This window comes from Nicotiana tomentosiformis, chromosome 8 (genome assembly GCF_000390325.3).
Source record: "Nicotiana tomentosiformis chromosome 8, ASM39032v3, whole genome shotgun sequence".
NCBI lineage: Eukaryota > Viridiplantae > Streptophyta > Magnoliopsida > Solanales > Solanaceae > Nicotiana > Nicotiana tomentosiformis.
In genome coordinates, this window is record NC_090819.1 from 57,874,795 (window position 1) to 57,946,883 (window position 72,089).

At 38.9% G+C, this 72,089-nt stretch overlaps 1 protein-coding gene across 1 annotated transcript; it reads left to right on the plus strand.

Annotated features, from left to right (window-relative positions):
• The first annotated feature begins 24,774 nt into the window (after positions 1-24,774).
• Positions 24,775-25,925, plus strand: LOC104094215 (uncharacterized). The gene is made up of 2 exons (XM_009600091.1): positions 24,775-25,472; positions 25,574-25,925. Exons 1-2 carry the CDS (start codon positions 24,775-24,777, stop codon positions 25,923-25,925), a joined length of 1,050 nt encoding a protein of 349 aa, XP_009598386.1.
• The last annotated feature ends 46,164 nt before the right edge of the window (positions 25,926-72,089 follow it).

Genomic DNA, 72,089 nt, shown 5'->3' on the forward strand with positions numbered 1-72,089 from the left:
CGGTAGAATCGTACCCAGCCACGTGGAGCTCGGTAAAACCCAACTGATCAGTGGTTGCACAATAGGTGTCGTACCCGGCCGACTATAGCGCGGCTCGGTAGAGTAAAATAGATACATATATATGATGCATGCTGGACTCATTGGAATTACATTTTGAACCTTTGGGAGTGACGTAAGGTCGGTATCCTTCGTACACGTTATTAGGATTAAATCTTCATCAAGAATCTTATAAGAATCAGGAACTACCAACAACATTTATAATATACGAATAAGAGAAGTAACATCAATATAAATCGTTTCATAAGAAGGGCAGCAATGTAAGTACTGCTAGCTTCTAAGAGTAGAGTATCTTTGGGAGCTCATTCATTACATTATGTACAATCGGAGTCATGCAAAAGAATGAAGGGGATAGCCTCACATACCTTGTATATACTGCCCAACCTCAAGCTATGCAAATGTCACGACTCCTTAGTCTACAATAAGACAAATGACACTATCATTATCGTTTAAGCGTCGTAACTATTATGTATCGACCGCAACCTATTTTACGATGAAACGGACAGTACCTCCCCTATTTATATGACTTCCCACAAGTCAATACAATCACCAAACAGCCCAAACAACATCATTAATAATCATATTGAGCCTCCAAAATAGTCCACCAACCAACAACATTACTACCAAGCCTTTCGATATATATTTCACAAGTTCTAGCTTCAACGACTTAGCCGCAACTTGGATAATCTTAAATATATATAGAGTAAGAGGTTCCTTACCTTTAAACAGAAAGAACAACTCCAATTTGACCTTAATTTTCCACGAAATATCCCTCCAATTCTGCCACAAGAACAAGGAAGCGAAACTAGCAATTAATTCGGGTTTTTCGGCACTAGAATTACTTTAGAAGACTTGAAATCACCTAGGGTTGATATTAAAAACTTTAAGGTGTATTTACAGAACATAAAACACTTAAAACAACCTCCCACACGAGCTGGAACAATACAAAAATCAGCAACAACAAGAAGAACAAGAAACTTACTAGCGCCACGGGATTCCCGACATTTGATTTGTGTTGTTTGCCCTTTGTTTGGGTCTTGGATCATAAGAGAACCTTGAGAAACTGTTTTTAGGGTTCTAAGTCTGAATATACTGAAAAATAATGACTTAAAACGGGGTTGAGGTATCATATATATATCCATATGTCTTAAACCGCCTATGTGGGCCCCATAGAGAGCTGTTTGGCGCACTCTCGCAAAAACGCGAATATCTCTCTATTCCGAGATTGTATTGACAAACGGTTTAATATTTTGGAAACTAGACTCATAGATCTTAAATTTGATAGGTATATCACCCCATAATTCCAAGTACATTGGGAGAAAAATGTAGTAACATTTGACCTAAAGTTTAAGTAAAATTATAAACATAAATTGCGACAACTTTTATCGACTTTTGTTTCATAACTCGCTTGACTTCAAGACTTATGATACGGATATTATATGATTCAAATACATTAAAACATGACCTCTTGGGACAATTAATCACCTCTAGTGTTACCCGAAAATACGGGTTATAACATCCTTGATTCCTTTAACTTCAAATACTTGTTAACCACTCTTATACACCCATGTATCGTTTAAGACTAATAGGATTAACTTCTTATCATCTCAAAGATAATCTCTTCTTCGATTTACGTCGACTAAATTACGATGTGATCTAACGTACGTGAATGTGGGTTGTAACATGTGCAGAGGTTTTGCCCCAGGCTTCGGAGCAAGGCAGTACAGCAGGGTCAGCAGCCTATTATTCCAGCACCAGCTGCCCCACCAGCCGTCCGGCCGCCCAGAGGCGGAGGGCAGGTGGGTAGGGGTCGTCCTAGAGGTGGAGGTCAGAGAGAATGAGGCTAGTCAGGAGGTGCTCTAGCTAGATTCTATGATTTTCTGGCCAGACCAGATGCAGTGGCCTCAGATGCCGTGATCACATGTATTATTTCTGTCTGCGGTAAGGATGTTTTGGTACTATTTGATCCAGGGTCTACCTATTCGTATGTTGTATCCCTGTTTGCTCATATCTTGGGAGTTCCTCGTGAGTCCTTGGGTACTCTTGTTTATGTGTCCACACCAGTGGGCGATCCTGTGGTTATGAATCAGATCTATTGGTCCTGCATTGTTACATTCTATGGTTATGAGACTAGAGCGGATCTTTTGTTGCTTGATATGACCGAATTTGAGGTCATCCTGGGCATGGATTAGTTATCTCCATATCACGCCATCCTTGATTTCCATGCCAATACTGTTACCTTGGTGATGCCAGAGTTGCCTAGATTGGAGTGGAAGGGTTCGTCTATCAGTGCACCTAGTCGGGTTATTTCTTTTCTGAGGGCTCGACACATGGTCGAGAAGGGATTCTTGGCTTATCCAGCCCATGTTTGGGATACTATCACAGAGACTCCGGTGATTGATTCAGTGCTCGTGGTCCGAGAGTTCTCCGATGTGTTTCCTTCTGATCTTCCAGGCACGCCACCAGATCGCGATATCGATTCCTGTATAGATTTGGCTCCAGGTACCCAGCCTATATCTAATCCACCATACCGCATGGCTCCGAGAGAGTTGTAGGAGTTGAAGGAGAACTTGAGGAGTTGCTAGAAAAAGGGTTCGTCAGAACGAGTGTATCGCCTTGGGGTGCACCAGTGTTATTTGTGAAGAAGAAAGATGGGACTATGCGGATGTGCATTGATTACCGCGTGTTGAACAAAGTTACCATTAAGAACAAGTACCCGTTGCTGTGTATTGATGACTTGTTTGGCCAGTTGCAGGGTGCTAGGGTGTTCTCTAAGATCGACTTGAGATCGGGGTACCATCAGCTGAAGATTCGGGATTTCGATGTCCCGAAGACGGCTTTCCGAACTAGATATGGCCATTATGAGTTTTTAGTGATGTCTTTTGGCTTGACTAAAGCCCCAACGGCATTTATGGATTTGATAAACAGGGTGTTCAGGCCGTATATTGATTCGTTTGTCATTGCCTTCATTGATGACATTTTGATCTACTCGCGTAGCATGGAGGAGCAAGAGCAGCATCTGAGAGTGGTGCTTTAGACCTTGCAGGAACAGAAGCTATATGCTAAGTTCTCCAAGTGTGAGTTCTGGCTAGATTTTGTGGCATTTTTGGGACATGTTGTATCAGGCGAGGGTATTAAGGTTGATCCCAAGAAGATCGAGGTAGTTCAGAGTGGGCCTCGTCCTACCACAACGACTGAGATTAGGAGCTTCCTGGGTTAATAGGCTATTATCATCGGTTTGTGAAGGGCTTCTCATCTATTGCAGCACCTTTGACTTGATTGACCCAGGAGGGTGCTCTGTTCCGATGGTGCGATGATTGCAAAGCAAGATTTCAAAATCTCAAGACCGTATTGACTTCAGCACCAGTGTTAGTGCTGCCTTACGGTTCAGGAATGTATACTGTGTATTGTGACACATCACGCGTTGATTTGGGTTATGTATTGATGCAGGAGGGCGAGTTATTGCATATGCTTCACGTCAGTTGAAGCCCCATGAGAAGAATTACCCTGTACACGATTTGGAGTTGGCCGCGATTCTTCATGCTCTTAAGATCTAAAGGCATTATCTTTATGGGGTGTCCTGTGAGGTTTACACCGACCATCGCAGCATGTAACATTTGTTCAAGCAGAGGGATATCAATTTGAGGTAGCGCAGGTGGCTTAAGTTACTGAAGGATTATGATATTACCATCCTTTATCATTCGGGCATGGCGAATGTAGTTGCAGATGCCTTGAGCAGAAAGGCGGAGAGTATGGGTAATTTGGCATTCATTTCAGCGAAGGAGAGGCCACTAGCTTTAGACATTCAGCCATTGGCTAACAGACTTGTGAGGTTGGATATTTCAGAGCCCAGCCGACTTCTTGCATGCGTCGTCGCTTAGTATTCACTATTCGAGCAGATCAAGGCTCGCCAGTTTGATATTTCGCGCTTGTTAGTTCTCTGAGAGACGATACTACAGGGTGTTGCCAAGGAGGTTACTATCGGTGAGGATGGTGTTCTGCGACTTCAGGGTCGCCTATCATGCCAATTCAACCATTGCTAATCGATCCGACTTCTTCTAATTTACTCTGGACTTGCCTTAGGATAACTAATAGCTCCATTCAGAACATCATGAATCCAAATCCGCACTCATCCTGAGTGACCTTATTTCACGAGACCATGTTGTCTCCAAAACCCACGAACCATCTCATACCCTTCTTATGCGCATATTCGCATCTTTAACTGGTACACCCATTCTGAAAATCCCTCTATGAATCCGAAGTTATTTTCTCCCATTACTCCAATGCCACACCACAGACCGAAGATAGCGTAGAACACTCCAAGCCACTTTCATAATCCGCTTCTAAAGCTCGATACTTAACCATACTGCGGACTCGAAATCCTTAGGAACCGCACTTTAACTTTTGAATCCACTAGGACCGTTGTTGAGAGTCACCCACTCTGACTTGTTCCCGAATATAATCAAACCCCAAGGCCCTGCTAGCACATAAACACCCTCTCAAAGAAGCAACCGGCTGAATTCCTTCCCTTGTACATCATATCCACACGAAGCATAGACTCTGAGTCTTACCAAAACCTGAACATGAACCAATAAGGCCAAATATAGCACACATTCCTCAAATCCTTTTTCTCAAATTACCACCGATGTTTTCTTTCCTTAGTCGTAAAAACCCACCAATACACTGATGACTAGAAATCGCACAAGTAGACAACCACGCAATCCAATCATAGACGTTGGGGCTCTCCCACTTAGCTTGAAGCTACAATTACATAACCCTGGGACCCACCGAGATTCCTTCTTCCCCATTGACGTCAGCTAAAAGTCCAACAATGCATCCCAAGCTCAAAGTCATGTTGCATCCAAATAAAATTCGTGGACCTAGTCTCTGCCCACTATGAATTTCCAAATGGCTCCAAACTTTCCTCAAGGCACGTGGCCATCCTACCACGGACCCCATATATTACTCTGCCACTCTCCCACTTTGGTTAAACCCTCTCCTTTAAGAAACTACTCGACTTCTGCTTCTCATATTTGGCCTCCTAGAAATTTAACCACCGCAAGACACCTCCCACATGTCCTTCCTCATCCTTCGCTACCCAGTTGTTGCCTTAAATCAAAATCTATCTCTGTAGCACTTGAACCAATCGATCGCTACCAACTTTAAACCTTTCCGAAGATCATCTTTCTCGAGCCATCACACTAGAAACACCATTCGATTCTGAAATCACTACGCCCCATTATTTCCGACAACCGCTTCTCTGGCACCATTTCACAATACCCCGGCCCGAAGGCGAATTGAAGAAGACCACAACACCGGCGAACTTAACGCATCCAATCAAGGACAACGACACCACATCACAGATGAGAATTCCACCGCGCTCAAAATACCAAGTCTCGTTACTCCATCAAACCAAACCTGAACGTTCGTAGTCCGATTGCGTCTCATCTGCCAGAACTAAATGCTGAACCTCTAAGCCGTAAAATGAGAAGACTTTCTATCAAGTCATTTACTGCCGCGATCCATAGATAAGCACCCTACCATTACACCAACACTATGTGATAGCAACGCATGAATCATCATAATAATTAGTGCCAAATCTCAAACCATAGGCAATACTAATACTGAGCTGAAATGACAAAACGACCTTCCGCAAGGTGACGATAATAGCCCATTCAAATATGCAAGGAGAAACATCCCGCACCACATCTGCATCACCATTAAAATTCCTCGATTCAAAATTTATAACAAGCGCTTCACGTCGCATAAGATTGAATAGGAAGGGAATAAAGTCATAAGCCTCAAAGGAATCAAATCGCACGATGGGGAATCAAGAAGGGAAGTGCTCCTAACAGCCTTGTAGCCTCTCGAAGATAAATACATACGTCTCCTCACTGATCCGCAAGACTCTACTAGGTTTGCTCATGACTCATGAGACCTAAGTGAACCTAGTGCTCTGATACCATGTTGTCACGAACCAAAATCCATTAATGGCCGTGATGGCGCCTAACACCGCTGCCAGGCAAGCCAACAATAGTTGATTAACTCGATTATTCATTTTAGTATTTTGAAATCAAAATTTTCCTTCAATTAAATAATCAGAAATAATATTTGCAGAGTAAATAATAATATTTTCCCCATTTACAATACTGAACAACTCATAAGTACCCCCAAAACCCGGTGTCACAAGTGCATGGGCATCATCAAGGAAGTAAAATAAAATACAGCATCTGTCCGGAATACAAATTAGATAGAAAAAATACAAATAACCCTGGAGAAGACTCTGCTGGTTGCGGATCGTAACCTATAATGCAGCTCGCGGCAAGTCCCCACATCATCCGTGCCTCCATGCCCGAAGGACCACCGGACAGAAAAATACCTGCACAAAAATGTGCATCAAGTGTAGTATAGGTAAATAAATTCACATGTACCCAATAAGTATCTAGCCTAACCTCGGAGGAGTAGTGACGAGAGGTCGACATTGACACTCACTAGTGGTCCAATAATATCAGGTACAGTAAGGAGGTGAACAAATATGAGGCAAAGTAAATAAATAAAATAATCAACTGTAAATCTGTGGTACAATTATCCTCCGTACAATAAACTCAAGCCCTTAATTAGCAATTTCTCCTCAGCTGGAGCGCGCGCGCGCACACACACACACACACACACACACACATATATATATATATATATATATATATATATAATGGACCTCACCAAATAGGTTGTTATAATTCGAATAAAGGAAAGACTAGGGAAAGACTCACAGGTACTCTGGCTTCTTGCCAAATATTACGCACGATTCCATGAGGATATTTTTATAGAAATGGCGAGGCGTACGATCCGATCCAACATAAATAATAAACTGTGCACTGCGAGGGTCGAACGGCACGAACCATAGATGCATCTATTAAACTGCCGAGGCGAACGGCCCGCTCCCATGAGAGTGTGGTACATAAATTCTGCCGAGGCGAACGGCGCGATCCCATTAGAATAAGAAGTACATAATCCTGCCGAGGTGATCGGCCCGATCCTATTAGAATAAGGAGCTTTGACGGGTCCTTGACCCCACTCACGAATAAACATATGAGTTGTAATTTCTTTAACAAAAACCTTTCAATGAAACATGTGTATCACGAAAACATGTCGTAAGAGGAGTAAATTTATTTAGTGACTAATCATGAACTCGTGAAGTCTCTATAATAGCAAGTCTAGTCTCAAGTAGTAATGTAAAATAGAGGAATTTAATTGACGAGAGACTGCTTAAATAGTACAGCTATAGCATGATGTGAACCTAAGCCTACACGGACAATAACATGAATGTAGCTACATATGGGCTCTCGTCACCTCGCGTATAAGTAGCCCCCACAACAAGTAGCACACATCAATATACAACACCTAGGGGTAATTTTTCCCTCACAGAGTTAGACAGGAGACTTACCTCGCTCCGAAATTCCATAACCGGCTCCAAAGCCCTCTAACACCTCAAACCGATGCCCGTCGCTCCAAAACTAGTCAAACAATGTGCAAACCAATAAGAATATACTCTAATACTCATAACAAATCAATTTAGACAAATTCCCAACTCCGCTCGAAAAGCCGATAAAGCAACCCTCTGGCCCACGTGCCCAGATTCCAAAATTTTTTGAAGATAAACATTTCCCATAACATTACGAACTCAAATATATGATTTATTCTCAATTCCATGCCCAAGTTAGTGGTCAAAAATCCAAAAATACCAATTTCTAGGTTTACTACCAAAATCCCAAATTTCTACAACTTTCCATGCTTAAATCCAAATTTAAACCAAGTATTTAACTTGCAATATGTGGGAATCACTAACCTTGATATAGATGATGAAAATCTCCCCTTGAAGCTCCCCAAAAATCGCCCAACCAAGTGAAAACAATGGGAGAAAAATGGGTCAAATCCCGTTTTTAATAAAAACCTTCGGCCCAGACGACCTTCCGCTTCTGTGGCCTTCTAGCCGCTCCTGCGGCTCCGCATCTGCGGAAGTTCCATCGCAGATGCGGCTCCAGCTCAAACCAACATCCCTCGCTTCTGCGCCCAAGGTAGCGCACCTGCGCTCCCGCTTCTGCGGGCAACAAGCGCTTCTGCACACAGACATGCCGCTTCTGCAGCCTTCCCCCTCAGCCCAGCTACCGCTTCTGCGACCCCCTGGATGCTTTTGCGGCTCCGCACCTGCGGCCAAAACCTCGCGGGTGCGGTTACACCAGATGACAGAAACTCCAACATTCTTCTAAACCCAAACTCGATCCGTTTATCATCCGAAATTCACCCGAGGCCCTCGGGACCTCAACCAATGATACCAACACGTCCTAAAACATCATACAAACTTAGTCCAACCTTTAAATCATATCATACAACACTAAAAACATGAATCACCCTCCAATTCAAACTTAATGAACTTTGAAACTTCAACTTCTACAATCGATACCGAAACCTATCAAATCACGTCTGATTGACCTCAAATTTTGCACACAAATCATAATTGACATTACGGACCTACTCCCACTTCCGAAATTGGAATCCGACCCCGATATCAAAAAGTCCACTCCCGGTCTAACTTCTCAAAAACCTTCAAATTTCTAACTTTCGCCAAATGACTCCGAAATGACCTACGGACCTCCAAATCCACATCCAGATGCGCTCCCAATACAAGAATTACCATACGGAGCTATTCCCAAACTCGGAATCCAAAACAGACATCAATAATATTGAAATGCACTTCAACCCAAATTTATGAAATTCTTCCAAAACACCAACCTTCCATAATAGGAGCCGAAACGCTCCTGGGTAATCCAAAACCCGATCCGGACATACGGCCAAGTCCAAAATCATCATACAAACCTGTTGGAACCTTCCAATCGCAATTCTGAGGTCATTTACTCAAAAATCAAACCTTGGTTAATTCTTCCAACTTAAAGCTTCCGAAATTGGAATTTTCTTCTCAAACTAACTCCGAACTTCCCGAAATTCAATTCTGACCATACGTGCAAGTCATAATACGTGAAGTGAAACTACTTAAGGCCTAAAACTGCCGAACGACGCGCTAGAGCTCAAAACGACCGGTCGGGTCGTTACATTTTATGTACTCACGCTACACTTCAGTACTAATCGTGCAGGATCTGAGGCAGGTGCATCTGGCAGTCCTACCAGCGCGCGTCCCAGATATCCCAAGGCCTAGTGGTGAGATGCTTCCCGAGCCGTTCTACATCCCCTAGAGTCTCTCTTTGTATTCATATTCTATCTACTTTATTTCGGACAGTAGTTAGAGTTTTGTATATTCTACTACTTGCTTATATACTTGTGACACCAGATCTTGGCACACACTCTAATAGACTTTATGGTTTTGGGGTATTTACATACTGATGCTCGCATTTAGATGTTTTCATTTTAATCATTTGACTCTCTATTTCTCAAATTTCTAAACGAATGGGATTTAATTACTTGAAAATTGTTTAAAAGAAGAAATCGCGAAGTAAATTCATCGTAGGCTTGCCTAACGGTGACGTTAGGCGCCATCACGGCCTATAAGAAAAATTTGAGTCGTGATAGTGCCGAGGTCTTTTCAGGTACCGAAGAAAACGAATGCGACCAAATCAACCGCAGAAGAGCTCGAACAAGTGGCCTTGTTCGAGGAGTTCTTAGAAAGAATTTTATTTAGGAACGGGGTTAAGTCCCGAACTCAGAATTAAAATTATGTATTTTCTAAAACTAACATTGATTGTTTTGCATGGCCGCATTCAGAAATGACAGGTATTCCGTTGGAAGTAGTTGTCCACAAGATGAGTTTGGATCCTAACTTCCCACCAGTAAGGCAGAAGAAATGACCGATAGCAGAGGTCAAAAACAGGTTTGTCAAGGAATAGGTAACCCAATTATTAAATATAGGTTCAGTTCGGGAGGTGATTTGCCTCGATTGGCTAGCTAACGTCGTGGTAGTGCCTAAAAAGAATAATAAATATAAAATGTGTGTAGATTATAAAGATTTAAATAAGACATGCCCTAAAGACTCTTTCCTGTTGCCAAACATTGATCAAATGATTGATACTACAGTTGAGCATGAGTTAATGAGTTTTCTTGATGCTTATTCCGAGTATAATCAAATTAGGATGCACCCGGAAAGTCAGGAAAAGACCTTATTTATCACAAATTTTGGCACATATTGCAATAATGTAATGCCTTTTGGGCTTTAGAATGCCGTAGCCACTTATCAGAGGCTTGTTAATAAAATATTTGAATACAGATATGTAAGACGATGGAGGTTTATATTGAAGACATATTAGTTAAGTCTCTTAATACATGAGATCATTTGAAACATCTCAAGAAATATTTAACAATCTGAGAAAATACAACATGAAGCTCAACCCGAAGAAGTGCGCCTTCGGAGTTAGTTCCGGCAAGTTCTTGGGGTTTTTGGTCTCTCAAAGAGGAGTTCATTTATCTGATTCTCCAAAAGCTTTTAATTTCACGGAGCATCAGTCTTCCAAGCCTGCAGTAGTCAGGGGCGGATTGACCAGGGTAAAGCGGTGTCACGTGACACCGCTTCGTCGAAATATTTAACAAATTATATGTTTAAAAATGATATGTTAACTTTAAAAACATTATAAATATAAATGGATGACACCACTTGCAGAACACATTCCTCTGGTGCAGCAGAAAGGAAGCTACATTTTATCAGGGAGGTGGCAAGATCGATTCCCCTAGCCAATATCGTTGGGCTTCTTTTTTTTCCCCTTCTATAGCAAATTACTCAATATATCAACAATATTGCTAGTACTATCATCCTTTCTTGCTTGTGACAAAGGTTTGGCTTTATTTATTGCTTTCTTGTTTTTTCTAACCCCCCCCCCCCCCCCCCTGTTTTTCTTCTTATTGAACGTTAATGGAAATTACATTAAGGCATTTAAATTACTTTTTGTTTATATGATCTTATTATAACAATTTATTTATGTGTTCATTTATTTAATGTGACACCACTTGTAAGAAGTTCTGCGTATGCCACTAGCAGTAGTACAAGGCTTAGTCCTTTGAGTTGATGCCCCTGTAAGTATCTTTGAGGACTTACACTCCTCATACTTTATTTCATTTTCAATTCACTTGTTTATGAAGAGATAACAATTGTAAAACAGTATGTTCAATATGCAATTTTTAGATGATCTCAATTTTGTTTTTGTACTTCATCCTGTAACAAGATTTGACTGATTTGTATATCATTGATATTATCAAGTAGATAGATTCATTGTTATGCCTTGATGAACATACATGAGCCCAATCTTTTTGCACTTACAGTTGCTTCATTTTGCTTGTTAGTTGCTTGAGACATCCTTCTTGACTTCAGTATATTTCCTTAGATTGTAGAGAAGGATATTTCTGGAGAATAAGAGACCTAACATATGAATTATGCTTTATATCGTTGAAGGAGGTTGCTGGGCCTTCTCCTTTACTAGCATTGAAGATTCCCTTTTGGCAATTTTTAGCATACTTCTTAGTTCCTTGGGTGTGAAATGCAGAATATTTATCATTGAAAAAGGCAATCATTGGAGGCCAAATTAGAAATGGTGCACTTTCTTATGAATGTGTGGAGTAGTTCTTTTAGATTACTGTATTGAAGTTTCTCTTGCTTGTTCATATTTTAGTGCTTCAATCCATCAGTATAGGAGAATTGTCAATTATTTTAGGTGTATAACATCATGCTGTAATCTGCAATGCAAGTATCTGAATTATTAGCTTTTTTGCTAGAAACTTGAGTTTGATGTCCTGCAGACGTTCTTTCCTTGAGTATATACAGCCTGGTTTTCTGTGCCAAGGATGTGCTTTTGCTTTCATTTTTATGTTTCACACAACTAAAAATTCTTATTCCACACTTTTCTTTGATACTCTTAGTTCTACACAATATAGGAATTGCATGAACCTCTATAGAAAAGCCTCTGGTTTTGGGTGGCAGTTATTTGACCCTCTTTTTTGATAAGGTACGTTGACCCTTGATTCCAATTCCTAGTAACTAGGGAAGGGGAACAAGTCAAGTTACAAATATTAAGCCTTGCATAATCTTGGTTAAGCTTTCTAATTCTTCCTTTTGATTCTTGTAATTTATGGAAGAATCGTCAGCATGCGCACAGTAAAATGATACTTTAGAACTTTAGATGTGTTTCGCAATGACACCGGGATGCCTAACCTATTGGAAGTGTTGATAATTAGAAGGTACTCCGAAAGAGAATTCAATACTTGGTACCCAATCTCTCTCTCTCTCTCTCTCTCTTATATATATATATATATATATATATATATATATATATATATATATATATATATATATATATACAAACTAAATCAGTTTGTACCAAGTATTGAATTCTCTTTCGGAGTACCAAGTATATATATGAGGGAATAAGAAAGATGACTTGGCACCTCTCTTTGGCCAGGGATTCTATTTATCTTTTTTCTCCTATTTTTAGATTTTTTTTCTCATTTTAATAACTTATTTACTGCCTAGGAAAGTGAACTAAAGGAAAACAAATGAGGTTTACAGAGAGATTTCAGTTATGAAATATATAAAAAAGTATTACTACTCAATTATAAGAGGATTTCAGTTATGGAATATAAAAAGGAGTAATTAACTAATTAACTTGTAACTGAAAAGCACACTGGTTATATAGGCGGTCCTTTTTCCCAGATTCAGATCAAACTAAATCAGTTTGTTTAAGATTATTTGACCTTTGAAGAGCTTATGCCAATTATAATGGAGCGAATGGCGATGCATGCTTCAAGGGCAAGGCTTTTCAAGGAGTATGACAAAGAAGTATAGAGAGAGAAATATGAGAGGGATTTGCAGTCGTATCCTATATTTGTGCCACCTTTTAACTTATACCATATTTTTAAAAATTATTGATTTGGTAGCCAGCTGACAAAAAGTCCGTAATAATATGATAATTATACCCCTGACAAAAGATATAAAAGATGAATCACGCATTAATCGCTTTACCGTTGTCCTCCATCATTCTGTCCCTCCTCAGATCTCTTCTCACATCTGCCATAATCACGATCTCTGTCATAACCAGAAAGTTGAACCACATTCAAATTCCGAATTCAAAATAACAAAATACATTGTAAGTATTGCAATTCATCTTCAGAATTCAAATTAGTTTTTGAAACTGATTGATCTTCATGATATATGTTTCTGCAATTATTTTCGTAATTCATCATACTTTTTATGTTTTAATTCTATCAACACATATAGATTTTTTCACTTATGCTAATTTAATCACACTTGCATGAAGTTGTTTGACGGATGAAACATAAAGTTTTCACTTATAGATCTTCAAAAACTTTGCATGAAAGATATAGAATAAAGTTTTTTCACGTTGAATTCAAAATTTCAATCAAATACAAGCTAATATTTCATGCTACTATAGCATGAAGATTTTTCACGTTAAACCTAATTTAGCGTAAAGTTGTTTCACGTTGAAGCTAAAAATGCATGATAATGGATGCTGACGTTAATTAATTCATTTGCTAAAATTTCATACCAACAATGCTGAAGTCTTGTAGTATTATGGAAAACATTATAGTTTTGTCATGAGATTTTTCCGAAACTTCAGTGGCAAAATGTTGAAGTTGTTTAGTTCATTTGCTAAAACTTCAGGATGAATGTGCTAATGTTTTTGTCCTGCAGTATGTAATTTTCTAATGAATATTTTTTAATGCATGTTGTAATGACCCGACCGGTCGTTTTGAGCTCTAACACATCGTTCGGTGGTTTGAGGCCTTGAGTAGCTTAACTTCAGGTATTATGACTTGTGCACATGGTCGGAAATGAATTTCGGGAAGTTCGGAGTTGATTTGAAAAGACAATTCTAATTTCGGAAGCCATAAGTTGGAAGAATAGAGTAAGGTTTGATTTTTGAGTAATCGACCTCAAAATTTGGATTAGAAGGTTCCAACAAGTTCGTATGATGATTTTGGACTTAGTCGTATGTCTGAATCGGGTTTTTGATGACCTGGGAGCATTTCGGCGCCTATTATGGAAGTTGGCATTTTGGAAGGATTTCATAAATTTGGGTTGGAGCGCATTTCAATGCTATCGATGTTCGTTTGGGATTTTGAGTCTGGGAATAGCTCTGTATGGTGATTCTGGTATTGGGAGCGCGTCCGAAAGTGGATTTAGAGGTCCGTAAGTCATTTCAGAGTCATTTGGCGAAAGTTAGAAATTTGAAGGGTTTTGGAGAGTTTGACCGGGGAGTGTACTTTTTGATATCGGGGTCGGATTCTGATTCCGAAAGTTGAAGTAGGTCTGTAATGTTAATTATGACTTGTGTGCAAAATTTGAGGTCAATCGGACGTGATTTGATAGGTTTTGGCATCGAAGGTAAAAGTTTGAAGCTTCAAAGTTCATTAGGTTTGAATTGGAGGGTGATTCGTAGTTTCTATGTTGTTTGGCGTGATTTGAGGCCTCGACTAAGTTCGTAATGTGTTTTGGGACATGTTGGTATAATTGGTTAACGTCCCGGGGGCCTCGGGTGGATTCCGTATGGTTAACGGATCGAATTTGGCCTTATGAAATGCTGAAGTTGCTGTCACCTGCGAGGTTTTGGCCGCAGGTGCGGGGCCGCAGAAGCGACCCAGGGGTCGCAGAAGCGGAGCAAGTCAGCCAGGGGAAGGACCGCAGGTACAGAGTTTTGGCCGCATCTGCGCAAGCGCAGAAGCGAAGCGTGGGGCGCAGAAGCGAAAGAAGGCGCAAGAGAGGAAGGAAGCTCGCACCTGCGATGTCCCAGAAGCGGGGATCTTTCCGCATGTGTGAGGCCTTGTATTTGGGGTGAGTTCTGCAAAAGCGAAGGCATGGTCACAGAAGCGACGCGGCAGGTGCGGCTACTGTTCCGCATGTGCGAAAATACCGCTGGGCATATTGATTTAAGAACGAGACTTGGCTCATTTTTTCCCCATTTTTCACTTGGTTGGGGCGATTTTGGAGAGCTTCCTGGAGGGATTTTCATCATCTATGTCAAGGTAAGTAATTTCTGCGTATTGTGAGTTAAATACAAGATTTATACATGGATTCAAGCATGAAAATTTATAGAAATTTGGGATTTTGAAGAAAAATCGAGAAATGGGTATTTTTGAATTTTGACCACGAATTTGGGCATGGAATTGAAAATAAATTATATATTTGAGTTCGTGAGGTCATGGGTAATAGTTAACTCCAAAACAATTCGGAATCGGGGCACGTGGGCCCGAGAGTTGCTTTATCGATTTTTCGAGCGGAGTTTGAAATTTGTTTTAAATTGAATTATTATGAGTATTAGAGTATATATTTATGGATTTGCACCTTTATTGGCTAGTTTTGGAGCGATGGGCATTGGTTTGAGTTGCTGCAAAGGCTTGGGAGCCGGCTATGAAATTTCGGAGCGAAGTAAGTCTCCTTTCTAACCTTGTAATAGGGAATTAACTCCATGGGTGAAATAATTCAATATGTGCTTCTATTTGTGGGGGCTATGTACGCATGAGGTGACGAGAGTCCATTCGTAGCTATTAATATGTTTATGTCCGGGTAGTCTAGGACCCAGATCATGTTATAATTGTGATGCTTGCATCCTACTTGTTAATTTAAATTGCTTAAATCATATCGAAACTTGGTAAAGGAACTTTCAAAAGGTTAAACTTCATTTACTTGACCGTTAAATGAGAATTTGAAATTTTGGAATATTTTCCCCTTAATAAATCTTGAATTGGTTGTTTAATGTGTATTTTCTCTTTTATGGAGCGGGCTGAACGCCTCGGCAGGTTAAATAGATGCATCTATGGTTCGCGACGTTCGACCCTCGGCAGTGCACAGTTTAAATATTTATGTTGGAGCGGGCCGTACGACCTCGGCATGATTTGCGCATGATATATCTTTGGAATTTATAATTATTGATATTGTTTTCATTGGCCCGAGGTATAAAAATGTTAAATGACAAAAATAAATTTGGAAATTTCTTATGAACGAAAGAATTGTTTACTTATTTCATGATATTCAGCTTACACCATTCCACGTAATCCATGCTTAATTATATCATCGACATTTTATTTATAGCCCATAGTAAGGGTCGAAGTCGACCCCTCGTCACTACTTCTTCAAGGTTATGCGGGATACTTACTGGGTACGCGTTAATTTACGTACTCATACTACACTTGCTGCACATTTTTGTGCATGTGCATATATGTCTAGAGGCCTTGTGGGCGCAGAGGCGCGGTTATTGCGGGAAATTAGGTGAGCTGCATTCCACGTTACGAGTCCGCATCCAGCAGAGTCTCCTTCAGAGTATTTATATTTCTCCTGTCCGAATTTATATTCCGGACAGATATTGTATTTTATTTTACATTCCTAGTTGAGGCTCATGCACTTGTGATACCGGGTTTTAGGGTGGTTATAGGTTGTCCTGTACTGAAATTGTTAAAAAAAATATTATTATTTATCTTGTAAATTTCATCTTTTACTATTTAATTGAAGGAAATGTGATTTTCAAAAAAATATTTAAAATGAGAACCAATTTAAGTATTTATTTTTGGCTTGGCTGACAGCGGTGTCCGGCACCATCACGACCTTTAATGGATTTTGGGTCGTGACAACATGGTATTAGAGTACTAGGTTCACTTAAGTCTCACGAGTCATGAGCGAGTCTAGTAGAGTCTTGCGAATCGATACAGAGACGTCTGTACTTATCTTCGAGAGACTACAGGACTGTTAGGAGCACTTCCCTTCTTGATTCCTCATCGTGCGATTCGATTCCTTTGAGGCTTATGCCTTCGTTCCCTTCCTATTCAGTCCTATGCGACGTGAAGCGCTTGTTATAAATTGGGAATCGAGGAATTTTAATGGTACTACAGATGTGGTGCAAGATGTTTCTCCCTGCGTATTTGTTGGGCTATTGTCCTCGCCTTGCGGAAGGTCGTTCGGTCGTTGCAGCTCAGTATAATTATTACCTAAGATTTTAAGGTTTGGCATTGATTGTTATGACGATTCGTGCATTGCTATCGCACCGTGTTTGTGTAACGGTACGATGCTTGTCTATGCGTCGAAGCAGTGAATGACTTGGAATGAGGTTTACTCAGTATATGATTCAGAGATCCAGTATTTTATTTCCGGTGAAGGACAGGGAATCGGACTATGAATGTTCAGGTTTGGGTTGACGGAGTAACGAGACTTGGTATTTCGAGCATGGTGAAATTTTTATCTGTGATGTGGTATCGTCACCCTAGATTGAATGTGTTAAGTTCGCCGATGTTATGGCCTTCATCAATTCGCCTTCGGGGCAGGGTATTGTGAGATGGTGTCGGAGAAGCGGTTGTCAGCAATAACGGGGTGTAGCAATTTCGGAATTGAATCGGTGTTTCTAGTGTTGATGGCTCGAGAAAGATTATCTTCGGAAAGGTTTAAAGTTTGTAGCGATCTATTGGTTCAAGTGCTACAGAGATATATTTTGATTTAAGGCAAAAACTGGGCAGCGAAGGATGAGGAAGGACATGTGGGAGGTGTCTTGCGGTGGTTAAATTTCTAGAAGGCCAAGAGTGAGAAACAGGAGTCGGATAGTTGCTTAAAGGAGAGGGTTTGACCAAAGTGGGAGAGTGGCAGAGTAGTATATGGGTTCTACGGTAGGATAGCTACACACCTTGAGGAAAGTTTAGAGTGATTTGGGATTCATGGTGGATAGTGACTAGGTCCACGGGCTTAATTTGGAATATTTGCTACTATACGGAGGAAGGTTGGACATGACGGAGAGGAGTTGCTTGATATGAAGAAGGATACAACATGACTTTGGATTGGAATGTATCATTGCACGTTTAGTTGATGTCAATAGGGAGTGAACGGGCTTGTACAGCTGGTGAATGAGCAAGGCCTCAGGATGGTTTAAGGATTTCATAGTAATGGTACTCGGTGCAGGTTGGAAGATGTCGGCATGGAATTTTCACAGGTGGGTTATTTCCGACGAGCAAGTTAACTGTTGCGTGGTGTTGATGAAGAGTCTACGAAGAATTTTACTGGCTATTCGATAAGAGGTCAAATATGTAAATGTGGCTAGTGATTCAGAGCGTTCATGAAATGGTTAACATAAGGATTTCGAGGAATTTGGCGGGTTGATTGCGCGAGGTCATGTCGGTAAGGGAGAAGGAATCCTGGTAGGTTCCAAGGTCATATAATGGTAGCTTCAAGCTTAAGTGGGAGAGCCCCACTGCCTACAATTGGATTGCATGGGTGTCTACTTGTGAGGTTTCTAGTTATCGGTATATTGGTGGGTTGTTACGACTAAGGAAAGAGAACATCAGTGGTGATTTGAGCCAAGGATTTGAGGAATGTGTGCTATAATTGGCCTCATCGATTCATGTTCGGGCTTTGGAAAGACTTGGAATTTATGCTTCGTGTAGATGTGATGTACAAGGAAAGGAATTCAGCCTGTTGCTTCTTTGAGAGGGTGTTCATGTGCCAGCAGGGCCTTGGAGTTTGATCATAATTGGGAACAAGTCAAAGTGGGCGACTCTCAACAATGGTTCTAGTGGGTTTAAAAATTCAAAGTGCGATGCCTAAATATTTCGAGCCAGTAGTATGGTTAAGTATTGAGCTTTTGCAGTGGATTATAAAAAGTGGCTTAGAGTTCTACGTTATCTTCGGTCTGCGGTGTGGCATTGGAGGAATGGGAGAAAATAACTTCGGATTCATAGAGGAATTTTCAGAATGGGTATACTAGTTGAAGATGCGAATATGCGCATAAGGAGGGTATGAGATGGTTCGTGGGTTTTGGATACAATGTGGTCTCGTGAAATAAGGTCACTCAGGATGAGTACGGATTTGGGTTCATGATATTTTGAATGGAGCTAATATTATTTCTAGGGCAAGTCCCGAGTGAAGTAGAAGAAGTGGCTCGGTTGGGAATGGTTGAATCAGCACGGTTATAGAAGTGACCAGTTTCTCCAGTGTGAAGTTATACATGTGGTTTGTGGTTGTACACTTGGGCTTGAGCGCCACCACAACTTGGTTGATATGGGAGGTATTCGATTCGTATGGCTTTGTTGTGTCAAGGGATTTCCGGGAGAGTTATGGCAGTTTAGATTACGACATGAGGGTGTATTTTTTCTGTGGTTTGGGAATTTAGTTGCGTGTTGCATTGGTTCTTCTGAAATGATCTAAGTAAAAGGTTTCTAAATGATGAAGTGTTTATTCTATTAGGGGATCAGGGGTTATTATGGAATTTTGGTACTCTCACGTATTGGCATGTTAGGTGCAGTGAGCGGCATGGGTAATTGGAAGTTGAGGATCAAGGTTGCGGTTCGGTGTTGACAAGAATATCACAAGCTCGGATGATCCGAGAAGAATTTAGATGTTTAGAGTAAGCTGGTATTGTCTTTAACGTCACCTGAGATCGGTGTCCTGTGGAAGAGGCTTTGTGTACTGATTTGCGGCTTCTTGATTTGCCTTACAGCATTGGTGTGGCCGATGGTATGGATGTGCAGACTTGTTACCTAGTGCGGAAGATCATGGGAGCGTATCTCACAGGAAGATTGTATAAGTGTGACATGTAGTCACTTGATTGATTAAAGATTTGAAACCAAGTATGGGGATTTGGTACTATCGCTAATGTGAGAGTTTGGGCCTGAAAGGCGCTCTATTCAGTTGGTTATGAATTGTGGAAGTTTATTCCGGATTTGACGGTTGTTCTTGTATGTCATGGGAAAAGGGCTGTTGTGGATCCTTAAAAGGTTATTAGCCCAATGCGGTACGATCAGAATCGACTTGAGGTTTGTGGATGGATCTAAATGTGAATGTGGGCTCTATATCAGGCCGGATGTGTTCATTTCAGCATAGCCCTGTGTTCGGAGGGGTCTTCGGGCCTTGGATGTTATTTCTGTTGTCGGCCCTTTCGCGTAGTCTTTATTGTGCCATGTGGGTTGTGAGGCGGTTTGATTATTCGCACTCGTATTGAGATCCCGTATAGTTTGTGGTATTATGAGCAAGATGGCTCTCGAGATGCAGGTCATTTGTTGCACCTGAGTTGTGCTTGAGTTTTATAGCATATGACGCTACCCGTCTCCCCAGGATTTGTATTATGCACTTGGCGTGCTTATGATTGATATTCGGGCATTTTGTGAGTATGAGCGTTACGGCCCGAGGTGTGTTTTCTTTAGATTATTATGTGTGGATCGATGGCACACCGGCACGAGTACATTGTTTGGATCGGGGGGCATGCCGCCACGGGTATCATGGTTGGATCGGGTTGCACGCCGCAACAGTAAGATGTTGAGCACAGTTCCCTGTACCTATTTTTGTGTGTTTTGCTTCTCATTTCTGAGGAAGGTTTATAGTATCTTTTTGGTTGTTTAATTAGTCACGTGGGTTGAGTAGTTCTTTCCGGAGTTCATTTTTCCTTATGTATCATATGCGACTTTGTGGCTTGTTGGCACATGGTGGCAACATATGAGACCTTTGGTAGTGTTTATGGTGGCTTATTGCCGGAACAACTTATACTGGGTGAGACGAGATTATTGGACCTGGAATCAGTGCGATCGGATTATATGAGGCATGTTAAAAAAAGGCAAATATCGTTATTTGGTTCATAATGGGGTATTGGTCCTTGTCAGGAGGAGCGACTCAATGAATTGTCGACTCGAAAGTTGGTTATGAATTTTTACACATCCTTTCTGTTGTGGCAGTATTGCGAGAGTTGAAACGGGTCTTATATGCTTCGTGAGGTTTGTGTGGGCATCAAATTCGTGGGATTTCGACTATCGTTGTCAGAGGATGTTATTATGGTCATGTGAGTTACACGATGCATGGTATGAATTCAGTAAAGGTATGCAATCATGTATTGGTGCATCGTGTAGTGATGGTTACGGTGTTCGTACGTTGGAAACAGACCTGGCAGAGGATTTCAGATGTTGGAATTTGGCTCTAAGGCCTATTTGACTATATAAAAGGGAGGATTTTCAGGTTTGCTCGAGCTAATGAACTCAACTAGGTTGTGGTAGCATGGTTAGGTGCACAAGGTAATAAACAATGATTTCGGACAACTCCAGAGCAGTTCTTAGCACGTTCGAGGACGAACATATGTTTAAGTGGGAAAGAATGTAACGACCCGACCGGTCGTTTTGAGCTCTAGCACATTGTTCGGCGGTTTGAGGCCTTGAGTAGCTTCACTTCAGGTTTTGTTACTTGTGCCCGTGGTCAAAATTGAATTTCGGGAAGTTCAAAGTTGATTTGGAAAGAAAATTCTAATTTCGGAAGCCATAAGTTGGAAGAATTGATTAAGGTTTGATTTTTGATTAAACGACCTCGGAATCGGGATTGGAAGGTTCCAACAGGTTCGTATGATAATTTTGGACTTGGGCGTATGTCCGGATCGGGTGTTGGATGACTCAGGAGCGTTTCGGTGCCTATTGTGGAAGTTGGCATTTTGGAAGGATTTCATAAATTTTGGTTGGAGTGCATTTCAATGCTATTGATGTCCGTTTGGGATTCTGAGTCTGGGAATAGCTCCGTATGGTGATTCTAGTATTGGAAGCGCGTCCGGAAGTGGATTTGGAGGTCCGTAGGTCATTTCGGGGTCATTTGGCGAAAGTTAGAAATTTGAAGGTTTTTAGAGAGTTTGACCGGGAGTGGACTTTTTGATATCGGGGTCGGATTTCGATTTCAGAAGTAGGAGTAGGTATGTAATGTCAATTATGACTTGTGTGCAAAATTTGAGATCAATCGAACGTGATTTGATAGGTTTTGGCATCGAGGGTAGAAGTTTGAAGCTACAAAGTTCATTAGGTTTTAATTGGAGGGTGATTCGTAGTTTCGATGTTGTTTGGCATAATTTGATGCCTCGACTAAGTTCGTAATGTGTTTTGGGACATGTTGGTATAATTGGTTAAGGTCCCGGGAGCCTCGGGTGGATTCTGATTGATTAACGGATCGAATTTGGCCTTATCAAATGCTGAAGCTTCTGTCACCTGCGAGGTTCTAGCCGCAAGTGCGGGGCCGCAGAAGTGGCCCAGGGGTCGCAGAAGCGGAGCAAGTCAGCCAGGGGAAGGACCGCAGGTGCGGAGTTTTGGCCGCATCTGCGCAAGCGCAGAAGCGAAGCATGGGGCGCAGAAGCGGAAGAAGGCGAAGGAGCGGAAGGAAGCGCGCACCTGCGATGTCACAGAAGCGGGGATCTTTCCGCAGGTGCGAGGCCTTGTGTTTGGGGTGAGTTTTACAAAAGCGGAGGCGTGGTCACAGAAGCGACGCCGCAGGTGCGGCTACTGTTCTGCAGGTGCGAAAATCGCTGGGCAGATTGATTTAAGAACGGGACTTGGCTCATTTTTCCCCCATTTTTCACTTGGTTGGGGCGATTTTGGAGAATTTCGAGGAGGGATTTTCATCATCTATGTCAAGGTAAGTGATTTTCGCGTATTGTGAGTTCAATACAAGATTTATACATGGATTCAAGCATGAAAATTTGTAAAAATTTGGGATTTTGAAGAAAAACCTAGAAATGGGTATTTTTTGATTTTGACCACGAATTTGGGCATGGAATTGGAAATAAATTATATATTTGAGTTCGTGAGGTCATGGGTAATAGTTATCTTCAAAAAAAATCGGAATCGAGGCACGTGGGCCCGAGGGTTGCTTTATCGATTTTTCGAGCGGAGTTGGAAATTTGTTATAAATTGAATTATTATGAGTATTAGAGTATATATTTATGGATTTGTACCTTTATTGGCTAGTTTTGGAGCGATGAGCATTGGTTTGAGTTGCTGCAAAGGCTTGGGAGACGGCTATGGAACTTCGGAGCAAGGTAAGTCTCCTTTCTAACCTTGTAAGAGGGAATTAACTCCATAGGTGAAATAATTCAATATGTGCTTCTATTTGTGGGGGCTACGTACGCACGAGGTGACAAGAGTCCGTGCGTAGCAATTAATATGTTTATGTCCGGGTAGTCTAGGACCCAGATAATGTTATAATTGTGATGCTTGCATCCTACTTGTTAATTTAAATTGCTTAAATCATATCGAAACTTGGTAAAGGAACTTTCAAAAGGTTAAACTTCATTTACTTAACCGTTAAATGAGAATTTGAAATTTAGGAATATTTGCCCCTTAATAAATATTGAATTGGTTGTTTAATGTGTATTTTCTCTTTTGTGGAGCGGGCTGAACGCCTCGGCATGTTAAATAGATGCATCTACGGTTCGCGCTGTTCGACCCTCGGCAGTGCACGGTTTAAATATTTATGTTGGAGCGGGTCGTACGACCTCGGCATGATTTGCGCATGATATATCTTTGGAATTGATAATAATTGATATTGTTTTTATTGGCCTGAGGTCCAAAAATGTTAAATGACGAAAATAAATTTGGAAATTTCTTATGAACAAAATAATTGTTTACTTATTTCATGATATTGAGTTTGCAGCCGTTCTACGTAATCCATGCTTAATTATATCATCGACATTTTATTTATAGCCCATAGTAAGTGTCGAAGTCGATCCCTCGTCACTACTTTTTCGAGGTTAGGCGGGATACTTACTGGGAACGCGTTGATTTACATACTCATACTACACTTGTTACATATTTTTGTGCAGGAGCATATATGTCTAGAGGCCTTGTGGGCGCAGAGGCGCGGTTATTGCGAGGACTTGGGTGAGCTACATTCCACGTTACGCGTCTGCCACCAGCAGAGTCTCCTTCAGAGTATTTATATTTCTCCAGTCCGAATTTGTATTCCGGATAGATGTTGTATTTTATTTTACATTCCTAGTTGAGGCTCATGCACTTATGACACCGGATTTTGGGGTGGTTATAGATTGTCCTGTATTTAAATTGTTAAAAAAAATATTAATATTTATTTTGTAAATTCCATCTTTTACTATTTAACTAGAGGAAATGTGAATTTCAAAAAAATATTTAAAATGAGAGCCAAGTTAAGTATTTATTTTTGGCTTGCCTGACAACGGTGTCCGGCGCCATCACGACCTTTAATGGATTTTGGGTCGGGACACATGCTGAAGTTATTTAGTTCACTTGCTAAATATTTGTTGAAGTTGTTTTGTTTATTTTCCTAATACTTGACACTAAACATGATAAAGTTTTCATTCTGCAAGATGAGTTCGATTTGCCTTGTTATTACTTTCAATGGGAGGTGGACTTTTGATTACAAATACTTGGATCATTATACAAACTTGTTCTGCTTAATAAACAAGTATCATTCAATACTTTCCTGAAGAAAACTAGTGAAGTTACAGATTTTGATTCAACCAAATATTCACTAAAAATATGGTTTGATATCAAACTAAATACAAGAAAAGGGATGCTTGTAACTTCAGATGAAGAACTCAGAACCTGTATACATTTGCTAACAACTGATTCAGCCTTAAAGAATTGCCTTGTTGTCGAAAAAATACAACTCATTTCTGACCTGCTTCAGAATCTGCAATTATCAAATCATCTCTTGCACATATAATAGATTCAGAACAATTTATTGATTATCAACATGAACTAAAATAGCCAATAATGGAAGTAGACAACGAGCGATAACATTGTAACATCACAGCTGCTTTAGAATATGGAATGCTATAAGAATTAACTGCCACTAAAATAAATTCATACCAGTTTGTTGAGGCCCAAGAAGAAGAAGGACAGCTAATAATGCAAATAGACAACCAACATACAATCCAATAAAGTTTTTCGTTACCTTCTGCAATGATAAGCAACAACGAAGATGAAGAAAATACAGAATTTATACCGATAACATCAGATACAATTGAAAAAATTGCTGAAACTTCTACTGCTTCTAAGAAATCAAGAAAAAGAGTGAGGAGAAAGCTGAAAGAATCTCCACCATGTAAAATACTTAGGCACGATGCATTGCCTGAGGAAGTGAAAGTAGGATCAATTTTTGAGAACAAGAAGAGCATAACTAAACTTTTCTGCATCTTGGAAATAAACCTTAAAGTTGAATTCACTGTTGTTAGATCATGTTCAAAGAAATACGAGCTGAAATGCATTATGGAAAAATGTGATTGGAATGTACGTGCTACTAGAATAAAAAATTCCACACTTTTCATGGTGATAAAAGTTTATAACAACCATGAATATTCGGTTGATGCAAGAAAATCAGACCAAAAGCATGCTACATCAAATTTTATAAGTAAACAAATTTTAGAACATGTTCAGGATAAAAAGATTGAGGTTACACCAGCCTTTGTAGAAAGTGAAATGAAAAAGAAATTTGGAATTGACATTGGATATCACAAGGCATGGCGCGCTATTCAAAAAGCTATTGCTTGCATACGAGAAACACCGGAAGAGAACTACCATATTCTTCCTTCATACCTATACATGATGGTGCATAGAAACCCAGGGACGTACACTAGCATAAAAAGAGATGAGCAAACTCGGTAAACAAAACAATAGTAACCATCACCCTGAAGTTTTAAATGTTCCTATTTGAAAAGGTTCACACCTTATGATTTGTTTTTTTTGTGTTTCACCTGTACAGGTTTGCTTACATGTTCTTTGCTCCTGCGGCATCTATAGTTGGTTGGTGTTACTGTAGACCTGTGATTGCAGTAGATGCAACATTTTTAAAGTCAAAATATCATGATGTTCTATTTGTTGTTGTATCAAAGGATGCAAAAAATCAAATCTTTTCGCTATCTTTTGGTGTAGCAGATTCGGAAAACAATGATGCATATATTTGGTTCTTCGAGGAAATGAGAAAAGCAATTGAAGTCCGTCGTGAACTGATTTTCTTATCAGATAGAAACCAATCGATCGCAAACGGGATTAGACAAATTTATCTTAAAGCTCACCATGGTATCTGCATCTATCACTTTGAGAAGAATTTATAGCAAAGATATGCAAAAAGCACGGTAATAAATCTTTTTCAAAGCACTGCAAGGTCATACATATGTGAAGATTTTAATCAGTTAATGTCCCAATTCAAAAGTGTTGACAAGAAAATATACAATTACATAATGGAAGCGCCGCCCCAGAGAGATGGGCTCGATCGTGGTTCCCACGACGACGTTATGATATGCTGACAACAAACATGGTAGAATCAATGAATTCCGTGTTACTAAAAGCGAGAGATATGCCTGTTTTAAGAATGTTAGATTTCATCCAAGAAAAGTTGGGAGAGTGGTTTTATGAACGGAGAAAAAAAGCACATAAAACTTTTCACAAAGTATCAATATGGGCAGAAGAAGAGATGAATAAGAAGATGGACTTGGCTTGCAAAATGTTTGTAAGTATATTTATTAACTTCAGAATTTACTTCAGCGTGTTTTCTCTGAAGTAATTAACTAATGCATAATCACTTCACCTTTTAATATCTAGTGCAGTAATTTACTGCTTACACATAAAAAAAAATTCATACTTTTTTATTTTGAAGCAATAATAGACTAATATAGTTTTTTTTACTTTTTTATTCCTTCTTAGGTATTCAACCTTGATTCAATATTGTTTAGAATAAATAGTGAAGGAATGAAATTCATTGTGGACTAAAATAAGAGAACTTGTGACTGCTTGGAATTCCAACTTGATAAATTGCCATGTCCACACGCAATTGCTGCTATCAATAAGAGATATTTGCAGATATCCCGAGGCCTAGTAATAAGCTGCTTCCCGAGCCGTTCTGCAGCCCCTAGAGTCTCTCTTTGTATTTATATTATGTCTACTTTATTCCGGACAGTAGTTAGAGTTTTGTATATTCTACTAGTTGCTCATATACTTGTGACACCAGATGTTGGCACACATTCTAGTAGACGTTATGGTTTTGGGGTATTTACATACGCATTTAGATATTTTTATTTTAATTATTTTACTCTCTATTTCTCAAATTTCTAAACGAATGGGATTTAATTACTTGGAAATTGTTTAAAAGATGAAATCGCGTAGTAAATTCATCGTAGGCTTGCCTAGCGGCGACGTTAGGCGCCATCATAACTTATAGGAAAAAATTGGGTTGTGACAGTACCGAGGTCTTTTCAGATACCGGAGGAAACGAATGCGACCAAGTCAACCGCAGAAGAGCTCGAACAAGTGGCCTTGTTCGAGGAGTTCTTAGAAAGAATTTTATTTAGGAATGGGGTTGAGTCCCGAACACAGATTATAAATTATGGATTTTCTAAAATCTAACATCTATTTTTTTGCATGGTCGCATTCAGATATGACAGGTATTCCGTTGGAAGTAGTTGTCCACACGCTGAGTTTGGATCCTAACTTCCCACCGGTAAGGCAGAAGAAATGACCAATAGCAGAGGTCAAAAACAGGTTTGTCAAGGAATAGTTAACCCAATTATTAAATATAGGTTCACTTCGGGAGGTGATTTGCCCCGATTGGCTAGCTAACCGCGTGATAGTGCCTAAAAAGAATAATAAATATAGAATGCGTATAGATTATAAAATTTTAAATAAGACATGCCCTAAAGACTCTTTCATGTTGCCAAACATTGATCAAATGATTAATCCTACAGTCGGGCATGAGTTAATGAGTTTTTTTTATGCTTATTCCGAGTATAATCAAATTAGGATGCACCTGAAAAGTCAGAAAAAGACTTTATTTATCATAAATTTTGGCACATATTGCAATAATGTAATGCCTTTAATAAAATGTTTGAAAACAGATAGGTAAGATGATGGAGGTTTATATTGAAGACATGTTAGTTAAGTCTCTTAATGCATGAGATCATTTGAAACATCTCAAGAAACATTTAACATTCTGAGAAAATACAACATGAAGCTCAACCCGAAGAAGTGCGCCTTCGGAGTTGGTTCCAGCAAGTTCTTAGGGTTTTTGGTCTCTCAAAGAGGAGTTCATTTATCTGATTCTCCAAAAGCTTCTACTTTCACGGAGCATCAGTCTTCCAAGCCTGCGGTAGTCAAGGGCGGATTCACCAAGGGTGAAGCGGTGTCACGTGACACTGCTTCGTCAAAAACTTTAACAAATTGCTTTATAAATATAAATGGATGACACTACTTGCAGAACACATTCCTCTGGTGCAGCGGAAAGGAAGCTACATTTTATTAGGGAGGTGGCAGGATCGATTCTCCCAGCCAGTAAAGCTGGGCTTCATTTTTTTTCCCCTTCTATAGCACATTACTCAATATATAAACAATATTGCTAGTACTGCCATCTTTTCTTGCTTGTGACAAAGGTTTAGCTTTATTTATTGCGTTCTTGTTTTTTTTTTAAAATACCCCCCCCCCCCCCCCAATTTTTTCTTCTTCTTATTGAACGTTAATGGCAATTACATTAGGGCATTTAAATTATTTTTTGTTTATATGATCTCCTTATAACGATTTATTTATGTGTTCATTTATTTAATGTGACACCGCTTGTAAGAAGTTCTGCGTACGCCACTGACAACAGTACAAGGCTTAGTCCTTTGAGTTGATGCTCCTGTAAGTATCTTTTGAGGACTTCCACTCCTCATACTTTATTTCATTTTCAATTCACTGGTTTATGAAGAAATAACAAGTGTAAAACAATGTTCAATATGCAATTTTTAGATGATCTCAATTTTGTTTTTGTACTTCATTCTGTAACAAGATTTGATTGATTTGTATATTATTGATATTGTCAAGTAGATAAATTCATTATTATGCCTTGATGAACATACATGAGCCTAATCTTTTTGCACTTACAGTTGCTTCATTTTGCTTGATAGTTGCATGAGACATCCTTTTTGACTTCAGTATATTTTCTTAGATTGTAGAGAAGGATATTTCTGGAGAATGAGTGACCTAACATGTGAATTGTGCTTTATATCGTTGAAGGAGGTTGCTGGGCCTTCTCCTTTTTACTAGTATTGCAGATTCCGTTTTGGTAGTTTTTAGCATACTTCTTAGTTCCTTGGATGTGAAATGCAGAATATTTATCATTGTAAAAGGCATTCATTGCAGACCAAATTAGAAATGGTGCACTTTCTTATGAGTGATTGGAGTAGTTCTTTTAGATTATTGTATTGAAGTTTCTCTTGCTTGTTCATATTTTAGTGCTTCAATCCATCTATATATGATAATTGCCTATTTTTTCAGGTGTATAACATTATGCTGCAATCTGCACATTTGAATCATTAGCTTTTTTGCTAGAAACTTGAGTTTGATGTCCTGTAGACATTCTTGCCTTGTTAACTTTGGTTTTATATCTTTTCTTCACTGAGGAATCATGTGCAGGCTCAGTTCGGAGATTATAAAATGTTTTCTCCTTTTCTTACACTCGAAACTATTCTGGTTAATACTTATGTTTGGTCAAGCTTCTTTTGAACCTAAAAGTATTTTTTTCTTAACGCCCTTTTTGTCCATAAAATATTTTCCTTTTTTCCAACAAAAACAAAAACAGAAATGTGTTTGTCCATGAAATTTTGCAAGTTAAATTTTTTGAAAATGAGTGTTTCAAAAACCAAAATTTTCAAAAAAACTTTTTTCTCCCCTCACATAACTGCAACAATATTTTCATGTGAAATGCATGTCCAAACATAATTTCAAATTCCAAATATCATTTTTCAACTTAACTCCAAATATTACTTCTTTTTATTCAAAATTTATAATTTTTAAGTCCAAACGCCTACTTAGCCAAAGTGCTTTTTTATTCAAAGTTAAGTTGTTTGGCCAAACTTTTAAAATAGAAAAAAAGTGCTTTTAAGTAGAAGCAAAAGCAGTTTAAGAAGTAAAAAATAGAGGCTTTTCTTAAAAGTACTTTTAAAAAAAAATACTTAGAATTATATTTTTTTACGGGACCAAAAAAATTAAAACAATAAAAAGAAAATGGAAAATTAGCAGGTTGAAAGAGACATCTTAGTGAGTTAAAACTTAAAAGACAAGAATCCTTCTAACTATCGAAAAAAGAAAAGGTTCCACATTCATAGGATGCTCATTTGATTAACAAAAATTTGAAAAACCTTTTTTGGTGTGACAAGAATCAGTAGGGGCAGAAATTGGTATAGAGAAAGTAGAAGTTGTCCCTACTATACAACTTTCACGAGCTCATTTGCTGAAGTGCACTCGTGATGGTGGACCCCTATCATTTACTCCCAAACAAAAGCAGATGGGTTTGGGACTAGGGGTGATCAACCTACCACGATAGAGTATCTAACAATTTCTTTTTTCTTAAATGATTTATAATGATGATGAGCGAAGAGGTTGGATAGCGTAGCAGTTGCTTCAGCTGATACTACAGACAAATGTTACATCATTACTTCAATTATTAGTACTAGAGCCAATACTCTTTCAACACTTGATTTCAGTTTGAGTTTCAGTTACTGTATAGATTAATAATCTCCGTCTCTCCGAATACTTTTCCACTCAACTTTAGTTCGTCCAAAAGAGTAAGTATTTGAAATGCATTTCACTTCTAAACGATCTTAATCTATAAAGCAACCAAATTCATTTTTGACAAGTGAAAAGTGAGCATAACCTGAGATTTATGATCTGCTGATATCATATAACTTTTTAAGTTTTACTTTCTTAATACCATTGAACTAATCAATTTGTATTTTCAATAAGATGATACAACAAATTAAGGGGGGGAAAGTGAAATTACGAGTTATGTGAAATTTTATTAATTTGCGATGACCTTGCATGGTCAATTTTCAGCTCTCTTTGAGATTGAGGTTCTTTGTAACAAATGCTAAATACCCTAAGCTATTACCTAATTGTCTTCTGAATAGTAAGGAGTTGTATATAGTGACCATAAATTCACCTTATTTACTTAGTGATAAGTTATGCGTCTTTTGTTTTGATGATTTGACAAACTTCATGAGAGAACCAGATAAGGAATTGCCATACAATTAGTTCCCTTGCGTTCAGAGTAACTAGTCAGATGTCTAGTTCAATTCTCAATGAAATCAAATAAGGGAACAACAGAGGGAACAGATAGGGATCAGTTCCCCGGGTCGTCGTGCAGTCAACTCTACAGCTATAAAAGTTGCTGCACTGTACCGTCTGGCAAACTGTTGCACTGTACCGTCTGGCAACAATACAGCAGTACAGTTGTAGCTTGCTAAGGCCAAACTAATTGACACTTTATTGCATCATCCTCGATGACTTCACACACACATATTATCAACATGAGACAAGGGATTTCATTTGTCTAACACTTGCAAATCCAAAAATCATATTCTCTCAAGTGCTAGCCACCACCTCTTTCAAGAACAAAGCTGTTGCAACCTCAAGGACCAAATTCAAAGATTGAAGATATCTTAAGTCCTTAGATTTGTTGAGTCTTTGTTATTTTGTTCTTTATTTGTAATCCTATACTACTTTCAAGAAGTGTTTTTGTAGGACATATTTAAACCACCGTTTGGTTTAGTTTCTTAACTAGAGTTAGTCAAGTTTTGTTGCTTTGTAATAGAGTTATTGCAAAGGGATTACAATAGAGTTATTGTAAGGAGTGAGGGATTAAGAGTTTTATTCCTAGATTGACTAGAGTTAGTCAAGGTTTGTTGCTTTGTAATTGAGTTATTACAAAGGGCGTACAATAGAGTTATTGTAAGGAGTAAAAGATTAAGAGTTTAATTCCTAGATTTCAATAGGTTGTAATATGAAGTTTGCTCGATTTAGTGGAGTTGAAATCCTACTAGGGTAGGTCATGGTTTTTAATCCCTTGAGAAAGGAGTACTTCACGTAAATATCGTGTGTTCTTTATTTACTGCTGATTTACTGTGGGAACAGATAGATAAATTGGTTCCCTATGCTGTTTGGTTTTACAGTCTGTTGCTTACCGTGGGAACTGATAGAGAACCAGGTTCTCTATATAGTTTAGTGGACTGTCAGTTTACATCAACTGGTATCAGAACTAGGTTCTTTCTATAAGGCTAAAACCTAGAAAGGAATACATGGCTGCTCGGCCAAATTTTGAAGAAGGTCAATCAACCAACATACCACCAAGATTTCAGAAAATAGTTCGTAGAAATGGAGGCATTCTCAAGAAGGGCAGCTCTAGCAGAAACACTAAAGGATACGATATTTCATCAAAGATTGTCCTCTCCACAAGTAGGACCATTACAAACACAATATTGATAAGATGGTTAAGAGGAACCCGATCCCCAACAGGAAGTTCAAGAGAAGAGATGTCGCTGATAATATTTTGAAGAAAGCTCTGGCTGCTTGGGGAGATTCCTCTAGTGAATCTGAGGGTGATGATGAACAGGGAGACACCTCCATGATGGCTGTTGAAAGCAAAGCTGCAGAATATGATTCCATATTTGCACTGATGGCAAAATTCGATGAGGATGAAGAAGATGATCACGATGAGGTAAACTTTCTGGATGTGCTAAGAAATTTAAAGTCTTATTCTAAAAAGAAGCTGGTATCTTTAGCTAATATTTTAATTGATGCTTATCATAACCTCATTAGTGATAAAAATATTTTAATTGAGGAAATCAGAGAGTTAGAACAAGAAAGAGATGATCTAGTGGTTGTAGTTGTAGATTTGAAGGAAACAGTGAAGGAAATAAAGAAAGAAAATATCCTCTTAAAACATTCAATGGAAAAATGCATGAACTCCTCTAAAAGAAATAAAGTGAAAAGTGAGGTACACCTTAAGCTTGAAAATGAACTCAAAAATGTAAAATTGAGTCTTGTTGCTGAACTTGAAAAGAAAAGACGAATTCAGGAAGATTTAAGCTAGGTTAAAAATGATCTAGATAAATCTCTGAAGTGGACCTAACCCTCTGATACAATCACTTTCATGTATAAAAGTAATAGGGGAACCATGCAAGGAATCGGGTTCTACAAGGAAAACGCCCCCTATAACCCACGTAGCAAGTATGTTACTGTACCTGATAACTGGCTTTGTGCTCATTATGGTAAGACTGGTCATTACAAATATTCATGTAAAGCAAAGTTTCAGTTCCAACAAAAAAACAAAGTTTTGTCGAAAAAGTTTCTACTGCTAAGGAATCCGATTCTCTGAAAAATAAATGTGTGATGCCTGCATGGACCAAAAAAAATTTGATTCGCCCCTTCCCTCATTACATGAGACCTAAACTTGTTTGTGTTCCTAAGACTAATTTCTGATTCCCTTGTGCAGGTAGTAGTGAAAGGAAGCAGTCAAAAATGGTACATGGATAGTGGCTACTCTAAAATATATGACTGAAAGTATGGATGATTTTCTTTCACTCAAAGCCTGCAAAGTGGGAGTGTGTCCTTTGAAAATGGCAAAAAGGGATACATTCTAGGAGTTAAAAAATTAGGAAAACACTCTCTCACTTAATTGAAAGAGTTTTATGTAAATGGATTGAAATATATCCTGTTGAGTGTCTAAGAAATATGCGACAAAGGAAACAAAGTGGAGTTCTTGTCAAAGTCTTGCAATGTCACTGATCTTATAACTATTTGAGTGTCGTTGATGACGATGTTGAACTATGGCACAGAAGATTGGGACATGCAAGCTTCATTCTGTTGAACAAGCTGATCAAGAAGGACCTGGTTCGTGGGTTACTGAAATCAAATTTCAAAGATTATAAGGTGTGTGATGCATGTGTGAAAGGGAAGCAAGTCAGGTCCTCATTCAGCCCAAAGAAGGAAGTGAGCACCTTGCCACTGGATCTTCTTCATATGGATCTGTATGGATCTATGAGGATTCCCAGCAAAGGAGGAAAGAAGTACATCTTTGTTATTGTTAATGACTATTCAAATATTCACATAACAAAGACGATAAAGAAGGAGAATTTACAATTACTCCTGGTGAATCTATAGATATTGCAAATGGAAATACTGATTTGATGCGTCAAGTCAATCAGAGCGATGAAGGAGATGCATAAGAATCTCCAAAAAGCACAGAGGAACCTGGTCCCTCTATCACCTCGACTGAAGCTGAACATAGGGTTGCTGATGTTGCACTAGGTACTCCTGATGCAGAACAAAAGAGTGGAAGTCATAATTTTATTGATGTCAATAATGTTTCAAATATGGAGGAACCTGGTCCTTCAAATTCTGAAGTTCAAGTATCCAACTAGAAGCAAAAGAGTTCACATCCCTTCAAAATATAATCACACCCTTAGACTCTAGTATTCAAATTAGATCTAAGGCAAGGAACATGTTTGCCCTCTCAGCCTTCTTGTCTCAAATCGAGCCTAAGAACATCAAAAAAGCATTGAAAAATGCTAACTGGATAGCTGCTATGCAAGAAGAACTCCATTAGTTGAGAGCAACAAAGTGTGGCACCTGGTCCCTAGGCCTTCAGACAGAACAGTGATTGGAACCTGGCCCAAAAGAATCTCACTTGAAGGCTGCCAAAGGAATTTTGGGGTATCCTAAGGGAACGCAGGACCTGGTCCTCGTCTATTTTTCAGAAGATAATTTTGACTTGGTTGGATATGCTGATGCTGATTATGTTGAATATCTGGTGGATAGAAAGAGCACATCTGGAATGAAATATTTTCTGGGTCATGCTTGATCTCATGGGGTACAAAGAAACAAACTTTGTGTCTATTTCTACTGCTGAAGCTGAATACGTGGTTGCTACTTCTTGTTGTGCTCAACTACTATAGATCAAGCAACATCTTGAAGACTTTGGTGTATTTATAGCTTGAACCCGATACAGCACAAGAGGACAAAGCACATTGATATGCGACATCACTTTTTGAGGGGTAATATTGAAAAGGGTCTGATTTGTATGAAGTTCTGGAAGACGGAGGACCAGGTAGCAGACATCTTCACCAAGGCGCTGAGCAGGGAACACTTTGAAAGAAATCGTCTGGAGTTGGGGTTGATCAGGCTTAACTAAGGACATGGTCCCTCGATGATTGGTTATGTTAAGAAGGAAAGGTACAATGCTAAAAAGTATTTTTTGACAACATCTAACTCAAATCTATATTGTTACAGGTATACATACATGACAGTTTCAGGACAAAACAAGTAAGAGTGACATTGCACTTCTACTAGTTTTTACTCAAATTTTCAAAAACCGTCAAGAAACCTGGTTCCTATGACTCAGGTTAGTAGTCTCTTCAATACTTATATGCCTTTTTAAATTGCTGAAGTATCATGTCATTAATTTATTCCCGCCTCTTTTGTAATTTTTGAAGTCCAAAATGTTAAACTTTTTCTCAACTGACCCGCCCTAAAAACCCATTTCCTTCTCTCACACCCAACCAAAATCGATTCTTTTCATCAAAACCAAAATCAAACTTGTCTCAAAAATAATCCTTCTCTCCAAATATATTAGAAGTGAACCCAACGCTGTCATCTTCCAAATTCCTAACTCCATCTGAATCAAAACCCCAAGAAGTCTTTGGCAGATTTTGATGGGACTTTAACTGAAAGGGAATGGAGTAGATCTAATATTCTAGAGAGTGAGACTAAAATTATTGTTGGGTTTGTAGAAACCTTGAAGGATGGAGAAATTGGTGAATGGACTGGAAAAAGGGGAACTGGATGAGGGGCCTGATCCCTCTAGTCCGTCTCAGGACATTAATTCTGATGATGACTTCTTTTTGAGCACTATGTTTAAACAAACTTCTGATCCAGTAAAAAGGATTGATGAAAAGTAGGCTAATTGATGATGAAGTGGTGTGACCTGCTGATGTGAATATAGAAGAGAGAATGAAGCCGAAAACATGTGAGAAAGAATTCAAAAAAAAATAAAAATGGAGAAAAGAAAGTCGGCTGAGAAAGATGCAAGAGATGATAAGGGTGCACAGATTGAGAAGAATAAGAAGAGGGAGACATGGCTGCTCAGGAAAAAGAAAAGGTAGTGTGAGTGAGGAACCCGGTTCCTTACAAAAGCAAAATATTGAATTATCGGGTTTGGAGAGGTAGAAGACTCTGAAGTCTCAAAAAGTGTTGTTAAGCAGAGTGTTGACTCTGATATTGCTGAAAAATGGAGGAGCTTCTCGACATTGTTTAGTTTCAAAAGTAGAATCACCTCTTTGTTCCTCCAAGTCCCAACGTTTATGAAAAACAAGTAAAAACTGGGACTGTATTTGTTCTTGATAAGGAGAAGTTTGGAGAGATTCTTGGTGATCTGATTGATGGTTCAGCCTACTCAAATAGGTAGAGAACTAGGTCCCCGTGGACCCTGGGCAGAATGGAATGCTCAATTGAATGGTGGGAATGCAAGATTAAGGAAACAGGTGGAGGACCTGAGAGAGAAGATGACCATTGATCAAAGGATTGTGAATGAACGAATGGACATGCTCATCAAGGCCTTTGCCCCTTACTTTTCTTCCTGTCCAATGATTCATGTCTTTCACTCCTTCCTAATTCCCTCGAATTCTTATCTTCTTTTGATCCCTATGTTTGATGACATTGGTACTTTAGTTGTTTAAATTGTCATATTCTATATTGTTGAAACTATTGTTCTTTAGTTATAATTACTCTACTATGGGCAATCACTCTATTTTGTACAATTAATTCACTTGCTGTTCTTGTTCTTGTTTATGCTGTGTTGTCCAAGTGGCATGAGTTAATGTTGTTGAACTTCTTTTTAGTTATGCTTCTTCTGTTATTCTTTTCCATAATGCCAAAAGGGGGAAGTTACATAGGTGTCAGCAGGGGGAGGAACAGAATCGAATTTATATGTTGTGTTGTGCATGAAAGATAGCTCTGCTTTGCAGGGCGAACGTTACTGATAACGTGTTGATTATAGGTCTGATCCGCAGGGGAACATGTGAGGAATCTAGTTCTCATGGGGGACATCAATGTTGGGCTTGTCATCATCAAAAAGGGAAAATTGCTCTAAGTTACACTATTTCATGTTTTGATGATTTGCCAAACTTTCTCAAGGAACCAGGTAGGGACCAGATGTGATCAGTACATGTAAGGAATCTAATTCTCAAGGGGAATATCAATTTTGGATTTGTCATCATCAAAAAGGGGGAAATTGATAAGTAATGATATTTTGTGTTTTGATGATTTGCCAAACAGTCTCGAGGAACCAGTTGTGATCAGTTCCTTTGGTCTGGTTTCAGGGGGAATATGGTTGATTCGTAGGGGGAACAATGTGGAGAACTGGTTCTAATGGGGAATATAAATTCTAAGTTTGTCATCATCAAAAAGGGGGAAATTGATAAGTTTTGCGTCTTTTGTTTTGATGATTTGACAAACTTCATGAGAGAATCAGATAAGGAACCTGATAAAATTAGTTCCCTTGCGTTCAGAGTAACTAGTCATATGTCTGTATCAATTCTTAATGAAATCAGATAAGGGAACAGCAGAGGGAACAGACATGGATCAGTTCCCCTGGTCATCGTGCAGTTAACTCTACAGCTGTAAAAGCTGCTGCACTGTACCGTCTGGCAAACTGTTGCACTGTACCGTTTGGCAGCAGTACAGCAGCACAGTTGTAGCTTGCTAAGGCCAAACTAATGGACACTTTATTGCATCATCCTCGATGACCTCACACACACATATTATCAACATGAGGCAAGAGATTTCATTTGTCTAACACTTGCAAATCCAAAAATCATATTCTCTCAAGTGCTAACCACCATCTCTCTCAAAAACAAAGCTGTTGCAACCTCAAAGACCAGATCCAAATATTGAAGATATCTTAAGTCCTTAGATTTGTTGAGTTTTTGTTATTTTGTTCTTCATTTGTAATCCTACACTACTTTCAAGAAGTGTCTTTGTAGGACATATTTAAACCACTATTTGGTTTAGTTTCTTGACTAGAGTGAGTCAAGTTTTGTTGCTTTGTAGTAGAGCTATTGCAAAGGGCTTACAATAAAGTTATTGTAAGGGGTGAGGGATTAACAGTTTAATTCCTAGATTGACTAGAGTTAGTCAAGGTTTGTTGCTTTGTAATAGAGTTATTACAAAGGGCGTACAATAGAGTTATTGTAAGGAGTGAGAGATTAAAAGTTTAATTCCTAGATTGCAATAGATTATAATCTGAAGTTTGCTCGGTTTGGTGGAGTTGAAATCCTACTAGGGTAGGTCGTGGTTTATAATAATTTTCTCATATTTACTAAGTTAAGAAATAAAGTTTCGGCAAAGATGATTTTGCAGTAGTAACGTGATATTCTTGAAACAAAAATTCAAAACAAGATCTCTTAATCATCTTAGCAACGTGAGGTGTTGAAACTTTAAGGGATTACAGTACAATCTTTCTCAAGAATATCATATGGATTTTTTCCTACTCCTATCTTGTCGATTACATATTGTCGCAATTGACATGTATTAGAGGGATTGTCAAGAGAACAGGCTTAGATATGTTAAAGCTATCCCTTCTTTCCTTTTGGCATGATCTATACGACACAAACGAAACGAGCAAATGCAAAATTCCCATAAATGACTCTATTCATAGAAATACTAGAGATGCTTATGTTCTTGATTCCCCATGTGTCATATTATTCTATCATCTGTTTATGTGTCTCATAAAATACGTAAGTTGGTAAAGTTTATTTCATGATATTAATCAAAGGCATACTGGTCTTATGACACTCCGAAGGATTTTTATTGACGTACTTCTCATGCATTGCATTCATTTACATTGACCCATGACCAGATGGCATTATATACGCGTATATATGTATATATATGTATATGGGGTATGGGAAAAGGTTATATATATATATATATATGGGAAAAGTTTATGGCGTTATATACGCACCTACGTTGATGATTTTGCCCACAGTGGCCGAGATGGTATGATCGGATAACCTCAGAGCCTTGATGATGTTATGAACGCATATACCTATGCATGGTATGATATTTATACGCATTTGCATGGCATTATAAATATAAATGATTCACAGAGATATTCAGACATACATTTTGAGTCTTTTACTCCATGTTTCTCTCATGTCTATTGTTTACTGATTTTCATTCCTTACATACTCGATACATTATTTGTAATGACGTCCCTTTTTCCTGGGGACATTGCGTTTCATGCCCACAGGTCCCGATAGACAGGTCGAGAGTCCTCCAAGTAGGCTATCAGCTCAGCGGAAGATGTTGGTGCGCTCCATTTGCTCCGGAGTTACTATTGGTCAGTATGATTAGGATATGTGTTGATTGGTATGGAAGGGATTTGTCCTGACCTTTACGACATTTATGTATCCTTAGAGGCTTGTAGACATATGTCATGTACGTGAAAGATTGTACGGCCTTATCGTCCTATGTTCAGTGGTTATTTTTCTCTTATAGACCCGTATGTCTTATGTATAAGTTGGTATTACATGTTGTATTCTACTTATCTCATGGAAGCCTTTCCGGCTCAATTATCTATGATAGTATGATATGAAAAGATACGTTATGTTGGTACTCGGTTGAGTAAGGTACCGGGTGCCCGTCGCGGCCCATCGGTTTGGGTCGTGACAAAAGTTGTATCAGAGCAGTTCTGTCCTAGGGAGTCTACAAGTTGTGTCTAGTAGAGTCTTGTTTATGGGTGTGTTGTGCACCACACTTATAAGAAGGAGTCTACAGGGCATTTAAGATTGTCACTCTTTCTTCTTACTCTAGATCGTGTGGTAGAGCTCATTTGTAAGAACTCAATTTCTTAAACTCTATCTTATTCATAATACGACGTTGCCTATATCCAGAAAGATGGTTGGTAAGAGAGATAGCTATGGAAGAGTTGAGTCAGAGGAACTCGATTTTTGTATCATGCTTAAGATGGATAAATATGAGGTATTCAGCAGATCATGTGTGTACTAAGACGTGTAAGCTTCTTGATAAGGATCCCTAAGGCAAGAATGTCTATCCACTCTTATAGTAAAAAGAAATAAGAGAATCAGAAGGTAGACACAAGTTTCAGCAAGTAAAAGAAGTAAGGTGAAGAAGGGTACGAGGTACCCAGTTAATGAAGATTAACAGTATTTACAATTCAAGCAGAGAAATATAAGCATTTTTGAGTTGCCTTCAATTATAACAGAGGTATGTACAATTAGTCACACCCATGTCACTTATGCCCTATGGGGGCTAACAGGTGTAGTTAAGAGAAGGACGGGATACTAGGAATTTGACTAGGGTTAGAGTAACCTAAAATGGTGAATGGATTATTTGTGTTAGTTGACATTTCCAAAGGATATTACGAAGGTGTTAATAGATCTCCTTGTGAGACACCTAGATGGTGCACTCTAAAATAGTACAGTTGGATATAAATACAATAAAGATAGGCTCTAGAGGCCTTGAAGGGATAAATGTTACCTTAGTGTGGCTCCCGTCTCTAATAGAGAAAGAATGTTAGGCAACCTGAAGAGCCAGTAGATGGAGCAAGGAGAGCTAAAAGCAAAAGAATGCCTTGTTCGAGTTTTCAGAATAAATTGATAGACATAAATGTTAGCGGAAAATAAGAAGAGAGTTAATGGAGCATTATGAGTAAGATGTGATATATGGATGACAACGGTAGATCAAAAAGATGACAGTATTACAGAGTCTATAGTCAAGTGGAGGAAAAGATGAGAGGTGGCAGGCCTTGAGACAGCAAAAGAGTATAGGCCATAAAGTCATATCCTCATTTCGAGAAATAAGTTCGTGACTCTAGCGTGATTACCAGAAGGAAAAGTTAGACCCCAGAGTAATACAAATTAGTATGGGCTGGTGAACAAGGTAAACTAAACATGAATTAGGGATTGAGTAATTTGATAATAGTCGGCATCATGAGAATTTTAGAAATTGCATTCCAGCGATAATAGAATGGACGATAGGAGAATACCCTTTAAAGGTCGTTTAGGAAGACGCTTCCCTAAAGCAAGCAATGTGAGCAAAGTTAAGCTTAAGGGAATATGTGTGCCAATTACACTAAGTGTCACCCCCGTGAGTAAGGAATTTTGTTATCCTTGGTACAGAAGTATTACCACAAGGCGAGTAAGGATCATCGATGATGTGGAAAGACGCCAAAGATAGAGAGGTAAAAAATCTATACGTAGATCATCGTAGCACTAAATCTTAGTACTCCCCTAAAGGGGGGAATATGGAGTGATGTGGCATTAAGTCAGAATTAAGCAATTCTAGTAACTATGGAATGGTAAAGGAAGAATGCGATAAAAATGAGAAAAGGGATGAGATTGCACTGATTCAAATCCAACTGATATGCTACGATTCCAGAACATTATGCAAACACGATGTCAAGAAAAGGAAGTAAGGGTTCCTACCAGAGATGTTATTGATAAATAAGGAGCCAGTGCGAGACGTAAGTTAAGACAAAGGGAATAACCCAAGAGGGATTACGCAAAATACAAATATGGGAATGGACCAACGAGCAGTTAGTAGTTGATTCAGGAAGAGTCTAGTTATGGTTAGGCAAGAGGTTACAGACAAATCAATAGATCGTGCAAGATAAACATAGTAAACCCCAACATGGGAATTCAGTCTCCCAAATACGACATCGTGACCCTTGAGAAATATTCAGACAAGAGTTGGGGTAGTTAAAGGTACCGTATGAATGTTATGGAAATAAAAGATAGTCTCACTGGGAAGACAGTCAAAATTTCAGTTCAAAAGAAACCTTATGAGCTCAAGGGCGTGAAGGTAAGTAACTAGGGATAATTGTAGGCGAGAAAGGACATCAAAATTTTCATCAAGTATACGATGTAATAGGCTCGCAGCTTTATAAGAGTCAGAGAATCCTCCCTAAAGTACTACAACGAAAGACTAACTGAGAAAATAAGGAAGAAGGCTTCAAGCTAAGCACAGTGACCTAAAGAGGGAATGGTCATGTAAAAAAAACAGTCTCGCTACAACATTATATGCACTCCATGAGAAAGTGGCACTTACGGTGGCTAAGGAACGGGAAGAAAAATCAAAAGTAATACACGAGATCATATGAGTTGCACGAAAATTTCGGCATGCGTAGAAACTAAGATAAGCTAAGTATGCATGCAACAAGTGGCAAAACGACCAGGAAAAGTAATTGCTTACATTTAAAGAAAGTTGAGAAGGAATGAAAGGAATTATTCGATCAGTGATCCAGAGCGAGTTACGTTATGAATGCACTTTAGATTTTGGAGTATTATCCATACAGCATATATGTTGACAATCATACAGCTGTAGAAGACTCTGGTATAAGTTAAAAGAAAGAATTGAGTCCAGGTCATAGACAAGGGATTGAATTATTAGATGATGGTATCACGGATATTCCATAGCGGCTACGAAAGACTAAATTAATAACTAATACCAGGAACCACAAATCGGAAGATAGCTTAAGTCTACACAAAGGTTGATCAGAAGGAAGAGGAAACTAAAGAGTTACATCAACGAAGCAAATCAGGAGTCTGATTATTGGACCCAGAAAATTTTAGACATCATGATTGATAACATAATAGAATAACTCTTAATATCAGAGGCACAAGAGAGATAGTACAACAACCATATTCTATAACAGCTCTACGATAAAGCCAGTTAGAAAAGTACCAGCCTCATAAGAAGTCAGTATGAAGCTCCCACCAGATTGTGTATGCACCAGAGGAGTAAGTATTATAATAGAGCTTCAAGTTGTGGATGTGAATTATACCTATGTGGAAGGGAGGTCATAAAAGAGATAGAAGACGTTAGGCGAGATTTTAAGGTAAGTAAGGTAAAGGTGAACAACGTACGAGATACTCAAATGCAGAAAGTTGTGAATAGTCCATACTTCTGATAGAAGACTAGAAGCACTGAGACTCAGTATACAGGAATGATAACGGCGTCGTCAGTAGCATGTCTTCCAGCCTATGGTTTCTAGGTATCGAGAAGCCTGATTAAGAGAGTAAAGAAGAGTTAGAGACTATGTGATGTCTCACTTGATGTTCCCGAATAACATAAGAAAATCTATCGTGCAAGCAAGTTGAAGGAAGGTTGCGAGCAGTATAAATGGATATGTGTAGGTCACAAGCTAAAGTATGGTAAAGCGACAAGGTTTAGGAAGATATGAGTAAGGATAAGGAAAAGCAAGTGAGAAGGTGACAAGAATGGATAAGTCCTCGGGATTTAGCCTATGAAAACAAGAGAGCTGATGGTTCCTCTAAGTTATAGAAAGCTCAGTATAGCCTGAATAAACTCAAAGGAGTCAAAGACTAATAGCACTTAGAAGAGATGAAATGTTGCCCTAGTAGTGGAATGAGGGTGTGATTCTGATAGATAAAGGATGACGTTTGGGCCTTCGATTGAGTAATGACTTAAAGAGAATTTTATGAATTGTACGGGATTAAAATACCCATGTAAGGTGGGTCATATTGGGATGTTATAAAATACGGTTATGAAAGTATAGTATCGCCCCTAGGTGGATTAATCTAATTACTCCAGATGTCCCCGATGAGACGTGAGCCCTAGTGGCAGTGTTACATAGGAGATCAAGTTATCAGTGATAGATTGTAAATCAACATTGAGGTGAATCAACAATAGATGAATAAAGTTCCAACGTATGGGAGGAGATAAGGTTTTCATCCTTTAGATGAATAGTAATAAGTAAGCATGGAAGGACTTGGATTTATACATCTATGATAAGAAACGAGAAGGTAACCTGGAATTCGGTAGCAAACCCTAGTAACGATAAATCGAAGTAAGATTTATGGTAGTAAAATCATACGAATAGATAACCAGGTCTATGAAACAAGATATAGCAATATTCGTAAGTTCAACAAAGTACCGAGCAAAGAACTTCAGTATACCTATAGATGCCAGAAGGATATCTTGCCAAGCTCTGTGTATGTTTACAAAGTAAGGCCTAGGGATTGGCTAAAAGCTGGAGGAAAATGGAGAGAAGAGTCACATAGGCGCACTTACAAAGTTAGAGTCGTACAGGCTGCATGATAAAAGGTAGCAATAGTTACAAGATTGGAATGATTCCGACCACGAGTCGTGGTGTGAGAAAGAGGCCTAAAGGGGAGAATACCCTGGCCTTTGTATTTATTCAAAGAACAGTTGCCTAAATGGCAAGAAGAGTATTAAGAGAATGATAAGTGCATCAGTCAATATTCGAGAACGAATGTTCCAAAGGGGGGAATGATGTTATACCCCATATTTTTGTACGTAAAAGTATGCCATAAGTAAATTTATGAAAGCTCGGAAATGAGATATTACATCCCGTATTTTTGTACGTTAAAGTTTCATCGTAAGTTAATCGACGTAAGTTCGCGAATGGGATTATTTTGAGATTATAAACATTATGCTATTTCAAATAAATGATGAGTAAATTCGTGAAGGTGAGAGGGTAAGAAAATTGAAAAAAATGAATTTCATCACAATTTGATATTTTGGGACAAAATAAGGCCCGAGCTAAAATACCCGGTATTTATATACTAGTACCAAACAAGGTACCACATGGACATGATAGTAAAATGTATAAAATGTATTAAAAGTGAGTAGTAATTTGAAATAATTCTTATTATGTGGGTAATTGGTTAATTATTAATTTTTAGTGGAAGATTAACCAAATAATTAAGCACATTTGGATAAGATTAAGGGGAGGGGGGAATCACCCCTTAACGCGGCAGCCCAAAGAAGTGACTATTAAGTCACATTTCAAGGTGGCAATTTAGTGGCTTAGTCATCCTAATGTGGCGCCCACAAGAACCAACAAATTTAAGAGACCTTTATCTCATTAAGGTGATGCTAAGCTTGCAAAATTTAATGGATCAGCTTCGAACAAGTTACGGATGAAATCTCAAAACAAAGGAAAGGCTTCAGCAAGCATAATTTTGCAATAGCAACGTCCTACAATTGCTTACATCTTAAGAAAAGGCATCTAACAAGAATAATTTTGCAATAGCAACGTTCTTGAATTTGCTCACATTTACTAAGTTAAGAAATAAAGTTTCGGCAAAGATGATTTTTCAGTAGTAACGTGATGTTCTTGAAACAAAAAATTCGAAACAAGATCTCTTAGACTTCTTAGCAACGTGAGGTGTTGAAACTTTAAAGGAGTACGGTGCAATCTTTCTCAAGAATATCATACGGATTTTTTCCTACTCCGATCTTGTCGATTACATGTTGTCGCAATTGACATGAATTAGAGGGATTGTCAACAGAACCGGCTCAGGTATGTTAAGGCTATCCCTTCTTTCCTTTTGGCATGATCTATACGACACAAATAAAACGAGCAAATGCACAATTCCCATAAATGACTCTATTCATAGAAATACTAGAGATGCTTATGTTCTTGATTCCCCATGTGTCATATTATTCTATCATCTGTTCATGGGTCTCAGAAAATATGTAAGTTGGTAAAGTTTATTTCATGATTTTATCAAAGGCATACTGGTCTTATGACACTCCGAAGGATTTTTATTGACGTACTTCTCATGCATTGCATTCATTTACATTGACCCATGACCAGATGGCGTTATATACGTATATATATATATATATATGTGTGTGTGTATATATATATATATATATATATATATGGGATATGAAAAAAGGCTATGGCGTTATATACGCACCACCGCCTGATCAGCTGGTATACGTTGATGATTTTGCCCACAGTGGCCGAGATGGTATGATGGGATGCCCTCAGAAGCTTGATGATGTTATGAACGCATATACCTATGCATGGTATGGCATTTATATGCATATGCATGGCATTGTAAATATAAATAATTCACAGAGCTATTCAGACATACATGTTGAGTCTTTTACTCCATGTTTCTCTCATGTCTATTGTTTACTGATTTTTATTCCTTACATACTCGGTACATTATTAAACTGACGTCCCTTTTGCCTGGGGACGCTGCGTTTCATGCCCACGGATCCCGATAGACAGGTCGAGAGTCCTCCAAGTAGGCTATCAGCTCAGCGAAAAATATTGGTGTGCTCCATTTGTTCCGGAGTTGTTATTGGTCAGTATGATTAGGACATGTGTTGATTGGTATGGTTATGTATCCTTAGAGGCTTGTAGACATATGTCGTGTACGTGAAATATTATACGGCCTTATCGGCCTATGTTCAGTGGTTATTTTGGTCTTATAGGCCCGTATGTCTTATGTATAAGTTGGTATTACATGTTGTATTCTACAAAATATAGGCCCATATGTCTGAGCTACTCCCCCAATCTGCGAAATATTTAATGCAACAGAAATCAATCCCGCCTAAGTTAATATACCAAACATACTCAGGAAGTGTGCTAAAGTCTCCTAAAGTCCGGGGGCAACAATAGGTGCTTCTGGTACCTGTCCCCCAACTGGAGCTATTGACGGCTCCTCAACTGCTGCTCTGATAGGTGCTCTAGTTGTGGCACGTGCCCTTCCTCGGACTCTACCTCGGCCCTTGCCTCTTGCGGCCCTAGCAGTATGCGCGGGTGTCTGCTTAGCTAACCCGGTTTACCTTGAATCCTTGCGATCATACTTTAACTTTGTCTGAGTCCGATATCTCCAACACCTGGCTCCGCACAAAAATATGCAGAAGTGTAGTATGAGTACACCACGGTCGATACCCAATAAGTATCAAGACTAACCTCAGCGGAGTAGTGACGAGGTACAGTCGAGACACTCACTAGTCTAATAACTGGTGCAATATAGTATGCAAAAATAATAGGAAATAAATAACAATAATAGCAACAATAATCAATCAGTGATATACGCAGCAGGGCGACAAGAACACCATAAATATTGCGCAACAAATAATTAATACAAGTACAACCAATTAATCAAGTCCTTCCACTATAAATCTTTCGCCTATATATTTTTCAAATAGAAATCTTCAGGATATAATACTTTCAAATAAATCTCTTTCAAATCTCTTTCCTTCAAATAAATATCTTTCAAATAAAATTCTTTCAATTAAATCTCTTTCGAATAAAAGTCACTCTGTGACACAACATTTCAAAATCATAAAATACGGGTCTCAACCCACTTTCATATTTCCACGGCACCTCGTGCCAATTTCTCTATCACAACCGCACGGATAACTCACGTGCCAAATATCATCATCACTTAACCACGGCACCTCGTGACCACATTTCATATCACAACTGCACGGACAATTCACATGCCAATATCATCATTATTTACTCACGGCACTTCGTGCCCACATTTCATATCACAACTGCACGGACAGTTCATGTGCCAATATCATCATTATTTACTCACGGCACCTCGTGCCCATATTTTATTTCATAATCCGCCTGGCAATAACAACAAATTCCTAATTTCAACATTGATCAGACAATTATCAATTTACCAACAACAAGATAAATTGCACAAGGTATAAAAATAAACACAAGAAAAATCACAATATCACATGAAAATTACCAATCCAATAACTCCATATCATCACATATCATCCCTGACAATAGCCACCCTTATCGCTCATATAGCCACCCTTATTACTCCTATAATAGCCTCTCTTATCCCTCAGCCCTGACAATATCAATAGTCACCCTTATCGCTCCTATAGCCACCCTTATCTCTCCTATAGCTGCCTTTATCTCTCCGCCCAGACAATATCCCAACACACATAACAACAGTGAAATGCCACCCTTATACGCCATATAATATCAACAGTGAAATGCCACCCTTATATCCTCAAAATAATAACTCAAATGACAAATAATTTACATGAAATATTATCACGGCAACATAATAAAATCAATTCATATCACAATTTGCCCAATGGCCACAACCAATTCCAAAGATATAACAAAATCAATTAATTTCACAAAAAATAGCCCAAGACTCCATACAATGCGTATGAAACCTCAAAACAACAACAGAGATGGAAAATACTCAGTATAGGGTAACGCCTTCATTAATCCAAATTCTTGATAATTATATAACGCCTCTGTTAAAACTTATTTCATTAATTATTTGCAGATGAAAAATCCATAATATAATTATTTTCAGGAAATATCAAATCACCAAACTCACGGAATTCACATAAATATACAAGCAAAAACCACATCAAATTGTCATATAAAAACAAATTCAACAAATGCGAATTGAGGCATGGAAAATAGATGATATAATAAATGCCAATAATTATCCAATTTACTACACAGTATGCCTAAGACTTTAACCCAATCAATTTTGCACATATAAACCCGAGTACGTACTCGTCACCTCGCGTACACGGCTTTTTACATGTCACAAATGGCACATAAGACTCGATGCCTAAGGGGTAATTCTTCCACTCAATGTTAGGCAAGATACTTACCTTTTTGAAGTTAGGCCGATATTCCAAAATAGCCTTCTTGCTTGAATTGACCTCCGGACAGCTCAAATCTATCCAAATTAATTGTATAACTTCATTAAATTTCATCGGAAATAATTCCAGATAATAAATATCACGATCCAAAATTCCCACCTTCAGACCATGATGGCGCCTAACATTTCACTTGCTAGGCAAGCCAACGTTAAGAATAATATTATCCATTTTAAAATAATTTTTAAAATTATTAATAACAAAGAACAAATGCGGAAGTAAGGTCTGAAATGTAGTGAATAATCCTTAAAAACAACGGTATCTAAATACCATCCCAGAATTGGTGTCACAAGTGTACGAGCTTCTAGAATAATATAAATAAAGGTCTGAATAAAATAAAGCTATCGGGAAACAAACACACAGCTAAAGTAAAATAGACGGGGGCTTCAGAACTGCGGACGCCATACAGTTATACCTCAAGTCTCCTCTGGTAGCTGAAATCCGAGCAAGTCTATGGTACGCCACTGGGACCAACTCCGAAATCTGCACAAGAAGTGCAGAGTGTAGTATCAGTACAACCGACTCCATGTACTGGTAAGTATTGAGCCTAACCTCGACAAAGTAGTGACGAGGCTAAGACGGGTCACTTACATTAACCTGTACGTAATATTAATAACAACAACAAATAATAGAAATAAATCAGGTAACTCATTTATAATAATTAAAGCCAACTCAGCAGTCATAACCCATTATCATTTCCATCAATTTTCGTTGCAGCGTGCAACCCGCTCTCACAATATATTCATATTCAATTCTATTGCGGCGTGCAACCCGCTCCTCCAATATATTCATTTTAATAAATTTGCTGCGGCGTGCAACCCGATCCTACAATATGGACTTTTAATAAGTCTGTTGCGGCGTGCAACCCAATCCTCCAATATGGACTTTTAATAAGTTTGTTGCGGCGTGCAACCCGATCCTCCAATATATCTATTTCAATCAATTCTGTTGCGGCGTGCAACCCGCTCCTCCAACATATTCATTTACCAATTCTTATAGAAGAAATTTTTCCAATAAATGCAACAATTAATATAAAATTAATAGACAACAAACATACAATAATTATGATTTAATTATGAAACAAACAATGACAAATAGCAAATTATTATGGAAATCAGGGAGAAAATAGGCAGTTTAATATTTAATATGTTAAATGTCAAATAACAATTAAGACACATAATTTAAATAGCATGTAACAATTAATGCAGGAATTCAAGAATTAATATTTGACAAAGAATAGGAGAGAAATAATTATTATAATAATTAATTCATGATTTAAAATAATTTATAATTTTTCAAGTAAGTAGGCAAACAATTAATTTGACGACGTATAGACACTCGTCACGTCGCCTATACGTCGTTCACATGCATTTCACATAACAAATAGGTTAAGGGTTCTATTCCCTCAAGTCAAGATTAACCACGACACTTATCTCGCTTTGCAAATGTCAATTAATTACTCGACCACAGCTTTTCCTTTTAAATTTGTCTCCAAAAGCTTTAAATCTATTTACAAACAATTTGATATACTCAATCCGAATCATAGGAATTAATTCACCATACACAACTTCGTATAGGTAATACAAGACTCAAAGATATTTCATTGGATAGGTAATACACCATACACAACTTCGTATCATGAGAGTTATGCTCATTTGAAGTTAGCTCTTGTGCGAACTCACTTGAAACTTTAATCTTATGAAATTTCCAACTTCTACATTCGATGCCGAAACCTATCGAATCAAGTCCGATTGACCTCAAATTTTTTACACAAGTCATAAATGACATAACGGAGCTATAAAAATTTTTAGAACTGGATTCCGACTCCGATATCAAAAAGTCAACCCCGTGGTCAAACTTGGAAATCTTTATCCTTTAAATTACTAGTTTCCGTTAAATGGTCATAACTTGAGCTAGGGACCTCCAAATTAAATTCCGGGCATACGCCCAAGTCCCAAATCACGATATGGACATACCTTAACTATCAAAATACTGATCTGGGTTCGTTTGCTTAAAATGTTGACCAAAGTCAACTCAGTTGAGTTTTAAAGCTCTATTTCACATTTTAATCCATTTTTCACATAAAAACTTTTCGGAAAATTTTACGGACTGCGCACGCAAGTCGAGAAATGATAAATAGTGCTTTTCAAGGTCTTAAAACATATAATTACTTATTAAATTTAAAGATGACATTTTGGGTCATCACATTCTCCACTTCTAAAACAAACGTTCGTCCTTGAACGGAGTTAGAAAAAGTACCTGAGCTGGAGAAAAGGTGTGGATATTTACTCAGCATGTCCGACTCGGAATCCCGGGTAGATGCCTCTACCGACTGACCTCTCCATTGCCCTCGAACTGAAGAATAACTCTTAGAACTCAACTGTCAGACTTGCCGGGCTAGAATAGCCACCGGCTCCTCTTCATAAGTCAAATCTTTGTCCAATTGGACTGAGCTGAAATCTAACACATGGGACGGATCACCATGATATTTTTGGAGCATAGACACATGGAACATTGGATGAACCGCTGATAAACTAGGTGGTAATGCAAGCCTGTAGGCTACTTCACTCACCCTTTCAAGAATTTCAAAGGGTCCAATATACCTAGGGCTCAACTTGCCCTTCTTTCCGAACCTCATTACACCTTTCATAGGTGAAATCCGGAGCAATATTCTTTCTCCAACCATGAATGCAATATCATGAACTTTACGGTCGGCATAACTCTTTTGTCTAGACTGAGCTGTGCGAAGTCGATCCTGAATAATCTTGACCTTATCCAAGGCATCCTGTACCAAATCAGTACCTAACACTCGAGCCTCTCCCAGTTCAAACCAACCAACTAGCGATCGGCATCACCTTCCTTATAGTGCCTCATATGGAGCCATCTGAATGCTTGACTGGTAGCTATCATTATAAGCAAACTCCACAAGTGGCAAGAAATGATCCCAAGAACCTCTAAAGTCTATAACACAAGCGCGAAGCATATCTTCCAATATCTGAATAGTGCGCTCTAATTGTCCGTTTGTTTGTGGATGAAATGTTGTACTCAACTCCACCCGCGTTCCTAACTCATGTTGTACAGCCCTCCAGAAATGTGAGGTAAACTGGGCACCTCGATCTCAATTAATAGACACGTTCACACCGTGAAGGAGGAGAATTCATGAATGTAAATTTCAGCTAACCTCTCTGAAGAATAGGTAACTGCCACTAGAATGAAATGTGCTGACTTGGTCAACCTGTCCACAATGACCCAAACTGCATCAAATTTTCTCTGAGTCAGTGGGAGCCCAACAACAAAATCCATAGTGATACGCTCCCACTTCCACTCAATAATTTCTAACTTCTGAAGCAAACCACCAGATCTCTAATGCTCATACTTAACTTGCTGACAATTCAAACACTGAGCTACATATGCAACTATATCCTTTTTCATTCTCCTCCACCAATAATGTTGCTTCAAATCTTGATACATTTTGGTTGTACCGGGATGAATAGAATACCTGGAACTGTGTGCCTCTTCAAGGATTAATTCACGAAGCCCGTCAATATTAGGCACACAAAAACGACCCTGCATTCATAGAACTCCATCTTCCCCCACAACAACTTGTTTGGCATCATCGTGTCGTACCGTGTCCTTAAGGACAAGCAAATGAGGATGATCATACTGTCGCTCTCGGATATGCTCATATAAAGAAGATCGAGCGATTGTGCAAGCTAGAACCCGACTGGGTTCTGAAACATCTAACCTCACGAACTGATTAGCCAAGGTTTGAACATCTGCAGCTAACGGTCTCTCACCAATCGGAATATAAGCAAGGTTGCCCATGCTCACAGCCTCTCTATTCAAAGCATCGGCCACCACATTGGCCTTTCCGGGGTGATAGAAAATGGTGATATCATAGTCTTTCAACAACTCCAACCATCTTCTCTGCCTCAAATTAAGATCTTTTTGTTTGAACAGATACTGAAGGCTACGATGATCGGTAAATACCTCACATGAGACACCGTAGAGGTAATGCCTCCAAATCTTCAGCGCATGAACAATGGATGCCAATTCTAAGTCATGAATAGGATAATTATTCTTGTGAACTTTCAACTGGCGCGACGCATATGCAATCACCCTGCCATCTTGCATTAATATTGCACCAAGCCCAATATGAGATGCGTCACAATATACTGTATACGAACACTGGTGCCATAGTCAAAGCGGTCTTGAGCTTCTGGAAGCTCAACTCACACTCGTCTGACCATATGAATGGGGCACCTTTCTAGGTCAGTCTGGTCAATGGGCTTGCTATAGATGAAAACCCTTCCACAAACCGACGATAGTAACTTGCTAAACCCAGGAAACTCCGGATCTCTATAACTAAAGTAGGCCTAGGCCAATTCTGAACATCCTCTATCTTCTTAGGATCCACCTTTATGCCTTCTGCCGATACAACATGCCCCAAAAAGGCAACTGAACCTACCCAAAACTCACATTTTGAAATTTTGGCATATAACTGGTTATTCTTCAAATTCCGAAGCACACTCCGAAGATGTTGCTCATGCTACTCTCGATTGCTGGAGTAAATCAAGATATCATAAATTAATACAACCACAAAAGAATCCAAATAGGGCTTGAAAACCCGATTCATCAAATCCATAAATGCTGCTGGGGCATTTGTCAACCCAGATGACATCACTAGGAATTTGTAATGCCCATATCGAGTCCGAAAAGCTGTCTTAGGGACATCAGATGCCCTAATCTTCAACTGATGGTAACCAGACCTCAAATCGATCTTCGAAAATACCTTGGCACCCTGAAGCTGATCAAATAAGTCATCAATTCTTGGCAGCGGATATTTGTTTTTGATAGTGGCCTTATTCAACTGTCGATAATCTATACACATCCGCATAGAGCCATCTTTCTTCTTTACAAATAGTACTGGAGCAACCTAGGGAGAGACACTTGTCTAATGAATCCCTGATCAAGCAAGTCTTGTAACTACTCCTTTAATTCTTTCAACTCTGGCGGGGCCATACGGGATGGTGGGATAGAAATGGGCTTATTGCCCGGAGCCAAATCAATACAGAAGTCAATATCTCTGTCGGGTGGCGTTCCCGACAAATCTGCAGGAAATACTTCTGGAAATTCACGAACAACTAGTACTGAGTCCATAGAAGGAACATCCGTACTGGGATCGCGAATATAAGCCAAATAGGCTAGAAACCCTTTCTCGACCATACGCCGAGCTTTTATATAAGAAATAACCCTGCTGGCAGAATGACCAGGAGTTCCTTTCCACTCTAACCGAGGTAACCTCGGCATGGCCAGGGTCACTGTCTTGGCATGACAATCTAATATAGCATGATAAGGTGACAGCCAATCCATACCCAAGATGACATCAAAATCTACCATATCAAGAAGTAGAAGATCCACATTAGTCTCAAGATTACAAATAGTAACCACACACAAACGATAGACATGATCTACTACAACAGCGTCTCCCATCGGTGTAGATACACACACAGAAGCACTTAGAGAATCACAAGGCACAACCAAATATGAAGCAAAATAGGAGGACACATAGGAATAAGTAGATCCTGGATCAAATAGAACTGAAGCATCTCTATGGCAAACTAGAATAATACTTGTGTTCGGCCTTAGGCCTAGCTGGAAAAGCATAAAATCGGGGTTAGGCCCCACCACTCTGAACTGCATCTCTGGGACGGCCTCTAACTGGCTGGCCTCTACCTCTAACAGCCTGACCTCCACTTCTAATGGCCTGACCTCCACCTCTAACTGACTGACACCTACCTCTAGCTGGCTGAGCAGGCGGTGAAGCAACCGGTGTCGGTATGATGGCACGTGAATCCTATCGAGATCTGTTACTCGCCAACCTAGGGCAATACCTCCTGATGTGACCAATGTTCCCACACTCATAACACCCATCCGGATGTCGTGGCTGCTGAAGCTGAAGCTGACCCAAATGGGCCGGATAACCACTGTAGTAACTCTGGAGTGGCGGTGCACTAATAGGAGCTGAATGTGCACTGAATGCTGGTTGCCCATAGTAAGGTATAATAGGACCGTGACTCCCTAAAGCACCGTGAGATGCATGAAGTGCTGAATGAAATAGTCTGGGAGGATGACCCCTACCAAAATTACCCCTGCCTCCAGACGAGGCACCACTGAAACCACCGAATTGACGAGGCCTCTTATCAGACCGCTGCCCTCTCTCCTGTGCAAGAACCATCTAGATCCTCCTCGCAACATTAGCAGCCACCCGATAGGGTGAGTGAGTCCCTCAATAAACCTCCTCACTCTCTCTCCCTCACTAGGTAGTAAAAGGAGAGCATGACGGGCCAAATCCACAAAACGGGACTCATATTGAGTAACAGCCATACTGCCCTATTGTAGATGCTTAAATTGCTTGCAAAATTCCTCTCTCAATGTAATAGGAAGGAACTTCTCCAGGAATAGCTGAGAGAACTGCTCCCAGGTAAGTGCAGGCGATCCAACTGGTCTGGTCAACGTATAATCTCTCCACCATCTCTTGGCGGAACCCATCATCTGAAATACAGCAAAATCAACCCCATTGGTCTCAACTATACCCATGTTCCGCAGCACCTCGTAGCAGCGTTCAAGTTAATCATGTGGGTCCTCAGAAGGTGTACCACTGAAATGAACTGGAAAGAGCTTAGTAAACTTATCCAGTCTCAATAAGGCCTCAAAAGACATGGTGGGCCTATCACCGGTCTGAGCCGAAATAACTGGCTGAACTACTCCAACTGGCGGGGCTGCTGGAGCCTGATTCTCGGGAGCCATCTGCTCCGGAGCGGGAGTTTGTGCTCCTCCCCCAGCCTGTGAGACGGTTGGTGCCATTCGAAATGTACCATTCTGGGCCACGCCCTCCATAAGACTCACCAAACGGACCAAAGCATCCTGAAGCACTGGAGTAGCATGAATCCTTCCAGGACCTGAACTGGTCCAGCTGGTACATTCTGAACTGGAACCTCCTCCTGGAGGTCTACCTGAGGTTCTACAACAGGTGCAGCTGCTCAAGCTCTGGACTGAGCTCTACCTCGGCCTCTAGCACGACCTCGGCCTCGACCTCTACTTCTAGCCATGGTTGCCACCGGGGGTTCTGGTCCCTGTCCATCGGTAGAGGTATTACGTGTTCTCACCATCTGCGAGAGAATAAGAGTAGAATGGTTCAATCATTGATGATAGAATAAAATCGCACGACAGAATAAGAAAGAAGTGATATTGTTCCTAAACTTCATAGCCTCTGAGAGATAAGTACAAACGTCTCCGTACCGATCCTTCAGACACTATTAAGCTTGCCCGTAACTCGTGAGACCTATGTAACCTAGTGCTCTGATACCAACTGTCACGACCCAAAATTCCTACCTTCGGACCGTGATGGCGCCTAACATTTCACTTGCTAGGCAAGCCAATGTTAAGAATAATATTATCCATTTTAAAACAATTTTTAAATTCATTAATAACAAAGAACAAATGCGAAAGTAAGGTATGAAATGTAGTGAATAATCCTTAAAAATAACGGTGTCTAAATACCATCCCAGAATTGGTGTCACAAGTGCACGAGCTTCTAGAATAATACAAATAAAGGTATGAATAAAATAAAGCTGTCTGGAAATAAACACACAGCTAAAGTAAAATAGACGGGGACTTCAGAACTGCGGATGCCGTGCAGTTATACCTCAAGTCTCGTCTGGTAGCTGAAATCCGAGCAAGTCTATGGTACACCGCTGGGACCAACTCCAAAATCTGCACAAGAAGTGCAGAGTGTAGTATCAGTACAACCGACCCCATGTTCTGGTAAGTGCTGAGCCTAACCTCGACGAAGTAGTGACGAGGCTAAGACGGGTCACTTACATTAACCTGTACGTAATATTAATAACAACAACAAATAATAGAAATAAATCAGGTAACTCATTTATAATAATTAAAGCCAACTCAGCAGTCATAACCCATTATCATTTCCATCAATTTTCGTTGCAGCGTGCAACCCGCTCTCACAATATATTCATATTCAATTCTATTGCGGCGTGCAACCCGCTCCTCCAATATATTCATTTTAATAAATCTGGTGCGGCGTGCAACCCGATCCTCCAATATGGACTTTTAATAAGTATGTTGCGGCGTGCAACCTGATCCTCCAATATGGACTTTTAAAAAGTCTGTTGCGGCTTGCAACCCGATCCTCCAATATATCTATTTCAATCAATTCTGTTGCGGCATGCAACCCGCTCCTCCAACATATTCATTTACCAATTCTTATAGAAGAAATTTCCCCAATAAATGCAATAATTAATATAAAATTATAAGACAACAAACCTACAATAATTATGATTTAATTATGAAACAAACAATGACAAATAGCAAATTATTATGAAAATCAGGGAGAAAATAGACAGTTTAATATTTAATATGCTAAATGTCAAATAACAATTAAGACACTAACTCAAATAGCATGTAACAATTAATGCAGGAATTCAAGAATTAATATTTAACAAAGAATAGGAGAGAAACAATTATTATAATTATTAATTCATGATTTAAAATAATTTATAATTTTTCAAGTAAGTAGGCAAACAATTAATTTGACGACGTACAGACACTCGTCACCTCGCCTATACGTCGTTCACATGCATTTCACATAACAAATAGTTTAAGGGTTGTATTCCCTCAAGTCAAGGTTAACCACGACACTTACCTCGCTTTGCAAATTCCAATCAATTACTCGACCATAGCTTTTCCTTTTAAATTTGTCTCCAAAAGCTTCAAATATATTCACAAATAATTTGATATACTCAATAAGAATCATAGGAATTAATTCCATATGAATTTGTTAATTTTCCAGATAAAAATCCTAAATTTATTTAAATATTCGACAGTGGGACCCACGTCTCAAATCCTGAAAAAACTTGCGAAATCCGAACACCCGTTCCGTTACGAGTTCAATCATATAAAAATTATCCAATTCCGATATCAAATGGACCTTCAAATCTTAAATTCTCATTTTTGGAAGATTTTATAAAAATCTGATTTTTCTTCCCTAAATTCACGGATTCATGATGTAAATGAGTATGGAATCATGAAATATAATCAATATAGGATAAGAAATATATATACCCTAAGAATCATACTCTTAATCACCCATCATTACCCAAACTCGAAATTGAAAATTAGGGGTTAGAACCTTATCTCTTTGATGAAGAACTTGAGGAATTTCTTGTTGGTTTTCAAGGCGTGGACAAGAATTTGATGAACAAGACACTTTATGTACTTCCTCTCTCTAGAACACTCTCACTTCTCTCTAAAATCATCAGATAAATGCCCCAAAATAAACCCCAAAGCCTATTTATCAAAATGGGGTCGGGTTTGAAAATAGAAAAATTACCCCTCCGAAAACAGGTATGCGGTGCCCAGAACTGGGCTGTTCTAGACCATTTTGCAACCAGCTTGCGGTCACATAACCATTTTGCGATCGCATAATGGTCGCAGAATTACATTTTATCATCCTTTGGTAATATGGTCATAACTTCTTGTAGGAATGTCCAAATGACAAACGGTTTAAAGCGTTAGAAACTACACTCAAAGATCTTTCATTGGATAGGTAATACACCATACACAACTTCGTTTCATGAGAGTTATGCTCATTTGAAGTTAGCTCTTGTGTGAACTTACTTGAAACTTTAATCTTATGAAATTTCCAACTTCTACATTTAATGCCGAAACCTATCGAATCAAGTCCGATTGACCTCAAATTTTGCACACAAGTCATAAATGAAATAACGGAGCTATGAAAAGTTTTGAAACTAGATTCCGACTCCGATATCAAAAAGTCAACCCCGTGGTCAAACTTGAAAATCTTTAACCTTTAAATTACTAGTTTCCGTTAAATGGTCATAACTTGAGCTAGGAACCTCCAAATTAAATTCCGGGCATATGCCCAAGTCCCAAATTACGATATGGACCTACCTTAACTATCAAAATACTAATCCGGGTTTGTTTGCTCAAAATAATGACCAAAGTTAACTCAGTTGAGTTTTAAGGATCTATTTCATATTTTAATCCATTTTTCACATAAATACTTTCCAAAAACTTTTACGGACTGCGCATGCAAGTCGAGGAATGATAAATAGTGCTTTTCGAGGTCTTAAAATACATAATTACTTATTAAATTTAAAGGTGATATTTTGGATCATCACAATAAAATACCAACTTAAAGTTTTATTCTAAAAGGTCAGCGCTGGGCCCGCCCCTCGGAACCCGACAAAAGTTTTACGAAATCCGAACACTCATTCCAATATAAGTTCAACCATACCAAAATTATCAAATTCCGATAACGGATCGCCCTTCAAATCTTAAATTAAAGTCTAGAGAATTTCTACCATTTTCAACCCAATTCACTAATTTAGTGATAAAAATAACAATAGATTCATGTAATTTAACCAAAATCAAGTTAGGAATTCTTACCCTAATGTTTTCCTTGAAATACTCTCGAAAACTCGCCTCACCCAAGCTTCCTTGGTCCTAAAATGGAAGAATGAGACAAATTTGGACTTTATACTGCTGCCCGGGGGTTTGTTCTTCACCTTCACGATGAACAAATTCTCCAACAACCATTTTCAAACTCTTCTCAGATAGCCTCTAGTATAATAGTCATAACGTTTTGTACAAATCTTCAAATGATGAATGGTTTACCTTTATGAAAACTAGACTTCAAGGACTATAACTTTCATTTGTTGCTCATCTCCCAATTCCTTATAGATTGCAAGATATAAACTTCCAAAGTCAGCCATATGCAACAAAGATTTCCAAACTCTTCCCAGACTACCTGTAGTATATCCACTATAACGTTTTGTAAACAACTCCAAATGACAAAAGATTTATCTTTCTGAAAATTAGACACAAAGGACTACAACTCTCATTTTTAGATCATCTCCAAATTTCTTATAGATTGTGAGATATGAGCCTCCAAAGTCAGACGACGGACTCAAACACCCAAACTTGGTCCGGAACCACGCCGAATCAAACCCGAGGCCCCCAGGACCCCGTCCAATCGTACCAACCAGTCCCAATACATAACAAAAACCTGCTCAAGGCCTCAAATCACATCAAACAACATCAAAACCATGAATCTCACCCCAATTCAACCTTTATGAACTTTAGAACTTCAAACTTCTACATTCGATGCCGAAACCTATCAAATTAAATCCGATTGACCTCGAATTTTGCACACAAGTCATAACTGACATTACAGACCTACTCCCACTTCCGAAATCGGAATCCGACTCTGATATCAAAAAGTCCACTCCCGGTCAAACTCCCCAAAAACCTTCAAATTTCTAACTTTCGCCAAATGACCCCGAAATAACCTACAGATTTCCAAATCCACATCTGGACGCTCCCCTAAGACCAGATTCACCATGCGGAGCTATTCCCAAGATCGGAATCCCAAACGGACATCGATAACATCAAAATCCACTTCAACCCAAACTTAGAAAATTTTTAAACTTTAAAAATGCCAACCTTCAATAATAGGCATCAAAATACTCACGGGCCACCTGATACTCGACCTGAACATACGCTCAAGTCCGAAATCATCATACGGACCTATTGGAATTATCAAAATTTTATTCCGAAGTCGTTTGCTCAAAAGTCAAACTCAGGTCAACTCTTTTCATTTAAGCTTCAAAAATGAGAATTGTTCTTTCAATTTAAATTCTGAATCTTTTGAAAATCAAACGGCCGCACACGCAAGTCATAATACGTATTACGAAGTTGCTCGGGACTTTAAGTAGCTGAATGGGGCATAGATTCTTAAAATGACAAGTCGGGTTGCTACATTCTCCCTCTCTTAAACATACGTTTTTCCTCGAACGTGCCAAGAATTATTCTGATGACATTAAATTACTGAGTGTATTATTTCACACATACTCACGAGTGATTCTACGTCACCGTAAATTTAACAGGGGTCCGACAACATCATCTCACTGAAGATTATTTCTTTTATTCACACTTATAAGCTTTAAAGCCAATTCCTTACACTCCAATCAATTCAAATTCCTTACATCAACACACGGTATTCGTCTCAACCGGCTGTAGCAACTCGTGCCTACGCACACATCATACGTATGTCCATAACCACATCTCTGGTCATAATAATTGTTTATAATTAACTTCAGCATCCTCAATTAATCTCATCTTAACCAAAATCTCATATCTAATTTTCACAACACTGACGGCAACACGCGAGGCATGAAGACCTCATAATTATTTACTCAGGTTAACGAGTCACATTTAACGCCACCTGGGCACTCACCTCGTAGACTAAAACTCAATAATTACAGCACAATTATGGCACAGAAATACATAAAAGAATTATCACATAAGCCTATCAGGCATGACTCCCTATTAGTACTATAGTACAAATTAAATTTCACAAAGGAAGAATTTAAACTCATAAATATTTCACCACAAGGACCTCGTCCTTATATAACTTTCATCGCGGCATGTAGCCCAGTTTAAATATTTCACATCATATAAAAATGCGAGGATCTCGTCCTCAACTCCGAATCACAAGTATTTTGCACATTGTGCCAACTAAAATTTTCAATTTCCCTTCTTTCTTCTTTTCAATAAATTTCATACACAATTTTGTTTTTACAACACATAATGAACCCTCATGCCGGTAGGGCATATAATTCATAAAATTGAATTCAATTATTCCGAAATCACATCGAAACCCACTCTAGAGAGTAATAGAAAGTCACTTTTGGACTTATAGTCCTCAATAGTGTACAAAATAAAAACAAAATGATAGACACAAGCTAACATCATCGAATCTCCCAACAGGGATAAACATATATGTGGTTTACAAAATTACGAAGCTCATCCATAAGCGTAGCATAATAGGAGGGCTCACCTCAATATTAAGAACCGAATCAAATTAAGGAAAAATATCATTTTATAACAAATCAGGATCATACCTGTAATGACACCATCTGGTGTAATGGCCTCAGACACACCATAGCAAATATATCAACGGGCTGGGCCTCCCCCTCTAGGGCGCCCTCTACCCGCCTGTCCTCTACCTCTAACTGGCTGTGCACGTGGGGTAGTAACTGCATTGGGTCTCATAGCCTAAGTGTTATGATAAATTCCACCCCTCCCAAGTCTTGGATGATCTCTCATAATGTGCCTAATATCACCATACTCATAACAACCCCTCTGAGGTCGCGGCTGCTCGTACTGAGTCTGTGCCGGATAACTGAAATAACCACTGTAAGAATCTCGTGTCGGTGGCTCACTATAAGAAATTACTGGAGCACCTCGAGTAATCTGATGTACGGACTGAGCTGGCCGACTGCTCGAGCCTCCGCCATAATGGGTCATAGCTGAAGAGTAAAATCCATTGAACCCTCCAGAACTTCGAGACCTTTTGGCCTCCTTAGACTCTCTTTCCTCACCTAGAACACCCTCAATCCTCCTCGCAATCTCCACTACTTGTTAAAATAGAGTATCAGTTTGAAACTCCCGAGCCATGCATATTTTAAGATCATAATCGAGCCCCTTAATAAATCTGTGAATCCGCTCTCTGACTGTAGGTACCAAGATAGGTGCATGACGGGCCAACTCACTGAACCTGATAGCATATTCTGACACTATCATAGTGACCTGAAGCAACCGTTTAAACTATGTGCGCCACGCATCTCGGAGAGTCTGGGGAACAAACTCTTTCAAAAACATTTTCGAAAATTGAGCCCAAGTTGGTGGTGTTGCATCGGCTGGTCTACCTTCTTCATAAACTTGCCACCACTGATATACTGCACTTGACAGCTAAAATATAGTAAAGGCAACTCCGCTCACTTCCACAATACCCATGGTACGGAGAATACGGTGACACTTTTCTAGAAATCCTTAGGCATCCTCTAAAGTTGTGCCACTAAAAGTAGGTGGACTATACCTTTTAAACCTCTCAAGTCTCTTTTGTTCTTCTTCTGATGCCTCTGGCCTGACCTCAGGCTGAACTGGAATAACAGGTTGTGCCGGTACTACACCCGAAACCTGACCAATATGAACCTGCTCCTCTGGAGTCATGGTAGGAGTCTGAGCTACTCCCCCAATCTGCGAAATATTTGGTGCAACAGAGATCAATCCCACCTGAGTTAATATACCAAACATACTCAGGAACTGTGCTAAAGTTTCCTGAAGTCCGGGGGTAACAACAGGTGCTTCTGGCACCTGTCCTCCAATTGGAGCTATTGGCGACTCCTCAATTGTTGCTCTGACAGGTTCTCTAGTTGCGGCACGTCCTTTTCTCGGACTCTACCTCGGCCTCTACCTCGGCCCCGGCCTCTTGCGGCCCTAGCAGTATGCGCGGGTGCCTGCTCAGCTGACCTGGTAGCACGTGTCCTCACCATCTGTGAGAGAATAAAGATGCAAAGGCTCAAATTCCAAATTCAACAAATTCCGCACGACAAGAATGAAAGAAGTGGAAATTTCCTAACAATTTTGTAGCCTCTCGAAGATAAGTACAGATGTCTCCGTACCGATCCGCAAGACTCTACTAGACTCTTTCGTGACTCGTAAAACCTATGAACCTAGAGCTCAGATACCAACTTGTCATGACCCAAAATCCCGCCACAGGAGTCATGATTATAATAACAATTCAAGCCATTTTTTTTTATATAAACCAACAGCGAAAATAATTACAAATATAACAACCTCCCAAGACTGGTAATACTGAGCCACGAACTATAACTTAATACATGGAATGATCTCAAGGATCGAATACTCAATACTGTTTGATTAATAATTAACAGTACAATAAAATGGAAAGATTCCAAGGGACTGCGACGATCAAGTAGCTCTACCTTGAATCCTTGCGATCACACTTTAACTTTGTCCGAATCTGATATTTCCAACACCTGGCTCTGCACAAAAATATGTAAAAGTGTAGTATGAGTACACCACGGTCGGTACCCAGTAAGTATCAAGACTAACCTCAGTGGAGTAGTGACGAGGTACAGTCGAGACACTCACTAGTCTAATAACCTGTGCAATATAGTATGCAAAAATAATAGGAAACAAATAACAATGATGGCAACAATAATCAATCAGTGATATACGCAGCAGGGCGACAAGAACATCATAAATATTGCGCAACAAATAATGAATACAAGTACAACCAATTAATCAAGTCCTTCCAATATAAATCTTTCGCCTATATTTTTTCAAATAGAAATCTTCAGGATATAATACTTTCAAATAAATCTCTTTCAAATCTCTTTCCTTCAAATAAATATCTTTCAAATAAAATTCTTTCGAATAAAAGACAACATGTGACACAACATTTCAAAATCATAAAATATGGGTCTCAACCCACTTTCATATTTTCACGGCAACTCGAGCCAATTTCTCCATCACAACCGCACGGACAACTCACGTGCCAAATATCATCATCATTTAACCACGGCACCTCGTGCCCACATTTTATATCACAACTTCACGGACAATTCACGTGCCAATATCATCATTATTTACTCACGGCACTTCGTGCCCACATTTCAAATCACAACTGCACGGACAGTTCACGTGCCAATATCATCATTCTTTACTCACGGAACCTCATGCCCACATTTAATTTCAAAATCCGCCTGGCAATAACCACAAATTCCTAATTTCAACATTGATCAGACAATTATCAATTTACCAACAACAAGACAAATTGCACAGGGTATAAAAATAAACACAAGGAAAATCACAATATCACATGAAAATTACCAATCCAATAACTCCATATCATCACATATTATCCCTGACAATAGCCACCCTTATCTCTCCTATAGCCACCCTTATCTCTCCTATAGCCGCCCTTATCTCTCCGCCCAGACAATATCCCAACACACATAACAACAGTGAAATGCCACCCTTATACCCCACATAATATTAACAGTGAAATGCCACCCTTATATCCTCAAAATAATAACTCAAATAACAAAATAATTTACACGGAATATTATCACGGCAACATAACATAATCAATTCATATCACAATTTTCCCAATGGCCACAACCAATTCCAAAGATATAACAAAATCAATTAATTTCACAAAAAATAGCTCAAAACTCCACACAATGTGTATGAAACCTCAAAACGACAACAGAGATGGAAAATACTCAGTATAGGGCAACGCCTTCATTAATCCAAATTCCTGATAATTATATAATGCCTCGATTTAAACTTAATTCATTAATTATTTGCAGATGGAAAATCCATAATATAATTATTTCCATGAAATATCAAATCATCAAACTCAGGGAAATTCACATAAATATACAAGCAATAACCACATCAAATTGTCATATAAAAATAAATTCAACAAACGCGAATTGAGGCATTACAAATAGATGATATAATAAATGCCAACAATTATCCAATTTACTACACAGTATGCCTAAGACTTTAACCGAATCAATTTTGCACATATAAGCCCGAGTACGTACTTGTTACCTCGCGTACACGGCTTTTCATATTTCACAAATGGCACATAAGACTCGATGCCAAAGGGGTAATTCTCCCACTCAAGGTTAGGCAAGATACTTACCTTTTTGAAGTTAGGCCGATATTCTAAAATAGCCTTCTTGCTTGAATTAACCTCTGGACACCTCAAATCTATCAAATTAATTGTATAACTTCATTAAAATTTATCGAAAATAATTCTGGATAATATAACACCAACTTAAAATTTTATTCTAAAAAGTTAGTGCGGGGCCCGCCCCTCAGAACCCGATAAAATTTTTATGAAATCCGAACACTCATTCCGATACGAGTTCAACCGTACCAAAATTATCAAATTCCGATAACGGATCGCCCTTCAAATCTTAAATTAAAGTCTGGAAAATTTCTACCATTTTTAACCCAATTCACTAATTTAGTGATAAAAACAACAATAGATTCATATAATTTAACCAAAATCAAGTTAGGAATTCTTACTCCCAATGTTTTCCTTGAAAAACTCTCGAACAATCGCCTCACCCGAGCTTCCTTGATCCAAAAATGGAAGAATGAGACGAATTTAGACTTTATTCTGCTACCCAGGGGTTTTTTCTTCACGTTTGTTACCCTCCCCTCGCGTTCGCGATGAACAAATTCTCCAACAGCCATTTTCAAACTCTTCTCTGACAGCCTCTAGTATAATAGTCATAACTTTTTGTACAAATCTTCAAATGATGAATGGTTTAACTTTCTGACAACTAGACTTCAGGGACTATAACTATTATTTGTTGCTCATCTCCCAATTCCTTATAGATTGCGCGATATAAGCTTCCAAAGTTAGCCCTGTGCACCAAAGATTTTCAAACTCTTCCCAGATAGCATGTAGTATATCCACCATAACATTTGGTACACAACTCCAAATGACAAATAGATTACCTTTACGCAAACTAGACACAAAGGGCAACAACTCTCATTTTTGGATCATCTCCAAATTCCTTATAGATTGTGAGATATGAGCCTCCAAAGTCATACGACGGACACCAAAATTTCCTTCGTCGCGAACGAGAGAGCCTCTTTGCGAATGCGAAGAACAAAGTCCTAACGGCAAAATCCTTCTTTGCGAACGCGAGAGGCTCCTCGCGAACGCGAAGAACAACACCAGAACCAGCAACCAGCAGCATCAAAACACCTAAACTTGGTCCGGACCCACCCCGAATCAAACCCGAGGCCCCCGTGACCCCGTCTAATCGTACCAACCAGTCCCAATACATAACACAAACCTTCTTGAGGCCTCAAATCACATCAAACAACATCAAAATCATAAATCACACCCCAATTCAAGCTTTATGAACTTTAGAATATCAAACTTCTACATTCGACGCCGAAACCTATCAAATCAAATCCAATTGACCTCGAATTTTGTACACAAGTCATAACTAACATTACGGACCTACTCCCACTTCCGAAATTGGAATCCAACCCCGATATCAAAAAGTTCACTCCCGGTCAAACTTTTCAAAAACTTTCAAATTTCCAACTTTCGTCAAATGACCCCGAAATGACCTACAGATTTCCAAATCCACATCTGGATGCTCCCCTAAGACCAGATTCACCATGCGGAGCTATTCCAAAGCTCGGAATCCCAAACAGACATCGATAACATCAAAATCCACTTCAACCCAAACTTAGGAAATTTTTAAACTTTAAAAATGCCAACCTTCAGTAATAGGCGTCGAAATACTCCTAGGCCACCTGATACTCGACCTGAACATACGCCCAAGTTCGAAATTATCATACGGACCTATTCAAAATTATCAAAATTTTATTCCGAAGTCGTTTGCACAAAATTCAAACTCCGGTCAACTCTTTTCATTTAAGCTTCAAAAATGAGAATTGTTCTTTCAATTTAAATTTCGAATATTCCGAAAATCAAACTACCGCACACGCAAGTCATAATACGTATTACGAAGTTGTTCGGGACCTTAAGTAGCTGAATGGGCCATAGATTCTTAAAATGACAAGTCGGGTTGTTACATATATACTCCTCCCCTTACCAAATATTAATCGATTCAATTGAATTTGTTCTAAAATATTTAATGTTTTAAAAGAAAATCTTTATTAATTTTTCTTCCTTTGCCGCTCCAATTAGTGGAATAATAATCAGGTGAGATGTTTTTAAACAAAAATAAATGATAGAAAAATACTCTTATGAATAATTTTTCTAAAACACGTACAAAATCAGATAATCTATATTATTATAAAAGCATGAATATAATGTCGAATTACAAAAATAACCTTATAATATTAAGCATAATAAGTCATAATAAAAGGACAAAACCAAAATTCTACATATTAGCTTTATAATCCTATAAGTTTTAGGACATAATACTATACGTTAGGAATCCTACATGATTACCTTTAGGAATCCTATTAGTATACTTAATTTCCGACTGTCTAATTTATATAAAATTGAACAAGTAAAATATGTTTAGTCATGTAATTCTATTACTTTTAGGATTTACTTCTTAAAAATTTTTATTACTAATTTAATTTGAAAACGTATTATAATGTCCTATTACTAATTTAATTTAAGAATGTATTATATTGTCCAAATCCATTTAGAAAAAGGAGAGCCTATATTATTATAAAAGCATAAATACAATATTAATATATTAAAATTGTAACGACCCGACTTGTCGTTTTAAGAATTTAAGTCACGTTCGGCGGCATAAGGCCCGGAGCAGCTTCATATTACGCGTATTGACTTGCGTGCATGGTTGAATTCAGTTACCGGATGATTCAAAGTGATTTGGGATACTTGGTCCCTAAAAAGGAAGCTTAAGTCTTAGGATTTTGATCGTAGTCGGAAATATATGAAAACGACTCCAGAATGGAGTTCCGTCGGTTCTGTTAGCTTCGTATGATAATTTTGGACTTAGGAGCGTGTCTGGAAAATTATTTGGAGGTCCGTAGTGGAATTAAGCTTGAAATGGCGAAACTCAAAATTTTGAAAAGTTTGATCGGGGGGTTGAATTTTTGATATCGGGGAAGGAATCCGATTCCGGAAGAAGGAGTAGGTCCGTAATGTCAAATGTGACTTGTGTGCAAAATTTGAGGTCAATCGGACGTGATTTGATAGATTTCGGCATCGATGATAGAAGTTGAAGTTTCAAAGTTCATTAAGTTTGAATTAGGGTGCGATTCATGATTTCGATATTGTTTGATGTGATTTGAGGCTTCGAGCAGGTCCGTGTTATGTTATGGAACAGGTTGGTATGATTGAACGGGGTCCCGAGGGGCTCGGGTGTGTTTCGGGGTGGTTTCGGACCAAATTGGAGTTGTTTGGACTACTGTTGTTGAAGTCTGGTTTCCTTCTTCGCGAACGCGAAGGGAGTCCCGCGTTCATGAAGAGGAATTTGAGGGGCTGATGGTTTAGCCTACGCGAACATGAAGAAGGAGCAGGGCAAGCCTTCGCAAATGCGGCCAGGGCAACACGAACGTGAAGAAGAAAGGAAGAGTTGGGCCTGAGGTCGTGTGACCTTCACGAACACGAAGCGTGGAACGCGAATGCGAAAGAGCTGGTCATCACGAACGCGAGGAGGAGGTAGCGAACGCGAAGAGGAAATGATAGGGCAGGAATAGTTGGCCTTCGCGAACGCGACTCTGGTCACGCGAACGCGAAGAAGGATTGGAGGCAGCTGGGTTTTGGCCTTCGCGAACGCGAAGCAATGGTCGCGAACGCGAAGAAGGTGTATCTGGGCAGAATTTAAAAGTCCAAAAAATAGGGGTTTGAGTTCATAACTCGAAATCAAATTGGGAGCTCGGTAGAAGGCGATTTTTAGAGAGATGCTTGCGTGGGTGTTTGGGGGAAGTGAATCTTATCCAGTTTTGATTAATTTCCATGATTATATCTTTGAATCCATCATTTAATTCGGATTTAAATGGGGGGAAATCAAGATTTTTGTAAAATCTTCCAAAAATAAAAATTTAAGATTGGAGGTCGAGTTGTTATTGGAATTCGATAAAATTGGTATGGTTGAACTCGTATCGGAATGGGTATTCGGATTTCATGAAAATTATGCCGGGTTCCGAGGGGCGGGTCCCGCGTTGACTTTTGTTGACTTTTTGGAATAAATTTTTAAGTCGACGTATTGTTGTCCGGAATTGTTTCTGATAAATTTTAATGAAGTTATACATTTAATTTGGATACATTTGAGCGGTCCGGAGGTCAATTCAAGCAAGAAGGCGATCTTGGAATATCGTCATAACTTCAAAGAGGTAAGCGTCTTGCTTAACCTCGAGTGGGAGAAATTACTCCTTAGGCATCGAGTCTTATGTGCCATTTGTGAAATGTGAAAAGCCGTGTACGCGAGGTGACGAATACGTACTCGGCTTATATGTGTACATTTTTATTGAGTTAAAGTCTTGAGCATATTGTGTGGTAAATTAGGTAATTGTTGGTATATCTTTAATCATCTATTTGTCGTGCCTAAATCCTTGTTGTTGTTGAATCTGTTGTTATATGACAATTTAATGTGATTGTTACTTGATTATTATGTAATTCCGTGAATTTGTTGGTTTGATAATTATTGGAATTGAATTTCATTATGGATTTTTCCTCTGCAAAGAATTAATTAAATGAGCTTAAGAAGATGTGTTTATATAATTATTAAAAAATTTGAATTTAGTGAAGACTTTGCTTTATGTTAAGTAATTTCTATCTCTATTGGTTGTTTTGGAGTGTTGTACACATTGTGTGGAGCTTTTGGCTATTTATTGTAAAATTAATTCATTTTGTTATATCCTTGGAATTTGTTGTGGCCATTGAGCAAACTGTAATGTGAATTGATTTTGTTATGTTGCCGTGATAATTTGCCGTGTAAATTGTTGTGTTGTGTGAATTATTATTTTGAGGAGATAAGGGTAGCATTTCACTGTTGATATTATGTGGGTATAAGGGTGGCATTTCACTGTTGTTGTGTTGTTGGAATATTGTCTGGGCGGAGCGATAAGGATGGCAATAGGAGCGATAAGGGTGGCTATTGATATTGTCTGGGCGGAGTGATAAGGATGAGTATAGGAGCGATAAGGGTGGCAATAGGAGCGATAAAGGTGGCTATTGTCAGGGATGATATGTTATGATGTGGGGTTGTGGTGTTGATGATTTTTATGTGATGTTGTTATTTTCTTGTGTTTATTTTTATACCTTGTGCAATTTGTGTTGTTGTTGGTAAATTGATAACAATCTGATTTATGTTAAAATTCAGAGCATGTGGCTATGGCCAGGTGGATTATAAAATAAAATGTGGGCACGAGGTGTCGTGAGTAAATAATGAGGATATTTGGCACGTGAATTGCCCGTGCAGTTGAGATATGAAATGTGGGCACGAGGTGCTGTGATGAAATGATAATGATATTTGGCACGTGAGTTGTCTGTGCAGTTGTGATATGAAATAAGGGCACGAGGTGCCAGAGAAATATGATGATTTAATTATGGGCACGAGGTGTCGTGGAAACATGAAAAATGGGCTGAGACCCGTGTTTACGAAAAATATAAAAATGGGCCGAGACCCGTATTTTTATGATTTTGAAATGAGGTGTCACGTGGTGACTTCTAATTGAGAGAATTATATTCAAAATATTTATTTGGAAGGATTTTTATTCAAAATGAATTGTATTTGAAAGATATTTATTTAAGAAAATTATATTTGAAGATATTTATTGAAAGAATTTTATATTCGAAAGATGTTTATTTGAGGAAATTATATTTGAAAAAGAGTTTTATTCGTAAGAAATATGTATGAAAGATATTTAATTGAAGAACATTTATCAATTGTTGAGAGATATTAACGGTGATTTTATTGTCTTACTATGCACATCACTGGTTGTTTTATATTGCCCTTATTGTTATTTGTTTTCTATTATTTTGTATATTATATTGCACAGGTTATTAGACTAGTGAGTCTCTTGATTGTACCTCGTCTCTACTCCACTGAGGTTAGTCTTGATACTTACTGGGTACCGACCATGGTGTACTCATACTACACTTCTGCACATTTTTGTGCAGATCCAGGTATAGGAGACATCGGACTTGAGCAGAGTTAAAGCGGGATCGTAAGGATTCAAGGTAGAGTTGTTTAGTCGTCGCAGTCCCTTGGAGTCTTTTTATTTCATTGTACTGTTAATTTGTAATCAAATAGTATTGTATATTCGGTCCTCGTAATCCTTCCATGTATTTAGTTAGAGTACGTGACTCAGTACTACCAGTCTTAGGAGGTTGTATATTGTAATTATTTCCGCTGTTAGTTTCAAAAAAAAATAGCTTCAAAATGTAATTGAAATCAACTTACCTAGTCTTAGAGACTATGTGCCATCACGACGCCTGTGGTGGGATTTTAGGTCGTGACAAGTTGGTATCAGAGTCCTATTCTATGAGTCACGAACGAGTCTAGTAGAGTCTTGTGGATCGGTATAGAGACGTCTGTACTTATCTTCGAGAGGCTACAGAACTGTTAGGAAATTTCCATTTCTTTTATTCCTGTCGTACGCAATTTGTTGAATTTGGAATTTGAACCTTTGTATCTCTATTCTCTAACAGATGGTGAAGACACGTGCTACTGGGTTAGCTGAGCAGGCATCCGCACATACTGCTAGGGCTGCAAGAGGCCGGGGCCGAGGTAGAGGTCGAGGAAGGCCACGTGCTGCGACTAGAGCACCTGTCAGAACAACAGTTGAGGAGCCACTAGTAGCTCCAATTGGGGGACAGGTACCAAAAGCACCTATTGTTACCCCCGGACTTCAGGAGACCTTAGCACAGTTCCTGAGTATGTTTGGTACATTAACTCAAGCGGGATTGATCTCTGTTGCACCAAATATTTCGCAGATTGGGGGAGTAGCTCAGACTCCTACCACAACTCCAGAGCAGCAGGTTCACGTTGGTCAGGTTCTGGGTGTAGTACCGGTACAACCTACTATTCCGGTTTGGCCTGAGGTCAGGCCCGAGGCATCAGAAAAAGAACAAAAGAGACTTGAAAGGTTTAAGAAATATGATCCACCAACTTTCAGTGGCACAGCTACAAAGGATGCCCAAGGATTTCTGGAAAATTGTCATCGTATTCTCCGCACCATGGGTATTGTGGAAGTGAGCGGAGTTGCCTTTACTACATTTCAATTGTCAGGCGCAGCGTATCGGTGGTGGCAAATCTATGAAGAAGGTAGACCAGCCGATGCAACACCACCAACTTGGACTCAATTTTCGGAAATATTCTTGAAAGACTTTATTCCCCAGACCCTCCGAGATGCGTGGCACACGGAGTTTGAACGGTTGCGTCAGGGCACTATGACAGTGTCAGAATATGCTATCAGGTTCAGTGAGTTAGCCCGTCATGCACCTATCTTAGTTCCTACAATCAGAGAACAGGTCCGCAGAT

Bases quoted from the DNA above. Each gene is read 5' to 3' on its own strand.
- LOC104094215 (XM_009600091.1), top strand. From the start codon at position 24,775: ATGATAAGCAACAACGAAGATGAAGAAAATACAGAATTTATACCGATA. The intron at 25,473-25,573 runs GTAAACAAAACA...TCACCTGTACAG, and splicing joins AAAAGAGATGAGCAAACTCG to GTTTGCTTACATGTTCTTTG.